Genomic DNA, 72,089 nt, shown 5'->3' with positions numbered 1-72,089 from the left:
AGGTGGGAGGGAACCATAGTTGTTGCTGAGGACACTTTCTGTATGGCCCAGCATAGCACCTGAAAAAAAAAAAAGAGGAAAAAGAGGTTTGTGATAGAGAAGAGCGGTACTCTCTAGGAAGCAAATTAAAAAATAGTCCAAGAAGCATTCAGTAGAATGAGGAAGTGTGTTCTTAAAAACATCTCAGCTGTCTCATCAATTTCTGCAACGAATAAATAACAGGCATTCCTGTCCAAACAGGTGATCTTTTAAATCCAGAATCTAAAAATGTCTCATGGCACCCACGTTTCCAAAGAGTACATGGTACCTTGATGAATTACGCTGCATGGGAAGGTCCCAGGAGTAGGTGGGGAATGAATGAGTTTGTTTGGGGACAGGGCCCTCACCTGACCCTATAGGCTGAGGGAGTGACTGGTAGACAGCACTGCCTACAGTGCCAAAAGTGCTGTTTATGATCAGGTGCCCCCCAGTGCCACCTGCTTGGCGCCTCTGGTTCCGCAGTTTCTCTTCCCGACGCCATTTAGCTCGACGGTTGGAGAACCAGACCTGGAAAAATTAAAAAGAGGAACTCTGTTGCCCAAGAGAACAAGGAGTATAATGGTAGAAAGTCCCTGCCTTTTTGTTTCTTGTTAAATGGCTACAAGGTCATCTCATTTACCTGGATCCGGGCTTCGGGAAGATCGATTTTTGCTGCCAAGCGTTCACGGGCAAAGACATCAGGGTAGTGAGTACGCTCAAATTCTGAAGATTTAAGTTGCAACATGTAAAGATATTAAAGACACAGCCTCCTCTTTACCAACACTTACAGTTCTTAACAAAATATATTTTCAAGCACTCATGCTGTACATATCACATTAAAGGTACATTGATAGTTCCCCTTGTTACATTGAAGTTTAGATTCAAAAGAACAGTTCTTTCATATGTGATCCTTCTCTCCCTCTAGTTCTCCTTTAGTGATCAGCAGAAGAATATGTATTTAAAAAAGATAATCCTCCTTCAATATTAGATTATTATCTGGTTACTCCAGTGTCAGACTTCCATAGGAATTGAGCAATACTGCAAATGTTATGTCCAGTGCTATCCATTTACTGTTCACATCAGTCATCTTCTTTCTTTTTAGTATTACGAGCCATATCTTTTGGAAACATTACAGTCTTAAAAATCATTGCAGTGTTTTTTCAAATTGGGGCAGCTTAAGATGTGTGGACTTCAACTGGGCCACTTTGAAGAAATTCTATGAGTTGAAGCTTACACATTTTCAAGTGGCCCGGTTGGTGAAACATGGATATAATGTATTCTATGTTTTTGGTACAAATATGCATTTTTGTATAATGCATGATTTAAAAATGGCAGGTCTTACGATGTTGATGACACAAAAAACAAAAAAAAAAAGCTTCGTTTGTGCAATACCAGATATGGCCACCAGATGGCCATGTATGTCTTTCCCGTCCCCATTCTGACTTTGAAATGGTATTTCCAACTCTGGACCACCTTAATGTCTGGGTTAGGGAAAAATAAATTATACCTCTCACAGTTATTACACAGCAATATTCTAAAAAAGAAGTTATAGGGAGTCAGTGAAATCATTATGCATAATCCAGTGTACTCCACTTCTTCTATTACAGTGTACGATTTAAAAATGGCATGTCTTATAATCTGTGGCAAAAATGCAGTTTTGTACATAGGTTGCAATACTATTTATGATTTCTGTATAGCATGATTGCCATCCCACTGAAAGGATTTCTAATGCCTTTGGTTCTGTGTAGTCAGCATGCAAAGTCCTCAAATTTATTTCCTGATATTTCTAGGTTAGAACTGGAAAAATTCCTATGTGAGCCTTGGGGGGTCACTGCCAGCCGTAATTCTAGTTTAGATGGAGTGATAATCTGATGCAATAAAAGGATATTTCCTGTTTCAGAAATATTCAGGCAATGTTTCTCCACCTTGGGAATTTTAAACTGTTTCCCAGAATTCCTCAGTCAGCATGGGGAGCATTCCCATCTGACTGGAGAATTCTGGGAGTTGATGTCCAAACATCTTAAAGTTCTCAAGATTGAGAAACATCATTTTCAGTCTTCATCTGTCAGGTGGCTTCAAAAATAGGGCAACTATACAACTGGCTTTCTTGAGCTGTGTGTCTGGGCCTGATAGCAATAGCCATATCACTTAGACTTATATAACGCTTCATAGTATTTTTACAGCCCTCTCTAAGCATTTTTTTTACAGAGTCAGTGTATTGCCCCCAACAATCTGGGTCCTCATTTTACCCACCTTGGAAGGATGGAAGGCTGAGTCAACCATGAGCTGGTGAGATTTGAACTGCTGAACTGCAACTAGTGATCAGCTGAAGTAGCCTGCAGTACTGCACTCTAACCACAGTGCAACCCACTGATGGGTTGTCTACATCTGTGATTAGGGTAACAACAAGTTCCTGGAAAGACTAACTAACTACTGACCTCTTCACACACCTTTTATTAAAGGCCACATGCTGGCAAAGTTTTATGTGTTTGTTTGAATCAGCCCCTTACTGCAATTGCTTAGATCAGTGTTTCTCAACCTTGGCAACTTGAAGATGTCTGGACTTCAACTCCCAGAATTCCCCAGCCAGCATTCGCCTGGCTGGGGAATTCTGGGAGTTGAAGTCCAGACATCTTCAAGTAGCCAAGGTTGAGAAACACTGGCTTAGATTAACGTAACAGGGTGCATCTACGTGCTGGTTATAAAAACATTGACATTCCCCATACTTGTCTCACAACTTCCTGTTCAAATTACCCATAAAGGAAATTCCACCCAATGGATTCCAATTTCACCAGAGAGCATTCCCTGCTTCCTCTTTGCCTTACCTTTCTCCAATGCCTCTATTTGCTCTTGTGTGAAAGAAGTTCTGTTTCTCTGCAATTTGCGCTTCAGCTGCAAATGGATTTGAGAGTCATCTAGGTCTTGGCTGCCACCACCTTGGGGGTGCTCAGAATCCAAGCTACTTTCTAGCTGCTGACAGCTGTCTGAGGAGTAGGATGGAGAACAATGAGCAGCACAGAGTTAATAACACTCTTCCCCAAACTGATGCTCTTCAGAAATGCTTGACAGTGACAAATACCTTGAGTTTGAGTTTGAGTTTATTGGTCTTGTATGCCGCCCACTCCCGAAGGACTCCGGGCGGCTTACAATAAACAAGGGAAGGGGATAAATAAACAAAACAACACTTTAAAATACAGAACATTCACAGTTTCCGTGGGGCTGGATATTTCACAAGCCCCCCGGCCTGCTGGAGCAGCCAGGACTTGGTGGCTTTGCAGAAGGCCGGGAGGGTAGTAAGGGTCCGGATCTCCACGGGGAGGTCGTTCCAAAGGGCTGGAGCTGCAACAGAGAAGGCTCTCCCCCGGGGAGTCGCCAGCCGACATTGCCTGGCAGATGGAATCCGGAGGAGACCTAACCTGTGAGATCTAATCGGTCTATGGGAGGTAATCAGCAGGAGGCGGTCTCTCAGGTACCCAGGTCTGATGCCATGTAGGGCTTTATAGGTGACGACTAGCACCTTGAAGCGGGTCCGGAGACTAATGGGTAGCCAGTGCAGCTCGCGGAGGATAGGTGTGACGTGGGTGTACCTGGGTGCACCCACAATCACTCGCGCAGCTGCGTTCTGGACTAACTGAAGTCTTTGAACACTCTTCAAGGGCAGCCCCATGTAGAGCACAGCCCCATGTTGACTCTGGGATATGGGAGTTGTAATCCTCCTGTATGACCATAAATTCTCAAATGGTTTAGGAGCAGAGATGGAAGCAGAGACATCATTTCAACACTGCTATTTTTTTCTTATTTATTAGCTTTATAGGTAGCCTTTATTTCTACGATTCAAGGTGAAGTAGTAATGGCTCTCTTTTTATTTGCTCCACAATGAGACAGATTGGGCTGAAAATGAGAGGTATAAAATAACTTACAGTAGTTGACTTTTTTGCCTAACCACTGTACCAATCTGTTTCTCCAAGCCCTTCAGAAACTGATGTATGGTGGTTATCACCAGCACTAGTCTTTACAGGTAGTTCTCTACTTACGACCATAATGATTGTAAATCACAACAGTCATAAAGTAGGTCATCATGTAACTGGATGTAATTTTATGATCTTTTTTGGCAGCAATTATTAAGTGATCACCATAGTTGTTAAGTGAATCCATTGTTCACCATGGAGCATTTTTGCTGCAAACTGGAGTAAATGCTGATTTTTGGCAAAAAAAAGATTGACAATCACGATCACATGACTGCTAGATACCGCAAACAGCCATAAATGTGGATTGGTTGCTGAGTGCCCAAAATATGATCATGGGGTTGGCATCGGAACTTTAAACTGTCACTAAGTGACCAATCGTAAGTCGAGGACTATCTATAAAATGCCACAGGAGCCACGCAGTGCTTCCTTCTGCTGACCAAGTAGAGAGGAAGAAAATCAGCAGCAAACTAGCCCCTACCCCAATTGTGGGTCTGTATTGTTTGGCATCAATTATAGACAATGTGTAGAGACTGCTTAGACTGCTTGCCCAAGGACTCCAGAGTTTTGCTGGAGATTTGGATTCAGTGAGTTTGCTGCTGAATTGCAGCTGAGATGGAAATAAATGGACTCAGGGCCACACTAACTATCTTGAAAAATTGTGCTGATGAGAAGATAGTTTACGTTCTTTACCATTTTCTCCTATTCCAGGTTGCTCCTCTCTCCTGCATAGCAACTTGTTCCAATGTTGAGTTGGGGCACCGTTGACCACTGTTGGGCAAAGCTTCATGCACTGACCAGTTTGTACAATATCTGTGAGAAAGTGTCTTGTTTGTAAAAGGTAAAAAGGAAAATGTAGCCACAAGGTGCTGCAAGATTAGGAATTCCTTCAAACCGTTTCCAGCCACTACTTCTCTTTCCCATGCTCCCCTTTCCTCTGTAAGATTAGGGTTCAGTTGAGAAATATCCTGCTCAACTTATCTAACTCATCAACTCAGACATGAAAGAAATCGGCATAATTTTGCTCACGGTCTCCACAGACCGTGAGATTTTAGTGCAGAATGCAAAGCCTTGGGGGGAGGGGAGCGTAGACATCCTGCTTGGTGTATTTGAAATGTAAAAGAATGGTCTGTTGGAATTCTTAAGAGAAACATATACATTCAAGATTGTTCAGCTTTCCACGAATTCTTTCCGTGGTCTAAGCCACAAGTATCAGGCCTCCATTTCAATTTCCCACAATGTTCTGCTTTGCAGTCAGAATCAATAGTTATAGCCGTTAGCTTCTTTGAGTGTGAGGGAGTTTCACAGCATTATGGGGAATTAATATAGTGGCTTGAGAAAGCCACTCAGTGCTGCTTTAGAGAACCACTGTTCCTGTCCTTTGCCCGTAATTAGAAAGATCAGGCTCACAGAAAGAAGATGGGCATTTTTATTTGGAGCACATTTAAAGAAGCTAACCAGCTGACAAAAATAGCCCTGCAGCACAAGCCCTAATCCTTTGGCATGTACATACAATGTTACGTGCACATTCAAATGAGGGTGAATTTTGCTGGGTGATGATGTCATTCTGTACAAAGATGTCATTCAGCTGGTTCTCACACAGATAGGGAGCCTACCAGCCGATTTCCAAACCATCAGAATACATAGGCCGTCCTTCCTTCCTCAAAGAGTTAATCTCTTTTATACAGAAAGGTAACAAAACAAAACAAAAGAAAATCAAGCCAAAATATTACCACCTTACATTGCCTGTAAAGATAATCCCTGACTTCGAAATGTATGCACTGCAATTCTGTGCTATAGCTATAGCCTTCTTTCTAGCCAATTTTAATAATCAGAATTCTGGAACTTCCTCTTCCAATAAATTGTGCCCACAAATCTGGCATGGGGGGGGGGTCTCTGAACTTCAAGTGGTGTCATGTGGGTATCTTGCTTCGTCCCCTGATGGAAAATAGACATTCTCCTCTGGCTTCTTAGCTTCCCCCACCCCGAGCCTTTTCTTCTTCCTGTCTGACTCTGTGGTGAGACAACTGTGTATTAATAGTTTATAAAGAGTCACTGAATAATGTGTGTTAAGAAATTGTTAATCCATGACTGCACACTCACAGTAGAGATAGATTCTTCTATCTAGTTTTAATTCATTAAGGTGGGGCAGAACCATCCCTGACACATGGCACATAAAATATAATGCATGCATACTGACTCAAGGGACAACAAATGGGAAGACATAAAAACAATCTCAGTCTCTCTGGCGGAAATGTGGTGGTGGGGGTGGGGGGGCAAATGGGAGAAGACTCCATTTCCAGGATAGCATGTAGGTTTTGTGTATATAGTGTGTATTGTGGGAATCTTGATCTCTCTGAGACAGGAAGTTTTCTTCCTGGTTGGCTCAAAATAGGGGCTGCAGGGAAACTGGTGACAGCTGCTTGAGGCCTTGGAGCCCATGAGAAAGGGATAATGGATGGGTGGCAACTGAGGGTTTGGGGAACCCACAAGAGCTTAACCTTTCATCCAAGGGGAGCTCTATCCTGAGCAATGACCTTTCCGTGCTTCTGCGAAACCAAGCACTCAGATCTCCGCAGGCAACGCAAAGCCACTGCATCAGCTGGGGAGCCTTAATGTGAGATGACACAGCCTTCTCCCTCCCCCCTGATTCTTCTAACTGTTTGCAGTCCCTGCAGCAAAGATATCCAAAATGCCTCGTTGGTGAAGAACATTTCTGCTCGGCCCTGGCCCAGATATAGGCCTGTCAGGGTCTGTCCTTACCGCCCATGTCACTTCAACCAGTCTGCCTCTCTTCCGCCCCCCCGCCCTCCCCATTCTCCCATATCCCCCTCAGTTCTATTTTTTGCTGAGATATCTTTGCAAAATGCAAAGGGAGGAAACACGCTTGCATACACCCAAAGGGGAAATGGGGCAGGAGGGCTAGGGTGGTGAGATGGAGGAGAGAAGGGAAATGGTTGGGGGTGGGGGAGAGAAAAGGTCTTGAACTGTGTCTGAAATCACCACAAATGGAGAAGTTGGGCAGAAAGAGGACCTCCTGCTTTTACACTTTGGTAACCACAACAGTCTCTCTGTGGAAGTGGGTCACATAAATGGGATCAAGAACATTAGAAGAGGATGTGCACATATATGGCATCTAGCACAGTCTCCCCAAACTTGTCAGTTTCCAAGCGTCCTGAGTAATTATTCTCTGGATCCGCAAGCTGGTTCTAGGACTTTTGTTGCAGGCTGTCCGAATGCTCCAGGTTGGACAAAACATCTGGAATTAGACCCCATCCATAAGGACATTTACCCCGGGTTCCAGGTGGGCTGGACTGTCCATGCGCCTCCAGGCCAGATCACACAATACAGGCAATCACCAGGCATGTTTTTAAGGTAATTGACTAGTCTAGCTTTTTAGGACACAGGGACACTCAGGTATGTTAGGCTTTTTGTCATCAACTATCTTGGAGGGATATTAGGTAACTGGTAATGTCTGGAGGTGAGAGAAGCAGGATAAGGGTTGGCAGGGGGACACCAAAGTTCGTGCTGGATTTATTTTTTTTCATTTTTATTATTTTTGCTGTGTCATGGAGGATAGAGAAGATGTCAGCTCAGCTGTGGGGAAAGTCCCTGGTGAATGGGCAGAAAGCCCAATGTAGTACAGCACTACAGCTTTTTATTAATTTTATTAGATATTCAGTTCAGCTGTTGAATGTCGCTAGTTGAGGAAAAGCAATGCCATGTGACTCAGCCGCCTGTTAGCAGTAAGCAACAAGGGTTATTGTGGTTTGAGGTGGGGTGGCAGTACCATGTATGAAATGTCTCACCATGGGGTCATGAACAACAGGAGAAACTTATTGAAGTGGAAAGATTTTGGAATATCAGCAAGAAGAGTCTAACGCCAAGGTCCATGCTTACCTTAAAGCAATCCCACATTCTGCCTACCACTTTCCCTACAGATTACACAAGATATTATTATTGGGGGGGATGATTATGGGTTTTTATATTGCAGAATTTTATTGTTGTAAGCTACCCAGAGTCACCATGGGAGGGTTGGATGGCTGTATAAGTGTGCTCAGTAAATAAGTAAATATTTATTGAGCACATATAAAATATTTATTTTATATTTCATAAAGATAGGTAAGTCTTTTTCAGAACACAAAAACGTCTTTTTGAATCTCTCTGGAGACTATGAATAAGTGGAATGCAAAGAACTGTCTCTATTGGAATGACTAGGGCCCGCAGAAAGGGCCCGCAACTTGGGAGTCCTCCTGGATTCACAGCTAACTTTTGACCACCATCTCTCAGCTGTGACCAGGGGGGCATTTGCCCAGGTTCGCCTGGTGCGCCAGTTGCGGCCCTACCTGAATCGGGAGGCCCTCACAACAGTCACTCGAGCCCTTGTGATCTCTAGGCTGGAATACTGTAATGTGCTCTACATGGGGCTGCCCTTGAAGAGCATCCGAAGACTTCAGCTAGTCCAGAATGCGGCCGCGCGAGTGATCGTGGGCGCACCACGGTTCGCCCACATAACACCGATCCTCCGTGAGCTGCACTGGCTACCTGTTGATCTCCGGGTGCACTTCAAGGTCCTACTCACCACCTATAAAGCGCTCCATGGTAGTGGATCTGGCTATTTGAGAGACCGCCTTCTGCCAATTACCTCCCTGCGTCCCATCAGATCGCATAGAGTTGGCCTCCTCCGTATTCCATCTGCCAGTCAGTGCCGACTGGCGACTACTCGGAGGAGAGCCTTCTCTGTTGCGGCTCCGACACTATGGAACAATCTCCCCGTGGAGATTCGTACCCTCACCACCGTCCAGGCCTTCCGCACAGCCCTCAAGAACTGGCTAGCCCGTCAGGCCTGGGGATAATCTTATTTTCGCCCCTCCCGAATGCTGAGTGAATGTTGAGTTTTATTGTCTAATTTACTTTGTGCACATTTCTTTTTGGTATTGTCCTACACTCCCCTTCCTTTTTTGATTGTAAGCCGCCCTGAGTCCCCTCAGGGAAAAGGGCGGCCTATAAATAAATAAATCTAAATCTAAATCTAAAATCTATAAGAGGGAATGGATTTAAAATGTCAAGACACCATAACCACATGATAGCAAGAGCACTTATATGCCGCTTTACAGTGCTTTACTTCCCTCTCTAAGCAGTTTACAGAGTCAGCATTGTTCCCCCCCAACAATATGGGTCCTCACTTTATCAACTTTGGAAGGATGGAAGGCTGAGTCAACCTTGAGCCTGGTGAGATTCGAACTGCTAAATTGCAGGCAGGCTGCATTCAACAGAAGTAGCCTGCAGTACTGCACTCTGACTACTGCGCCACCTGGGCTCTTATGATGAAAGCCCCACCCATTTTACATGTGAAAAAAGGGACAGAACCTCAGTGGCATGATCACGATTGCCATCTTGAAGATTCTGACTCCTCCCATGGATAATCTTGTCTATATATTGCAAGGGAGCACAAGGCTCAGTTCTAATAGGCATATTATCTTATGTAGAAGGATCCCACTACCTTCTTATCTTACGGTATGTGCTAATGCCATTAACTTTGGTTTTGAAGTCAGTAACCAAGGCTCACAAAAAAAAATGTTGAAGGAGGATGAGAAAATCTAGTGTTCCATCTAAAGTCTAAAGTTATCTGGAAATAAATGCTCAAGAGGGAAAAGCAAAGCAAGCTCTGAGGATTTCTTAAGAACGAAATAATAAATGGGCAGATAGGTGAGATACATATTAGGTTACCTCATCCATTAGATAATTAGCCTACATTATTCTAATTGAAAGTAATTTGAAGTAATTATTTAAGGTTTGCAATATAAGAAAATAAAATCAGTCCTAATTCATGGGTGCTCCAGGAAATCCATAAGCCAGCCCTGAAAACATCCATTCTCCATTTTTATCCTTCCTGAACGCCTTCAGAAACGAGAATTCAATGACACATCACCTTTGAAGTTCCATTTTAGCATTAATATTTGCTTTTAATTTGTGATAACCTCTAAATATTGTGGTGTGGTTGTATGCTCAAGAGCACAGAGGAAATGATGCCAAGACATGAAGATCTTCAATTTTGGCAGGTACAAAAGCTATGCTACTTTCAAATATCTGGCCAATCTCATTGGTTATTTCACATGTCAGTCAAGCAGGGCATAAAGTACCCCCCCTCCCAGTAAGCTTCGTTTAGAACCGTGAGAAGCCACATATGTCCTAATACCACTACAGCCATCTCCAGCCCCATTTTCAGAGCCTCCAAGGCATCCAAGGACAGACTCTGCAAATCACATGCTTGGGAATTCAAAGTACTTCTTATTTCATTTGCTCCATCAAACCCTCCTTTTAGGGAGTTTGCCCAAAACGTGAACCAAGTTTTCTCACAAGTTCTTTCCTTTGTTGATGAAACAGTCAATTGACAGATGTGTCTGTGATGCTGAGTGGAAAAAAAGATTTACCTGGCAAAGAGAAGGTTCTGGGAATCCCAGATTATTATTATTTTTTGGCAGGTGGGAGAAGAAAACCAAGGGAATTTCCAGCACTGATATTTGAGATGATTTGGTGGTCTGGACAAATTCTCTTTAAAGCTTACTTGATCAAGAGGAAGTTGGCAGCAGCATCAGACGGCAATGCAAGCTACCATTTACATTTCTACAATGAGAGTTGTGTGGTGGCCCAGAGGTGGTGCTCACGGCTCACAATCAGGAGGCTGTGAGTTAGATCCTAGGTAGTGGAGATATTTCTCTCTTTGGGCACAAAGAGATAATATCTGCTGCAAACTCCGCACTGGTGACAAGAAGGGCATCTGGCCAGTAAACACTCAGCTCCAATCTGATTCAAGGGATTACAGGATCATTTAAAAAACGGGGGAAGAGAAAAAAATCATTTCTACAATGCCTTTAATTGACTTTCCATTAGGGCATTGTGGGCAATTGAAATTGTGACTCAAAATAGACTCCTGCTGGCCTGAGTCGTGAGTTAGCAATAGTCTGTACCAAGGCATTTTTGTGTCCTGATGTAGTGGTGCTGGGGTTGAAAAAAGTAACTTGATTTAGTTGTAGAAGGCTGTGAGGTGATCATGCCCACTCTTGATCTTTGCTGTAGAGTATGATTAATGAAGAAATTTTCAGAAAATTCTAGAAGACCAGAAGACTTCCTGGCGGGATAGGCTATATTTAATATCTCCTACCTTTAATGAAGCATAGAATTGTCTATTTAGAAGCTAAAAGAAGACATAACCCAGAAAAAACAGGTTGGGGCAATAGAAAAAAAAAACCCTTCTGCTTTGCTTCCTCCCTGCTTTCCCAATCTCAGAGCTAGACACATTGAACTACCTAACTTATAAAAAACTCAAGGGAAAAGACAAAACATATCCTGATTATGTTTGCCTTTGCACATATAAACATATATACAGGAGGATTTCATACCAGGGTTGAGTTGTCCTGTCACCAAACTGTCTTGGTACCACTCCTGACGACTACTCCATGTGCTGTTTTGTATATTCAGCATTCTGCTCTTCTCATACATGCCATCCACCCCCATGGAATGGGGCTGAAGATCAGAGGGGCAGGAAGAAGGCTGGTGGAGTCAATAGAAGCCCCCCCCCCCACCTGGAGGGTTGCAAGCTGCAGTTGCCCAGCCTGCCTTGGATAAACCTGTAAGAAGAAAGGAAGGAAGGAAGGAGGGAGGGAGGGAGGGAGGGAGGGAGGGAGGAAGGAAGGAAGGAAGGAAGGAAGGAAGGAAGGAAGGAAGGAAGGAAGGAAGGAAGGAAGGAAGGAAGGAAGGACAGTTTTATTTTCAAACTCCAGAGGAGCCATGTTTTTATCACACAATGCATATTTGGTCACAATTACTATTTTTATAGTCCTCCTTCATGTTCCCCTATAACTCTGTGAGCAAGTTAGGATTACTCTGAAGACCTAAAGCACCATTTAAGTATAAAGGTCCTGCATTGGTAAATTAGACTATCTCAGTTTAATAAGACCTTACAGTATTGTGTAAATTACATGACTTCTAACAGGAGAAACATGTTAGAAAAGAATGGCAGAAATCAGACCAATATGAACTGATAGATTAAGTTTATCTAAACAGCTTCTGCAGTTTCTTAAAAATAATGGATACCCTTTCTGGATTTCAGTCTAAAGATCATAGAGTAAAACAGTAACATATAAATCCTCTTTTGTCCACAATCAGAAGAATTAGAAAAATATTGAATTATTATCTGCAAATTATATATTTACTATTCATTTCCCTATACTCCCTTTATACATGGCTACTATTTATTCTAATTGGTATGTCTGTGGAGATTCTCTGTCATCCAGGTCATGGTTGTTCCGAAGATGCTTTTTCAAAAGACAGCTGGACTTTATTTTTCCTTTCCCTTCTCATCCTTCAGTCAAAACTGAAGAAATTTCACGAATGAGAAGGGAAATGTCTTCAAGGAAAAATAAAGTCCAGGTTGCCTTAGGATGTCTAGTTGGTATGTTTGTGGCCTCCCACAAACAGAATTTTACAGCTCCCCAGGGGCCCATAGTTTCCTCAACCCATGAAAACCTATTTGGGGAATCTTGAAGCCCAGGTAACAGCTGTAGTTTGGTACATGTGTGGGGAGTGTGGATGCTTGGTCCTTCATCCTGGCAACTCCCACCCCACCCTACACTATGCTGTGAATGGGCCAATATTCTTGCCTTTGGCAATTCTGAGTGTTAGTCAAAGCGCACACAGGCACAGGTGCACATACACACACACTCATGCATAAACGTGCACGCGCGCGCGCACACACACACACACACACACACACACACAGAGTTAACACTTAGTTCTCCCCTCCCAGTATCCCAAGCTCTCTGCACATTTAGAGTGTGGGGCGGGAAACTTCAGAAAGAAAGGAAACTGATGGTCCAAGCATACATGGCTGGATAAAATTGGTGGATAAGAAAGAGCAAATGGAATCAAACTGCATATTAGTGAAACTTTTGCTAATCATGAATGCAGGAGGCAAATATATATCGCATAGCAGGGATGGGTTCCGGCTTCTGCTACTGCCGGTTCACTCAGGGACACACATTGTGCTTGATGGGGGCTACCCTTGCACAGAAACAAAAAACAAGATGGCACTACCTATGGTGCTGCCGATAGAATTGGTTGGGGGCATAGCTGGCCGTGTTACTACCTTCTCAGCAGAACTGGTCTGAACCGGTAGGAACCCACCTCTTTCACGTAGATATTCTGAGATCCTATTAATTTCTCCTGGGCATCCACGTTTACCTACTTAGGCATTGAATAATAATATCTGTAACAATCTTTAAAAACTCCACTGTATTGCAGCACCCTGTCGTGATTTTTAAAAACTTAGTACTCCCAGTGCGATAACATTTTAAAAATTATTTCTTAATTTATAGTCTTAAACCACAAGCAGATGAGAAACTAGTTTGACCTAATGTGACAACAGAACAACGAATCGGTGTTCTAAGGCAATGCTACATTTGACAATGCCACCTTTACATACCTTTCCAGAAGGGAAACCTCTGGATACTTGGAGTGAATCTATCTTCACTGCCTGAGGACAATCTCAATGTGAAGTTAAATGTGTTAATTAAGAAAGCAAATGAATAGGCTTATTAAAATAAGCTCTTGGGGTGGGGGTGGGGGATTCCAATTTTCCAGGGAGCAACAATAATTTCCTGAAACTACGGTAACTTCCTGGGAAGGGAACAGTTTTCATGTTGTGCAATAGCAAAAATTACACCAAAGATGAGTCGAATGGATCTTCCTTCATCCTCCAACCACTAATTATGCTACAAACTAATTGGCATAGATAGAGTAGAATGGGATAAAAATAAATCAAATGCATTATAAACCTGATAATAGTGAAAATTAATTTTGATTCTGTTGACAGCGGAAAAGCAATGAATGATTAGCACTAGGAGACTCTACTAAAACTACTCATTGGAAGTTGCCTCTTGCAATTCAGCATATAAATTTAATGAATAAAATATTGACCGGCAGCAGATTTTTAGGCCCTTAGTATATTGTCAGATGTAATTTCTCCTCCAGTATTTTTTATTTATTTATTATATTTGTATAGCCACCCATCTCACAAGAGATTGATTTGGGGCAGCATGCAGCACTTTATTAAGATGACAATTGGGAAAATGTGTTCAAGTTTTTGTTTCACATTCTTTTGCTCAGCTGGAAAAAAAGTAGATGAGAACCATCTGAAGATCCGTGCTCTTAATCAGTAAGAACTCTCCTTTTAGTTGCTCTTAACTTTAAAAAAATGGAAACCCAACTACAGCTTCTTGAATAATATTGTAAGTTAGTAACTAGAAATCAAAGGCATTTTAAGTTATAAGAAATATATTGGAATTTTGCAGCATGCAGTTGTGACAAAGCAATTCAGCAAAGCAGAGAAATAGCATCCCTGTCGAGTGGATATGCAAATAATTTAAACCACATCTTTTTTTAAAAAAGGGCAAAAGAAATCAGATTAACAAAAAGAGGAACATACATGAATATGGGACCTTCAATTTTAGCATAACAGTGTGCTCACTAGCCTCATAAGAAAATGAAAAACCACAGTCTTAGTCCTATTATAAAATACGCTCTACTTCCAAATATCTCAAACAAAATTTTTAAAATGGAAAACATAAATTTTGCAGCACCATGACAAGTAATTCAAATTTCATTATACTGCATAATTACAAAAATCATGTAAAATCTTTAATTAATTACAAAAACTGCTATTAAAATGTCTTTGGTATCAAACAATGTCCTCCTCTTATTGGCATACATATGGACTGCGAAAAAACTGTATGACCATTAGATGCAAGCAATAAGAAGGTTAGCAATTTCTGAATCACTTTTCTGCCACCTAGTGAGTAACCAGATTTTGGAGTCCAGGTTTTTTATGCTTAGCCTTGTAAACACCAGCAGCCTTGCAAAACATCATTCCAAAGAATAAGTTGCATATATTCAAACATCATTTGAAGCTATGTCTTACTTAATTGTGGTTTGCCAAATGAACCACTAATTAACTGCTTCATTAAAATTGTTCTCCCAGAAACCATAACTGCTTGGTATAGTTTAAGTAACCACTTCGTAAACCTACCAAATGATATTCTGCTTTAGGGGACTACATAAGAAGTCTAATATACAGAAGTGAGACTTCCAAGCTCTGGATCTCCCTCCCCAGATAATAAAATTCTTACATTAATGATTTCACTTTCTGTCCATGTGGTCTGCATCTAACCACTGTTATGTCACAATATTTTAGAATACCATCACATATACCTAGCAACTTAGTTTGTAGTTAAACACCATTAATCTTTCAAACCAAATATTTTTTGCCAGATCTATTCAGCTGATGTTAATTTAAACCAGGGATGTCAAATTCAAGGCCTGTGGGCCAGATCCAGCCCTTGGGGTGCTTGGATCTGGTCTGCAGAGCCACCCTGAAAACAGCGAAGGACTGGCACGCAGTACCTCTGCTAGGGAAAATGGGCTCCCAATCTCTGTTTTTGGCTGGGATGGCCTCCTGCAACCCTCTGCCAGCAAAAACAGAGCTTTGGAGGACCACATGCAGGAGTTTTTGCTTGCAGAGGGTTGCAGGAGGCCATCCCCGCCAAAAACAGAGATTGGGAGCCCATTTTCCCTGGCACAGCACTCGCACCAGTCCTTGTTACATAAGTAACATCAAGCTGTCTATGCCCACCCTGGCTTCCTGAGGTCAAGCACAACTCTGATGTGGCCCTCAATGAAATCAAGTTTGACACACTTGGTTTAAACCATTTCACTAACTGTCAAAATGCCTCAGTTATTGCCTATCTATATATACCACCAGCTGCCAGATACTTCCTTCCCTCCCTGAACTAAGAAAAGCTCAGCATATAGATTTGAAGACCCCAGTTCTGCTGGCCAATAAATTAGGTGTCTTGAAAACCAGATTAGCAAATTCATGTCTAATGAATGAAGCAATTAGTTGTGAAGATTGTATGATACCCCCAGGATTCAGAGGAGCTAATGATACTGAACAACAGAACCTGAGTGTAAATCAGGAAATAGTCTTTTGCTATCCTATTTTGCTTTTTGAGCAAATGCTGGACTAAAAGCCCATCCACAATTCCCTTTAGCTGTAACTTGAAGATGCCTTGCTAATGATCCTTCAAGGGCATATTTTCATTATACCGCTTTTGTCAACCCTATGTCATGAAATTACTTGACACTCGATGGGTAGCTATATATATTTAATAAACAAACAAACAAAAGTAAACATCTTCATTGATGATGGCTAGAGTTGAATTGCATTCATAAGGGCAACCATTAGTCACCTGTGCAGTTTGTGTAGCAGAGATGTTAAATGGGTCTACCAACATATGCCTATAATTCCTCACATTCTGGACCAAAAAAGGGTTATAAAAAGGGTTATAAAATTAAGCTGAACTCGCTTAACAACCACCTTGTTTAGCAATGGAAATTTTGTTCCCAATTCTGGTTCTAAGTCAAGGACTATCTGTAGTTGTTGACCTAATTGCAGAACACCACACAAAAGATTATTAAGAAATGACTTGCAGTCAAGAGACTGCGTGGTTAGTGCAGTACTATAGATAAGTCTGAGCAAAGGCCCTACTGACTAATGCTGCCCCCTGCTCTCTGAACAGAAATTTGAGAACTCTCAGACTGTGTATGAGGTCTGCCTGGAAAAGAGCTGCCTCATCAGAATTAAAGACATAAAATTCATGGCCCTAGAAAAACTATGAAGACATAGTGCCTCAATTTTGTCAGGGCTGAGCTTAAGCTTGTTGCTGTTACTCAACCACTAGAAAAAGCACTGGCAGCGTCACTTGACCTCTACTGATGTTACATGAGTGTGCCAACAACCTCACCCAATTATTTCATGTAGTTGTTAAACGGGAGGGGTGAGAATGTCAATCCATGCAGTGACTTATAAATCAACTTGTCTCCTGCCAACATCAATGGGCACTGGTGACAGAAAAAATGAGGAGAACCACTGAAACACTCTGCCTCTCATTTCCAATTCCCACAGTCAGTTGAGATGATATCATGGCTGATGGTATCAAAAACTACTGAAAGGTCAAGGAGAACCAGAATGGTCATACCATCCCTACCCCATTCCATCAGAGGTCATCAACAAGTGTAATCTGTCAGCCTCTATATTATGTTGCAGACTGAAACCCAATTAAAAAGATCCACCTACTTCATTTCCTTCAGGGCCCACAGAAATTTCAATACCACCACCTTTACAACAATCTTTATTAACAAGAAAGGTTGAATACTGGGCAGAAATTGTTCAGGATTGCTAGCAATGGCAGTGAAGGGAATTCTTCAGAAGGGAATTCACCATTTCCTTCTTCAAGGGAAGCAAAACCAACTCCATTCTGAAAGATAAATTCTCCACAATATGAACTCAGCCCTACAGGTAGTCCTTGACTTACAATTGAGTCCAAAAATTCCGTTACTAAGCAAGACAGTTATTAAGTGAATTTTCCCCATTTTATTATCCTTCCTGCCAGAGTTATTAGGTGAATTGCTGCAGTTGTTAAATTAGTTATACGGTTATTTAAGTGAATCTGGCTTCCCCATTGACTTTGCTTGTCAGCAGGTTGCAAAAGGTGATCACATGACCCCAGGACACTGCAACTGTCATAAATGCATGCCAGTTGCCAAACTTCCTACTTTTGATCATGTGACCATGGGGATGCTGCAACGGTTGTGTGAAAACGGTCGTAAGTCACTTTTCCCAGTGCATCGTAAATTTGAATGGTCATTAAATGAAGGACTATCTATATGTCACTTCCAAGGAAGATTTAACTAGCCAAGACAGCACCCTCACCAGACTTAAATGAGAATAGAGACGTATTGTTGGGGCAGAGCAAATTGTACCAGCAGTCATTTAGTTCTGTTTCAAGGACTGTAAGATAGCATGTTAAACTGGCTGTCTGACTGTACCCTAACAAGATTACTTAATTTCTTCGACAAAATTTGCTGCTGCCTCCAATAATGGGAGGATGAGAATATTGCTTCACCCATAAGCACATATTAAAAAGTCTAATCAATTAATCTTTCCAAATCAGGGCACTCTACCTGGGCTTGAATTAAAGCACCAAGCTAGAAACCAGCGAGTCTGTGAGTTCTAATCCCACTTTAGGCATGAAAAGTGGCTGGGTGATTTTGGGCCACCCACTCACTCTTAGTCCAAACTGTCTCACAGGGTAGTTGTTGAAGGGGAAATAAGAGGAATGAATATTATGTATGTTGGCTACCTGTGTTATTTAAAAATAATAATAAATACAAATAAATACACAAATAAATTGCATAACCAAATAATTTTAGCTGGGAAAAGCAATGTATCTGAGGGACACAGGTTGGGAAATGTTAGCGGAGAGAAAACATGAATACCCAATAGTCTTACAGTACAATGTATAGTATTCATAAGTTTTGTAGTTCTGCTGTTTTGTGTAGTATTTGTACATGGGATGGACAGGAGGGAAAGGAAAAACAAATATTCCTCCAGAAATACTTATTGTTGCCATATTTGTTTTAATTTGCTATGTTTCCAAGATATGTAATACCCTAGGCCACATTGTTTAAAGCAAAGATATGCACTTTTAAGATGATTTGGGAAATAATTGATGTTTTCTAAACTTTGACACCTGAGGCCAGGGCCTATTCAGCTTTAGATCCATGCCAGGCCCAGTATCCAAGCATTTCCAGAAGAGATGGGCTTCTCAGCCAGTTTCCTACCCAAATAGGCCAACCTGTTTAAATTTAAAAATAGATTTCTATCATAGACTTTCAGACAAATTTTGAAATTACCCTTTTCCTATCTCCTCTGTCCATTGTCCATGTACTTAAAAGAAGGGTCTATATATGAGCAGACTTGATGTGCATAGAAAGCCTCCTGACCTTTCTTTGGCCCCCCTTCAGCGCACAAAAAGGACACAAAACTAATTATTTTTACATATTTGAGGACCTTGCGTGCAAGCAAAGCTCTCATTGAGGCATTAAAAAGTCTGAGTATATTGTGATGCTGAAGCACTTTCAAAGAGAGTCTGAATCAAACGTATTTCTGAATGAACTCATTAGAATGGATAAACCATCTGACTGATAGATTTAAAAAACTGCATTCAGAAATATTGTCTTTTATACTACATATTATATAATACAATATAATGGATACTAAAATATTTATGTTTATCTCCATAGCACCCATCACTAACAGTACCAGATGTTATATAAACATATATGGAACAACTCACTCACTCCTTCTCTCATAAATGTACAATACCATTACTTACAAGCGCAATGTACATGTACCACCACTGCATCTCTCTCTTTATGATAAATGTATAATATTATTATTTACACACCCAATCAACATTACCCTGAAACATGTCAATGCAGTGTATAAACTAAGCCACATTTTTGGATGTGTATCATGCATCTTTTCCTATAAGAATGTATAAACCCCCTAATAGGGCTTTTTTCAGAGGTACAGTTGGTGTTGATATGTAGGCAGGAAATTATGCATTTTGTAGTTTAACCCTTTTAGAGGACATCAAATTAGAGAAAATAGATAAAATCATACTGAAAAGGCCCATTGCACATCATATTCCAATCATGACAATGTTTAAAACAAATCTTTTGAAGGTTATTCTTTCAATCTGCCACCACTAGGAATCTTCCCTCCTCCACAAATCTCAGCAGTCACACTTCATATGAAGACCATAAAACTCCATGTTTTCATGCTTTCTTCAACCTGATAGCCCCATAATTCGTTTCGAATTCAGCCATCCCACATACACAATAAACTAAATCAAGTACAAGACTGAATACCAGAGAGAGAAGATGCCTTATTACTCTTAAGCCAATAAATACCTCAACCCAAAATGGCTGCCTTCTCTGTTTTTGCCCAGGAACTCAGGAATGAGGAACCTTTCGCATTTGGGAGGAGTAAATTTGGCATTTGGAAATCATAACTTATGAGTTGAAAAGAAAAGCAGCAAAGGAGCAGAAGTAACGATTTAGAAATCATACTATAACCATTTTTTAACAAACTGTGGTATTTGAGGTTATATAACATTTAAACTCACACATATGTACTTGTTCTAAAGAACATATGGATAGTAATATTTCCCCTGAACAAATTTTTCATAAATGGAAATTTTCTTTTTTCTTCTTCTTTCTTTTCACTGGCTGGGGTAAATTCTGTTCTCCACAATCAATTATTTTAATTGAAGCCACATCTCACTCCATAATCTAGTAGTCTATATGTGGGCATATATACAACTGAGGCATACTCAAATTTTACAAAATCTGATGATGCGTTTGTCTCTTAAGAACTAAAAAAAAAACCTCATTCCATTCTGTTTCTTTGCTGTCTTCCTTCTCCTTGCATTGTTTCATATATCATACATATCATACATATTAGCAGAATTATTACAATCATAATTACCTGGAATCCTCTGATACTGAAATTTGCAACTGAACAGAGAAGGACAGTATTTGACTAAAAGTGATGCTAAGCCAGTAATTGGGTAAATTAGTTATGTATGAAGTAGGTTTGATCCATCTGCAATGATTGAAAATATTATGTTACCCAGGGAAGGGAAGAGAAGTAGAAAAAGAATATTCTCAAAGAATCCAGTGTCAAATGCAAGTGATGATACCTATACGAATATGTCAAGATTGACATATCTGAATATATTAACCAAAATCTAAATTGGGAGGGTAGAGGAGGGGTCAATAAGGAAAATGAGGAGGAAGAACATATATAAATCCAAGACCATTTGTAAACTAATCATTCATTCAAAACTTTTTGTGCATAAAATACACAAAATACAGTTCTAGAACAATCGATTTCCAATCCCAGCATTGTTCCACACCCATCTCTCCACTTATGTTTTTCTAAGTCCCAGGTTGTGTACCTACCAGTTTACTCGAAGTCAGGTAGTCTTGTGCTGCATAACTTTTTTCAAATCTTTGTTTAGTTTCTTGCTGCCCAGTTTTAATATTGCTTCCTTGGTGGCACTTTTTGATGTGCCTTACCTCGGAGTTCCTTTTTTTCCTTTTCCCAGTTTGTAAACCGCTGTGCTTTTCCCAACGTTCTTTGGATAGCTAATTTCCAACCTCCCTTTCTCTAGGCAATGCCCACCGTGTTGTGCCCTGAGGAGCAGCTGGCTTCTCTTGCACATACTCTCAGGGATGCCCAGTTTAGATCCCTGCTCCCATGCTACCTTCGCAATCCAATACTACTAACACTTTCACTCTTTAGCATCTTACCTTTTCATTCAACAATCCCATTCAAACACACATCCTTTTTTCGCAGAAGCTTTTTGGAGGTCTTATCATCTCCTCAAGTTTTACCCACTGTTTTCTGGTGCTCACCCAAAATGGGCTCCCCAAAATTGTTGCTCCTTGCGTGCCTACTGCTCATACCCACTCACTCTTGCTCTGTGCTATGAATGACTTTGGGGCGGGTGTTGTTCAAGAATAAATATCATTTCTGCAAACTGAGATTGGGGGTGGGGGAGTCTGGGATGCGCTGGGGGGGGAATGCAATACTGCTGTGACATTTGTGCTAAGTTGTCGTGTCAGATTTGAACTTAATTCCCTCCAATGGATCAAGGGTGGGAGGGGGCAGAGCAGGGAGAAATGTCCCCAGTTATACAGCCATGTGTTGTTGCTTACAGAAATCATAGAGAAGGAGCCTGTCAGAGCTGGTCAGGGCTAGAGGGTATGGTGAAGAAAGGGAGGGGGGAAATGGGACAGATGCCACAGACAAGCATGAGATGTACCTTGTACAAATGACTGCAGGGACAGAAGAGAAAGAGAAACCAGTATGCTTTTTCTAGCCCTTCCCATCTTCCCATCTTCTTCCAGCCTTTCCCATCTTTGCCCTTAGCTCTTGTCCTTAAGCATTATCAAGTCTCTCTCCTTTTAATCAAAGGAGCTCCAAAGGTTCCAAGATCATCTAAAAAAGGAATCTTTGTTCTGAGTTCTGCTCAGACCAGCTAAATTCAGGAGTCTCACCACAGAGACAATTCAAATTATTGATTTCCAATGCCTGTTATGTATACTTGCCCAGTCTTCCTTTCAGATGTCATAAATGAAACCAGTTTTTTATCGTATCTCCTTTGGGATTTCCATTCTCCAAGTCACACTCTCCCACCATAAAGCTGAGAATGGGCACCATGGTGCCTAAGTGATTTAGGGTAAACAATGAGGAGATGACCTTGATCAGAAGCAATTAAAATGGAGCTACTTGATATAGGGCAACTCAGCCTGAGGGAAATACAGTAGGTTGTGAATAGAGTACAAGCAATTAGCCTGATGGGGGATGCTTTTACACAAGGAGTAGGGGGACAGCTAGCAAGTAGAGTCTCCTAATTTATTGAACTTGTTATCCGATGGTATATCAAAATAATGATGCATTTATCCTCTGGAGCTTTCTATGCAGATTTTTATTAAGTTGCTGAATAGGTGAATAGAACATCTTATTATTTGCCCTTATTTAGTTCATTTTAGTTCTTGTAAATTCACATGGGAGACGTTAGCCCTGCGTGGAAGGTCTATATAAAGCTCCTTGATCTGGGTTGCAAAAAAATAATAATCAATTGATCACTAGATAGCAGCAAAGATATACTGTAATTATCTGCATATCTGCTGCCATCTAGAGATCCTCTAATTTTTTCAGTTCTGGAGGTAGGAGCCGTAGACTGTTGAGTGTATTGAAAGAAAGCAAGGGAAGACAAATCAAACTCAGCTCAAACAGACAATAAATGTCTGCAAAAACTGTAGTTAAAGTCTACAGGCAACAGAAATTCCCATTGCAACTGATTTTATTCTCTCTAAATATGGATATTTGTGACTAATCAGGCATTGATTTGCAAAAGAAGAAAACAAAACACTGTTATTTTTTCCTTTCTTTATTTAATGTAGAAACTATTTTTCTTCCAAATAATTTTAGGATGGCATGCAGGTTATTATATAATATACAATATAATTATTGTAAAATAATTATTTAAAATTAATAATTTAAATTATTTAATTATGTAAAAAAATATTTTGTAAAATAATTTTACAAATGTTAGCTGAGGACTGTCTCAAGAACATTTGTGACTGTGTAAATCTGGATCTCACCTATCTAAAGTAATGTTCCTATTATGAAAACTGGGACAGAAAAAAATCAACCAACTTGTATGAAAGAAATGCTTAATAGATCCACTAAAGAATTGCCAACAGAAAATCTGGTTTGGTTGGTGGGGTGGGGTGGATATAAGTATCATGGGGTGATTTCAAATCAGATTTCCAGAACTTTGTATTTTATTTTGTAATAACCTGAAATCCATCCAATGGAGTCAAGATAAAAACAAAAACAAAAAAATGAGTTTATATACAGAATTAAATATCTGAACGCAAGAATTGACTCACTGTTCCGGGTCTTAATAAAGCTCACAACTTTCCACTAAAATTTCCAGGTGTCCCAAGCTTACTTTATTACAACATTACAAATTCTAAGAGAAATGGATATTACTGTACTCTGTTGCTACTACAATGATTATAAGAACTGGGAATCAGAAATCCTGGTGGATCTAAGACAAATCAATCCGAGATCTACCAAGGGTGGTAACAGATTTACCTGTGACTTAAATGAAAAACAAAACAAAACACGAACAAACAAACAAACAAACAATTCTAATGCAAGGCATGGCAGGACAGGGCAATTAAGGGAAAGAGGATTGGAGAAATCCTCTGGTCACAACTAAGTGTCTAACGATAGGCATTTTGACAAAAATGTTTTATTAAAACTGTATCCAGAGGTTGTGGGTCCACCACGGAAAGTCTTGGCAATCATTAGTCTGAAATGCGATAGGATCTCCTGCTTGAGGGGAGGATTGGATTAGAACACCTCTAAGGTCTCTTCCAACTCTGTTATTCTGCTATTCAATAAATGTCTACTGATAGATATTTTGGCAAAAATTGCCATGTTAAAAGTGTAGAGATGGGGAAATAGGAGTTCTTAGAAAATCTAGGAGAGGCAGTGGTCTGTACCTTAACTGGGTCCATCTTTGTGAAGAGTAAGGGTATCCACGCGACTTCAGAGTGGCTGAGGCTAAGTACATATTTCTGTTGCTGCCACAGCCATCAATTAAAAATGCAAAGCAGATTGACTCATGTGGAAGGGGGCTTGGGGGGAGCGAGGGAATGTCAGGCTTCATCTATCTGTCCAGCAAGACATGATAGAGAGGGAAGAAGGTGACATGACAAGCGGGGTGATGCCTGTAGGGCTACATATCTAAAGAGGTTTAGCAATGGACCCTGTCCCACTTTTTAAAAGCAAAAGCAAATCTTTGCAGATCCAAGAATGTCAAGATCCTTAGAGAATCCAATATTTCCCTCTCTAATCTGGTTATGCATTGGAAGTAAAGTGTCCTTCCGACACCTGTAAAAAATACCCCCCATTGTAACACAGAAGCATAAAAAGGGGGCCCTGGTATATCCCCTACCTCAATACTTGTCCTTCGTTGGTTTGCACTGGCCCCATCTCCTCTCTCTCTCTCTTAACCCCACAACAACAACTCAGCTCCATCGCTTCAGATTATTTCTTGCTTCTGACAGAACCATGATTTTGTTAATTGAAACATTAAAGTGCTCCCTTTCATAGCCCTGACTTTACCCTTTCTTCAGCGAATGCTTGTCAAAGCTGGGTCAGAAATAGAGGGGGAGGAAATAGTGTGTAGGGCAAGGCACATAAGATTCTCAACTGCATCCCTCGGGGCCAGCAAAAAAGATGGAATTTCAAGAGCAGCCAGTTTATTTCATGGCCCAGGAATAGTTGGGTAAAGCAGAAGCACAACTAGACAAGATGGGTGTGACAGCCAGGAAGTGAACACATAAACAGAACCAAAGCAGTGTTGGAGACTGAACAGAGGGGGTGGGAGGGACAACAATTATAACAAATATAGCTAAGAAAACAATCTCCCTGCACATGGCATAGGTTATTTGCAGAACCACCTGTTCATAGGATCTCTGTCAGATCCACATATTCCAACAAGCCTCCTTCCTGGGAAACAAAAGCCAGTGTATGAGACCTTTGAGGTATGCCTTCTTGGTAGTAACCCCTGATTTTTGAAGTGATTTGCCCTCCCAATATACAATTGGTACTAACCCTGCAAGCCTTTAGAAAGGCAGTCAAGACATGATGTCAATCCCAAAGCCAAGAATGGCATGTGGTCAGTCTTCCAAATTGGGTTCTTTATTATTTCACACCTGTACACAGAATCTTTCCAGACTGACCCCTCTACTATCTTTGTCTATCATGTATTCTGAGAACTGTTAGAGAGCCCTCTTTTCTTTCACACATAATCTCTGAACTGAGTTGGAATGCAAACCCCTCCCTCCCGGAAATCCACCTCCTTACTACTACATTTTATTACATTGGCTTGTTCACAGCCTTTGGCTCTGGATGAGAAGAACCCCAATTGTTAAACTGCAGCATATTTTAGTCTGGTTGCCATATTATGATTTCAGGGGGCTTTTCATTTATTGTGTAGTATACATGGCAACAATAACTAGCTAACCAGATAACCAGATAAACAAACAAACAAACAAACAAAATTCTCTATCTCTTCCTATTTCAAGGAACCACTGAATAAAAACTAATATAAATTGGTATCTATACTTAGTTGTCAAAACAAAAGTTTTGAAAAATGTATTTTTTGCTCCACTAGTCATCTTTACACATTTATACAGTTAGAGACCTTTTCATTTTATCGCCCTCCCCCCACGAATTATCTTCTAAATATTATGGACTGCAACTTCTATTGATCTCCTGTAGTCTGGAGAGGTTGTGGATTGCAATTTACCACATCTGGACCATGTCCGATTCAGGGTGAGATATAGCATTATAACTTGATCAACCTCCTTCAGATTTCAACACAGTATTTCTCAATTTACAATAATAATTATAACCAGAATTGTTATTGCTAAGCAAGGTTGTTGCTTAAGTTTGTTAAATAAGTTGCACCTGATTTTACAACCTGTTTCATAACATTTGCTAAGTAAATCACTGCAATTGTTAAATGAATCCAGTTTCTTCCATTGATTTAGCTTGTTGGAGGCTAGCTGGAAAAGTCACAAATGGCGATCACATTCCCCTGAGATATTACAATCATAGTGGTCAGATGCTTGCCTATCGCCAGGCACCCAATTTTTTTATCAAGGGAGACTGTGCAGATACTGTGACAGCTGTAAGTGTGAGGACTAGTTGTAAGTCACTTTTGAAGTGCTATTGAAACTTTGAATAATTGCTAAACAAATTGTTGTGATGAGTCAGATCTTAATTGTTCTGGCATGTGCACAAACAGGAAGAAGGAAGAGATGTGTGCATGCAGCTCCTGCCTAACAAAGATAAAGGAAAGGAAAGTGAGTACATGAAAAATTGGTCAAAGGCTAATAACAAAAGCCAGATGCCTGGTATACTATATCAGGTATACAGATAAGGTATGGAGTTGATAGAAGGTCAATGGAAGGTCTGTTAGATAGTAGCTCAAATTCTTATAGGGTTAACATAAGGTATGGAGTTCAGTGAACCAATAGAATGTCTGCTCGATATTGGCATTTACCTCCGGCAAGAAAATGTTTCTGAACAGATCAGCAGAATGCTGCAGATATAAATATAAACAAGAGACGTTCTTTCATATGTGGTGGATGTGCCGAAAAGCAAGGAAATATTGGATCAAAATAAAGATATGGTTAGAAGAAATCCCGAAACAAAAAATTGAATTGAAAACAGAACTTTTTCTATTAGGTATAATAAGAGAAGACCTAAATAAAGAAATCCAACATATTATACTTCATATAGTAACTGCGGCTAGAATTACATTTGCTCAAAACTGGAAACAGGATAACATTGATGTAATGGTAATAAAAAACGTGCTTGATTGTACTGAGATGGACAGGTTAACTATGGAATTAAAAGATAAACAAGAAACAGACTATTACATGATTTGGAATATATGGTATAATTGGCTAGAAAGTAGATGTAAAGAATGTACATAAAGTTTAATTAAAAGGTATACTAAAATGTGTAATGTGTGTGTGTGTGTAAATATTGATACAAGATACAATTAAAGAGTATTATGTACATATATTAATAATTATATAATATATAGCATAGTGATGTATACAATTGAAATAGCCATGATTTAAATATAAGCGATATCGATACTGGAACACTGTTAAGAGTGGAAATATAGTGTAAAAGTTGAAATATTTAATAAAAACTAATTTAAAAAAAAGAATATCTGCTAGATAGTAACTCAAATTCCTGTAGGGTTAACATAAGGTATGGAATTGAAGTTGAGCCAGTAGAGTGTCTGTTAGATAATTCCTAAAGTGCTTATTAGACAATATTTCTGTAATCTTGCCTTAAATAAAAGCTTGCTGAATCCTTTGTTGTAGGTTCCGGCATTTTGTTGGCCTGGACCTCTTTTACTGAAGCACTTCAATAACAGGGAAATCAATCCTGCACCTTGTGTCTCGTAGTCCTCATTAGCTTTGGTGCCAGGCTCAGACCCAAATTTGGGGACAATAGTTGTAAATCAAGGACTACCTGCTTACAGTGATTGTAAGTCAAAAGCTTCATGCAAGGAATTGGCCCTCAATTCCTCTGCTCTCTTCTGTTGTTGAATAGACCAACTCTCATTCTACTACACCTTTTCAGTGTTCACCCCACCAATTCACTCCCCACAAAAATTTGGTTCATGCCAAGCAGCCTAGTTTCTTTTCTTCTTTTTTTTTCTAGTAAGCACATCCTGCAGAGGCTTCAAAGGATCCCTGCTGCCTAAAAAGGCATGCTTGCCTGGGCCAGGCTGGAAAATGTAGCTGAAGATAAACACATGTCAGTGGAACAGAAACTCTGTTTTTCCCGCTTGGGATGGATCTCAACAGCCACTGCCAAGGGCCGTTGGGAAAGCTTGCCAAGAGCTGCCAGATGGTATACTTGATCCTTTACGGGGATGGAATAAGACTGCAAGGCCAGGTGGAGGCTGGCCATGGGAGGACTAGAAGTAGGGAAGATGTTTAAACTAAGATGAGAAACTAGACCAGTTAGGAGATAAGACATGTCTGGGTGATGTGCTACAGAAAGAGAGAGGTACAACCTGAAGTAGGTATATAAGCAAGCACAGATGGGAATGTGGGATATTTGGCTGACAAGGCAACATATCCTTGTTTTCCATTTTTGCACTAATTTTACACAATACATTAACCTGTAGTTAACTGAGCTATGAATAATTGAATTAGCCCAATCATCTGGATTTGCAAAACACTTTGCAAATCCATATACTGAGCAGGCTGGTTGGGTTTGCCCATTATATTGGGCACTTTTCCCATTTCCACCTAACCTTGGGAAAATTGTTTGTCCCCAATGACGTTGCCTTTAGCTTGTTCTAACCCACAGGTCACACGGGCTCAAGTCATCCTTAGTTGTTCCACTTTTCAAGATGCTTCCACTCCACTCAAAGTCAAGAGCTACATGTTCTACTTTTCACCCATCATAACAAAGGTGACGTCAGATTACTAGTAAGGGCTGGGATCAGAAGGACTCCTGTTCTGGCTGAGATGCAAACAGTACAATAATATTTTCACAGTCCTCAATACACAACCACAATTGCTATCAGATTTCTGTTGCAAAGCAAGCCATTTGTTAAGTGAGTTGTGCTCAATTTTACAACTTCCCCACCCCCCAAGATTGTTAAGCAGATCGCTGCAGTTAAGTAAGTTATTAAGGAAATCATCTTCCCCATTGATTTTGCTTCTCAGAAATCAGCTAAGATTGCAAATGGTGATCACATGACCTGGGACACAGTAACCTTTGTAAGTACATGCTGATTGCCAAGCACCCAAATTTTGATCAGATGATCATGGGGATGCTACAATGGTTGTTAAGTGTGAGGATCGATTGTAAGTAACTTTTTTCAACATTGTTGTAACTTTGAAAGGTCACTAACCAAATGGTTGTTAATCAAGGACTACCTGTACAGTTTGAAATCTTGCGGAATTAGCTGACGTTGCTAAGATAGTTTTGGAACATCATCGTGTTGTTAGGCAGAACTACCATCAGAGAAAGGAAAATGGAATGCAATGGACAAAACAAGTTATAAAATCCAAAATTCCTGAAAGGACCACGTTGCAATTTTGTGTGGCTGCAGAATAAACCTGGGTGATGGGTCAGGTTTCCTCCCTTTAAGCTTGGCTGAAGCTTCACATGTAAGCAAACCTTCTATGGAGTTCTTGGTACTCTTGGAGCTTGGTTATCTGCTTGCAGATGTTTCATTACCACCCTATCAGGTAACATCATCAGTGCAAGTGAATATGGGGTTCACTGCCTGTCTTTATTCAGTTGCCTGCCAGTGTTGATGGAGGTGTGGTTTTCTCCTTGGAAGCTCCTTGATTTTATTTTCTGCTTGATTGTTTGTCCTGATCCCTGATATTTTTTAATGTTGGCTGCTGGAGGGAATTCTTTTTATCTATGGAGACTGAAGTAATATTAAACAGTCAATTTCCTCTGAATTGAACTCAATGCATTTTCACCTACCCTTCCCAAGGAAGGAAAAGGAAAATACGTTTTGCTCTTTTCATGCTTAGCACAAGGTGGCAATTGATTACTGACATTTTTAAAAAAATTCTTTCTTTGGAAACTAACCCACAAAGTAGCATCCACCTTACGTAGGTGCAAAAATACCAACAACACCCAAATACTTACCCTACAACTCTGGTGTTTTTGCTTAGCTTCTTGAGATCAGCAAAAAATCTATTAACTGCAACTTTTTGCTGCTGTATTTTTGCAGGCCAGATCTCAGAGTTCAATCATGTCCCAAATTCAATCTCTGATATTTTTAAAAAATAGTTAGAAAGATTGATATCTGAAGCAAGCGGTGCAATCCATCCAGCCGAATGCTAGAATCTGGCTGGGTGAACTACAGATTGGTTTAAGAAGATGATGTTAGTCTGACCTCTTCTGGAATAAAAGGGTTACTACAGAGATCGACAGGGAAAGGGGAATTAGCAAGTCAGAGAGTTTTCTCAGAATAATTAGGTTAACATGGGAGCAGTGATAAAATTCTTTTTTTTTTACTACCGGTTCTGTGGGCATGGCAGGGGAAGGATACTGCAAAATCTCCATTCCCACCCCACTCTGGGGGCAGGCAGAAGTGGCATTTGCCGGTTCTCCAAACTACTCAAAATTTCCACTACTGGTTCTACAGAACCTGTCATAACCAGCTGAATTTCACCCCTGAATGGGAGTTACATGCTATATAACATAGGATGTTCCCAAAAGTAAACTGTATAATGGCTTAATCTTATGGACTGATTCATGTTGTATGATGTTTGGGTTTCCAATAATATGCTAAAGCGTAAGCTATTCACCTTATTTTGCCTAGCCCACCATACTGGGTGAATCAAGCTGTGATTTGAGTTGTTTGTTTTCATTAAACATTGCAATTTATAAAATCTGCTTTAGCACCAAGCTCAAGGATAACCATTATTTGAGGGTATGGGGTCAAAATTAACTTTTCAGAAAACTCAAGGAGGCATTGGCCAGGTTTTTTAAAAAATCAGAGTAAGAATAAGATCAAAAGACCTTAGAGAACAGGTTTGCTGCCTTTCTCAGTCTTATGCATCCCCCATTGTTTTAAAAAAATCCCCACTGTGTCATAGGGAATGTTTCATTTAGAACCTCTTGCTCCCAGAAATGAGACAGATTATGGGGTATCACAGCAAAAGATGATGGCGTTGGAACCCCAGAAATTAAAGAAGAGAATGAAAATACAGAAAACAAAGACAAGATACTAGATGAACTTATTAATGGAGTAAATGTGAGTGAAAGTGGAAAGAAGGGAAACTGGAAAAGTGATTTTGACAATTTGGAGCTTTATCCCAAATTCCAAGATGCAGGAGGAAAAAAAGAGCGAAAAGGATGGACTTAAGAAGACAAATCTATCCAGAAATAAATTTGATAACCAAAGTTAAGCAAATAACAATTCAAGGGCAACGAAACTACATGAGAGATCTTCCAAACTACAAAGTGCGGAGAGAAGTTCTAAACTCTGGAAAGAAGCTGAAAAGAGAATTGACACAACAGCTGGCGAGAGAGAAAAGACCATTTTGCTGCTGGAAGGACACTGGCTGATAATGTTAGTTGATGATAAAAAGTTAGCTAATTTTTGATTATCAATAAGTAGGGATTATAGTATTTTGTAGACTGTTTTAGATTATTATTTAATGTTTATTCATTAACATATAATTTACTATGATATTAATAATGAAATGATAACCTTAATTAGGATAAATAACCAGGCCATAAATTGTAATTTGGGATCTGGTGAAAAGACGTATAAATCTTACAAAGTTTTGTTTAGATCTTGTTATGAGAGTATAAATAATTTGGGTCAGAAGAGAGGAGACATGATACAAATAGGCAAACAATTGGTTTTTCTTTTTCTTTTAACTATAATAATAAGAAAGAAATGTTAATGCATACTTTTGGTGATTATTAAGTAGAGCCAAGGTGGCGCAGTGGTTAAATGCAGCACTGCAGGCTACTGCTAGATCAGCAGGTCAGCGGTTCAAATCTCACCGGCTCAGGGTTGACTCAGCCTTCCATCCTTCCGAGGTGGGTAAAATGAGGACCCAGATTGTTGGGGGCAATATGCTGACTCTCTGTAAACCGCTTAGAGAGGCCTGAAAGGCCTATGAAGCGGTATATAAGTCTACTGCTATTGCTATAAATGTTAACATCTCTTAGATTGTCTTAGATTTTAAATGTTTATTTTGTTAATACATAATTAACCAATCTGGGACTTAGGGGAAAGACCTATAAATCTTATTAATAAATTTCTGTTTAGAGAGGGTTATAAAGATATAATCTTGTTTGGGCCTGTGGAGAGGAGAGGTGAGATAAATTGTAAATAATTTTTAGTTAACTACAATAATAACAAATAAATGTTAATGGATAATATTTAATGGTACATACAGGTGTGTTGTACCAGTAAAAGTAAAATGGACAGAAGCGTTAATTTGTGAGTTGGGGGGGGGGGATGTTAGATATCCTCCTAACTGACCTTCTTTTAGAATATGTTATAAGGATGTAAAGTTATGGCAGATTCATTGTGATTGCGAAAGTATGCCAGTAGGTGGTTGTGTCTTCAAATATAAATGATTTTAGGGGGGGGGGGAGGACACGTTTAAGTAACCATAATCATATGAAAATTGTGGTACAGTGATAGTAAAATACATAAATTCTAAAATGTACAACTCAACCTGAATGAAATATATGTAATGACTGTGGAAGAAACACAAAAATGTGCCTGTAACCAATTGGCACGCTTTTTACAAGATGTAATGAAAGATGATTCTTTTTTTTCTTTTTCTTGTGTTCTTGTATAATAAAAGTTATATATATATATATATATATAGATAGATAGATAGATAGATAGATAGATAGATAGATAGATAGAGATAGAGATAGAGATAGAGATAGAGATAGAGATAGAGATAGAGATAGAGATAGAGATAGAGATAGAGAGAGAGAGAGAGAGAGAGAGAGAGAGAGAGAGAGAGAGAGAGAGAGAGAGATTCCCAGTAAGGGTATGGCTAGCTGATGAGAGCTAAATAGCTTGAAATAGATCTATACTAGTCTCCCTTTATTTATTTATCAGCACAAATACAATATATATATATGAACCTCTTGCTCCCTATCTGCACCTTAATTTTGGAAAGAGGGTATTGACGTATTTGAAAATGTAAACAGGGCAATATTTTATTACTAAACATGATGCATGCATAAAATCTCTGTGATTGCCTTCCAAATTTCTAAGTGCCTTTTAACCTCCAGTGTTAAAAAAAATCTTAGCCCCACACACCAAGTGATGTCACCAAATGTGCTCTGGGTCCCCTAGAATGAAAATACAGGCCTCAGACTTGTCGTATCCCATTGTGATTTGTATGCTAGCAGGTTGTGGGAAGTCAGTTAATTGTGATTCATGCATTCATTCTATTCTATTAGATAGTTATAGCTTGGCACACAGTAGCAGTAATGTCGTTACTCAGATAGATAGATAACAGAGGAAAATCACAAAAAACACCACACTGACATAATATCACTCATAGACACAAAAGGGCTGGAAGTTGTATCCATGCAATGGTGCTTCTATCATTTTGAAGAAAGTATGCGAATAGGCTTCCGGTGGGGGGGGGGGCTGCCTGTGGGAGCTGGTTCTTAACAGCTCCTGATTCTATCGCTTCTCGGCCTTTTGGCTAAGAACAAGTGTAGTATCTCCTGAATCTTGGTTGCGTTAAACTGTCTGAACAGCAATTCATCAGCCGTTTGACAGCTTCTTTACCTTTTCTTCGGGCTTAGAAGGACAAGGTGAGCTAATTGTGCTTAGGCAGCACGCCAACTAACTTTCCCAGACCATAAATCTGGGAAGGGAGGAAGGGCACCTGACAGCAGAATTTTCTCCGTGCCAAGAACCCTGCTGCTTTTATTCGCAGCACAAAGGCATCCACCCATCCTCAGCACAAAATCTGATCTACTGAACCCGGAACGAGCATAGCCTATACACATGAACTTTTAATTGTATGTATTAATCCTTAGCTTCATTTTTACAAGAATTCCTTCTGATAACTTACTTGTTAAAGAGATATACAAAATGGCGCCGAGCAGCTTCGTAGTACTGGTTGGACTTTGAATTCCCATGGAGCTTAAAACTTCAAAGAAAAGGAAGTGATTTATTACTAAACTAAACAGCAATTGCTGTACAATCGGCCAGCATAGATTTATTAATTGGCTAAAGAAGATTAAACTTGGAATGGCTTCTAAGCAAAAGGTTCCCCCCCTCATTCTAATGTTTCAAAAAGTGTGGGCAGCTCCCCCGCTCCCAGTACGAAATTACAGTCATTACTTCCTCTCCCCCATTGTTGCAGGGGAGCCGTTGACTAAATAAATTTTTCAGAAAGAATTGGCTGAAGCTTTTAAAAATCATGCAGTTGCGATGGAAACAAAAATTAAGGAGGAGATATCCGTTGCTCATAAAGAACTATCTGATAAACTTGAGACTCAGGTTCAGAAGATCAGGGACGACATGTTGGGGTTTTTAAATTCACTATCAGAATATGTCTCTGGAATTGAAGATAGATTAGAAGATCTTAGTGATGCCAATATTAACTTGGTATCGAAAATGGATGTGGTTCAACAAAAAGTTGGAGATGATGAAAAAGAAATTATTATGTTACAGTATAGACAAATGGAATTTGCATTAAGAATAAGAGGTTTACGTGAAAATAACCAGGAAAATTTGAAACAAATTCTCTCAGAAGCCTTCGATAATCTGATGGGAAGTCCAGGTGGGAATTTTGAATGGCAAATTGAAAAAGTTTATCATGTTAACTCCTGGCTTGCCAGACAGAAGCAACTACCAAGAGACATCATGGTGTACTTTGCTACAAGAGACATGAGGAATATGATATTGCAAGAGTCTTATAAAACCAAGCTTCAAATTGGGGGTCAGGAGGTGACTGTTTTGAAGGAGATATCACCTCAAATGCTAAGATCTAGGAAAGACTATGCTTTTTTAGTTGAAGAGCTTAAAAACTGTCAGCTACAGTTCAGATGGGATGCACCAGTCAGATTAGCACTCATTTATCAGGGGCAAAGATACCGTCTTAATTTAGATGGAAGGCCCAAGACTTTTACAATAATATATTGAAGGCTGGACATTCCGCCCCGCCTGGACCTAGAGAAAGAGAACAAGAAGGACAAGATAGACAGCAAACTACACAAGTATCAACAAGGTTTGATCAACCTTCTATCTCAGAAGTACAAGGAGTCAAGGAACAAAGAGAAACCCATGTGATTACCAGATGAATGGACCAAGAATTAAAGAAGCAACAATCACAACAAACACCTGTTACCGGTCAAGATGCTACATGTACCAGTTTAGAAGCAGTGGGAGGAGCCAGACCAAAGATTAAATTCCAGGATGTCCAGATGGCTCTAAAAAAGCTTCAGGGAGCTAAGTTCCTAACGTGGAACGTTAATGGATTAAACTCACAGAAAAGGAAGAAAATAAATCACTTTCTTAAAAAGTTCAAGAATGATATATTTGCTTACAATTTGTTTGCAAGAAACTCACATTAGATCAACTGATCAAAAATACTTGATTAATACAAGACTTGGACAACACTTTATAGCTTCTGCTTTAGAGAAGAAAAATGGTAGAGTTATCTGTGGTGGCCCGGCAGGAATAGGTGGAGCTGCCGTCAGACTCCGACGGCGAGGGGTCTTATGAGTTGGCCTTGGAGGAGGTGGAGGACCCTGGACAGGGTGTTAGGGCTCGGCCGGAGCTGTTAGAGCTGCCGCCAGACTCTGAAAGTACGGGGGCTGATGGGTCGGCCTTGGAGAGGGTGGAGAACCCTGGTCAGGGTGTTACGGCTCGGCCGGAGCTGTTAGAGCTGCCGCCAGTCTCCCGACAGCACGGGTGCTGGTGGGTTGGCCTTGGAGAGAGTGGAGGACCCTGGACAGGGTGTCAACGGTGGAGGAGATGTGGTGGGGAGCATTGGATCAAGGGGAATGTTCCTGCAGGTATTTGGGAATCACGAAGGAGAAAACACAGGAAATGAGTGCAGGCCATCTTATGGACAATCCATTCCGACCGCATCCGGACTGTCATACCCGGGGGGAAGAGCCCTGCGGTGGAGGATAGTGTTATGACTCAGCAGAAACCTGTGAGTTGTTTCAGGATGCAGGATTACAATGCAGCTGGGGTTCGTTAGGCTCTCCTCCTGTGGATAAAAGACTGATGGTGCCACACCTTAGTGGCAGAAGTCAACGTTGTTCATTTGTTCGTGAGTTCAGTTCCGTTCCTGTTCGAGTTAGTGTTCATGATTCAAAGAGGCACTTGGATAAGTGATTTGCTTTCTGTAAACCTGGTTTGCTGTAAGAGTTTTGTTTTTGCATTTGCTATATAACTTTTTGCCAGAGACTTTATCTACATTTATTTTGGGCTCGCAGCCAGCTTGAGCCAGGACTGATAAAGATATTTCCTTTGAAGTTCTGTCTGGCTGTCGTTTGTGAACAAGCAAGGGGGGGGGTCAGAACAGTTATCTACTTAAGGAAGGATATGAAAGCTGAATTAATTGAAGCAGACCCCCAAGGAAGATATATTGCAATAGATTTGGTACTAGAAGGGAAAAGGACATTGCTACTGGGAATATATGCTCCCAACCAACAACAAGATGGATTTTATAAAAAGCTCCATGCTAAATTAGTACAGTGGGATTATAGGTCCTGCATACTATTGGGTGACTGGAATGGTATTATGGATACCAAGAAAAATAAGAAGGCTTCTTGGCCAAATACTCAAATGTGAGCGAAACTACCTAAGTCCTTTTCTGATATGATGGATGATTTTGAACTGAGAGATGTTTGGTGAGAAAGAAATGCAGAAGAATACGATTTTACCTTCTTTTTTGATAGACACAAATCCTTTTCTAGAATTGATTTCATACTAACTACCAATGATTTGCTTTCTAGGGTAAAGAAGACAAAGATATGTGCCAGTTTTATCAGATCATAATCCAGTTTGGATGGAGTTGGGAGGTGTGACGCAAGCAAGAAAGTCTTGGAGATTGAATGAAAATTTATTTAGATATGAGAAATATATTAATGAATGTAAAAAATTGTTAACAGAATACTTTGTATTTAATATGAATAAGGGTACATTTATGGAAATATTATGGGATGCAAGTAAAGCGTATATGAGAGGAGCTTTGATAAATCTAAATAGATTTATAGATGCCGATGCCTGGAAGCTGTCAGGATCTGGATGGGAGTGAACAAACTTGCACTCAATCCTGACAAGACCGAGTGGCTGTGGATGTTGCCCCCGAAGGACAGTCCAGATAGTCCATCCTTAATCCTGAGGGGTGAGAATTTACACCCCTCAGAGAGGGCCCGCAACTTGGGGGTCCTCCTGGAGCCACAGCTGACGTTGGAACACCATCTGTCGGCTGTGACCAGGGGGGCCTTTGCCTGGTGAATCAATTGCGGCCCTATTTGGATTGGGAGGCACTTCAAATGGTCACTCACACCCTCGTCACCTCAAGACTAGACTACTGTAATGCGCTCTACATGGGTCTGCCCCTAAAAAGCGTTCGGAGACTACAATTAGTCCAGAACGCAGCTGTGCGAGAGATATTGGGTATACCAAGATACACCCACATTACGCCTATCCTCCACGAGCTGCACCAGTTTCCTATTGATCTCCGGTCGCAATTCAAGGTGCTGGTCATTACCTTTAAAGCCCTACATGGCTTAGGACCAGGATACCTGCGAGACCGCCTACTGCCGCATACCTCCCAATGGCTGGTGAGATCGCACAAGGGGGCCTCCTTCAGGTGCCGTCAGCCAGGCAGTGTCGGTTGGTGGCTCTCCGGAGGAGGGCCTTCTCTATGGCCGCTCCGACCCTATGGAATGAACTACCCCCAGAAATCCGGACCTTACCCACTCTCATAGCCTTACGAAAAGCCATTAAAACCTGGCTATTCCGGCAGGCTTGGGGCTGTTGACCTCATTACTGAGGTCTAGCCCCGATTAGATTGGGTGCATGATGATGTTTTAAATTGTCTTCTTTTATGTTTTACTAATTACTTTCTTTGTTTTGTAAGCCAACCGGAGTCCTCCAGGATTGGGCGGCCTATAAATCCATTTAATAATAATAATAATAATAATAATAATAATAATAATAATAATAATAATAATAATAATAACAACAACAATAATAATAATAATAATAATAATAATAATAATGAAATCTAAATTGAATGGTGGAAATACAATCAAGGCCATAAATACCTGGGCAATACCAGTTATAAGATACACAGCTGGCATAGTTAACTGGACACAAGCTGATTTGGACCTTTTGGACCGAAAAACCAGGAAACTAATGACAATGCACTACAGTTTACATCCACGTGGTGATACTGATAGACTATATCTGCCCCGAAAATCAGCTGGCAGAGGATTATTACAAGTGAAGCAAACAGTTGAAGAGGAAAAACATGCACTGGCTGATTATTTAAAAGAAAGTCAAGAACATCTATTAATCGAAGTAAAGAACAAAAATCTACTGAAGGCCCAACAGACAAAACAAGAATACAGAAAAGATGTGATAAAATCAAGAATGGAGAGTTGGCAGAACAAAGCACTGCATGGTCAATTTCTGGAAAAAATAAAAGATAAAGTGGACAGTGAACAAACTTGGTTATGGTTAAAAACAGGTACATTAAAGAAAGAAACAGAGTCACTAATCCTGGCTGCGCAAGAACAAGCTATCCGCACAAATGCCATTAAGGCCAAAATCGAAAAATCCTCTGATGATGCCAAATGCACACTTTGCAAAGAAGCTGATGAAACTGTTGATCACATACTCAGCTGCTGTAAAAAAATCGCGCAGACTGATTATAAATTGCGGCACAATTCAGTAGCACAAATGATCCATTGGAATTTGTGCAAAAATTATAATATTAAAACAGCAACAAACTGGTGGGAACATCAGCCTGAAAAAGTCACCGAAAATTAGATGGTCAAGATCTTGTGGGATTTCCATATACAAACCGACAAAATACTGGCGCATAATACACCAGACATCACACTGGTTGAGAAAAATAAGGTCACAATCATAGACATCGCAATACCAGGTGATAGCAGGGTCGCCGAGAAGGAACATGAAAAAATCGCAAGATACCAGGACTTAAAAATCGAAATTCAACGACTATGGCACAAACCAGCAGTGGTCATTCCAGTGGTAATTGGCACACTGGGTGCTATTCCAAAAGCACTAGAATTACATTTAAAACAGTTAAAAATTGACAAAATCACCATCAGTCAAATGCAAAAAGCCGCACTGCTTGGATCTGCACGCATATTACGAAAATACGTTACGACGTCCTAGGCCCCTGGGTGGGGCCCGACTAGTAACCAATGCCAAATCCGGCGAAACAACTGGCCGCTGTGATACAATTGTATAATAATAATAATAATAATAATAATAATAATAATAATAATAATAATAATAATAATAATAATAATCTGGTTGAGAAAAATAAGGTCACAATCATAGACATTGCAATACCAGGTGATAGCAGGGTCGCCGAGAAGGAACATGAAAAAATCGCAAGATACCAGGACTTAAAAATCGAAATTCAACGACTATGGCACAAACCAGCAGTGATAATTCCAGTGGTAATTGGCACACTGGGTGCTATACCAAAAGCACTGGAATTACATTTAAAACAGTTAAAAATTGACAAAATCACCATCAGTCAAATGCAAAAAGCCGCACTGCTTGGATCTGCACGAATATTACGAAAATACGTTACAATGTCCTAGGCCCCTGGGTGGGGCCCGACTAGTAACCAATGCCATATCCGGCGAAACAACTGGCCGCTGTGATACAATTGTATAATAATAATAATAATAATAATAATAATAATAATAATAATAATAATAATAACAACAACAACAACAACAACAACAACAATAATAATAATAGATTACATAGACGCAAACAGAGGGAAAAGCGAACTGAACTGGAAGATGAAATTAGGAAGAAAGAGCAAGAGTTAACTTTAAAACCAGGAGATAAAAAGACTAAAGAAACAATTACCTTATTAAAAGACCAATTTAATATGCTGATTTCAGATCAGGTAGTTACCAGTCTGTTATATGCAAAACATAACACTTCCTGTAATGCAAATAAATCTGGTAGGTGGTTAGCATATCTGATTAGGAAAAAACAAAAATCTTGTAACGTAGCGAAATTACACTACAGAGGGAAAGAAGTGTACCAACAGGATGAGATTCAAAAGGTCTTTCGTGAATTCTTTATAGCATTGTACAAGGGTGATAAAATTCAAGGTCTAGATATAGACAGATACCCGGATAAAGAAAAAATACCCATAGTTAAAGATGAGCAGAGGGAGAGATTGAATCAACCAATAACTTCGGGGGAAATTCTATAGGTAATCAAACAGTTAAAGGCAGGGAAAGCACCGGGTACTGATGGCTTGACAGCGGCTTATTATAAAAATCTACAATTAGAAATGGTAGAACCTCTTAAGGAATTATTTAATAAGATTCAAATGGAAGGCAAGGTACCCCCATCTTGGAAGACAGCTTTTATATCTCTGATACCCAAAGAACATCAAGATATTACCCAACCAAAAAATTATAGACCTATATCATTACTTAATGTAGATTATAAAATCTTTACCATGTTGGTTATTCAACAATTGATCCATAATAATCAAACAGGTTTTATTCAAGGGAGACAAATGAGAAGTAATGTAAGATTAATTGTTAATACACTAGAATATTTGGGAAAGAATAACCAAATCTTGCTGCGCTCATATTTCTAGACGCTGAGAAAGCCTTTGATCGAGTCAATTGGCAATTCCTGCTGAAAATACTGCAAAAAATGCAAATAGGAGAACATTTCTTACAATCAATCAAAGCAATATATCAACAACAAACAGCTCAAATTATAGTTAATGGAAGTTTAACAGATTCTTTTCAAATTGAAAAAGGTACAAGACAGGGTTGTCCCTTGTCCCCATTATTGTTTATCATAACTTTGGAAATACTGTTGAATAAAATATGGGGCTCGGAGGGCTTACAGAGAATTAAGATTAGGCAGCAAGAATATAGAGTATGTGCTTTTGCAGATGATTTGGTTATAATATTAACCCAACCACAGGAATCTAGTAAGGTCTTAATGAATATGATTAATCAATATGGTCAAGTGTCAGGATTCAAAATAAATTTAAGGAAAACAAAGTTATTAGCTACAAATATGAATACTAAACAAAAGGAAGACCTAGAAGGAATGATAGGATGTGAAATAGTTAAAAAGGTCAAATATTTAGGAGTTCATATTTCAATCTCAAATGGGAAGCTATATAAGTATAATTATGAACCACTTTGGTATAGTATACAGACAGAGATGAAAAAATGGGAGAAATTACAGTTATCTTTGCTGGGAAGAATAGCAGCAGTGAAAATGAATATTTTACCTAAATTCTTATTTCTTTTCCAAATGCTACCAATACTTTAAAAAGATGTGAACCTGTTAGAATGGCAGAAGGGTATTAATAAATTTGTATAGGCAGGGAAGAAGCCAAGAGTAAAATTAAAAATAATGCAAAATGTGCGTGAGAGAGGAGGTTTGAAATTACCCAATTTAAAATTATACTATGATGCAGTAGCTTTATCTGTAATTAGTGATTGGATTAATTTAACAAATGATAGAATACTTAATATCGAGGGGCATGATTTGGTATATGGCTGGCATGCTTACTTTCTATATAACAAAAAAGTGGACAAGAATTTTAAAAGTCATATTTTAAGGAATGCTCTACTGTGGGTCTGGAAAAAATATCATTACAAATTAAATGATAAGATACCCATGTGGGCAATTCCTAGACATGCAATAGAAAATATGAACATAGTACAAAATCAGGATATAATTACTTACAGACAGCTTCTTACCCTAGAAAGAGGTGTATTACACTAAAATCCTTGGATGAATTAAAAGAGGAAAAGGTAATCCAAACATAGTTCCAGTATGGACAGCTACAGGCCAGGTGGAAAACAGATCAAAAAATTGGTTTTATGCAAGTCGAGGATAATTTACTTAAACAAATAAGAGATCAAAGTTTAAGGCATATAAAAACACTATATAATGTATGGACTCCGAAACAGATGGACTCCGAAACAGATGGACTCCGAAACAGAATTAGTTAAAGACTGTATGATAAAGTAGGCTCAAAATATTGAAGAACCAATAATGCTGGATACGTGGGAAAGGATTTGGGTAAGAAACCTAAAATTTACACAAGCCCAAAACTTGAGAGAAAACTTTTACAAGATGTTTTATAGATGGCATTTAGATCCTAAAAAGTTGGTTTCTATGTATCCGAATTTACAACCTAAATGTTGGAGATGTGACTCTAGGGACGCTACATATTTTCATATATGGTGGACCTGCAAAAAGGTTAAGGCATTTTGGATAAAAATATGGTGGATTATGCAAAATGTTCTTTAAAAAAAGGTAAAGTTTACCCCCCAACTATTTTTGTTAGGTATAATTACTGATTGTACAGCTGTAGAGATTAACTTGATTTTGCACTTAATAACTGCAGCTAGATTGTTGGTTGTGCAATACTGGAAGAAGGAAGATTTGCCTACTATCCAAGAATGGACATTGAAAGTCATAAATTTAGCCGAGATGGCTAAAATATCTGCATATCTTAAGGATTACTCAAATGAGAGATATAAACGAGGCTGGAAAAAATGGATTGATTATACTCAAAATAAATATGGGACTAAGAAATTCCAGATAGAGTATGATTTTAAGATTAGGAAGTATATAAATTGTTTAGTATTAGCCTAGCAAGGAGAAGCTAAGTTCAATTTAAAGATGTTATTAATTTCTTATTCTTTTTTCAAATATATTTTAAACTGTTTTTGTTAAAGATTTATACCGTGTATTGGTTCTGGGAAGTCAGGGGAGGGAAGGTTGGGGGGGGCTGGGGGAGGGGGGAGGGAGGGAAGTATATTAGGCTTGAGGAGGGGTGTTAGGTTTTAAAGTAATGTGATTGTACATGTATACTGTCTTCTCTTATTTTCTCTTTAAAACTGAGATATGTTATGTATATTGAAATGGAAGTATAAATACCATCAACACAGAATGGAGTTTGCTCAAAAGCTGAAATACACCAAGTGAATGAGAGGAAGAGTGGGAAGCAGAGGAGAGAAGAAAGATAGGAAGAGAGGGATAGGAGAGAGGGCAAGGGGGGAAGATGAGGAGAATAAGGAGTGGAAAGAGGAGAGAGGAGAAGGAGAAAGGAAGGGGGAGTAGAGTAGAAAAGGATGATGGAGGGAAGAAAGGAAGTAGGGAGGGGGAGGAGACAGGCAGAAGAAAGGGGTGGATAAGGCATAAACATGGAGTATGGAGAGCAGAAGAGCCAATAATTGGTTTTCATTTTATTTATTTATTTATTTTTCCCAGGAGTTGATGGCAAGACGAACTGATGTAATTAATAATCAGTTCAATATGATATTGGCTATGTAATAGTATGCATGTGATTATATGTTATGAAAATGGAATATAAAAAAAGTTTTGCTTGGGGAAAAAAAAAGAAAGCATGTGGATGTTGAAATGTGGTATGTTTATGCCAAGCAAAAGGTGAGCTGCTGCATTTGTAAAGCTGACCTGAATGTTTGGGAAGAAAGCATAAGAAGAGGTAGACAAACAATAATGTCAAAGATTCATAGCCTCCAGAGACTCATTTATAATTCAGAAAATTTAAAATGGTATTTCAAAAATCAGAGTGTTCTGCTCACAATCCAGTAGTATCTGCTACTTGCGGCAAATGCAGGCACACACAAAACACACCAAGAAGAGATTCGGCATACTTACCTAGTATGATCATATTCATACGTATATTCATTACTTACTTAATTAAGACATTTTTGGAGGTTGCACAATTATAAACTGACTATATGATCTGGGTCAGATAATATGTTACCATATTTTCACGACTATAAGCCGCACTGAAAATCCTAAAATTTGATCCAAAACCGGCAGTGCAGCTTATAACCCGGTGCGCTTTATATGTGGAAAAAGATCTCCCAGCTGCTTTGCTCCTCGCGACTGCAATAGATGTCCAGAAGCGGCTTTTGGGGCTAATGGGGATTGGATTTCCAGCTCGATAGCCCCTGCCGCTTCTGGACGTCTATTGCAGTTGTGAGGAGCCGAGGAGAGTGTGGAGAAGAGCGCGAAGGTTCTTGGCGCTCCGGGAAGCGGGAGAGGCGCGCGGTTTGGTTTCTCCTCCCTGGATGTCGCAGTAGCAGCCCCAAACTCACCGATCTCAGTGTTTTTCGCATCGGGGTGTGCTGCAAGAGCATGCCCTGATGCGAAAAACACAGAGATCGGTGCGCTTGGGGCTGCTGCTGCGACGTCCAGGGAGGATAAACCAAGCCGTGCGCCTCTCCCAGCTGCTTTCGCGGCTTCCTGGAGCGCCAAGAACCTTCGCGCTCTTCTCCGCTCCTCGCGACTGCAACAGATGTCCAGAAGCGTCGGGAAACGTGCGGCTTATAACCCGGTGCGCTTTATATGTGGAAAAAGTTTGAAAAATTAACGTTAATTGATACTGCGGCTTATAATCCGGTGCGGCTTTTGGTCGTGAAAATACGGTATATTACAAAGCCAAACCAATGAAATGTCCCAAGATAACAACAAAAGTTAGTCTAAATCTGGGGTGTCAAACTTCTGTCGTGATGGTGGTGTTACATGATGTAATTGGGATTCCCCCCCCCTTCACTAAACTGGGCATGGGCGTGGCTAGTGCGTGACGCATCTGGCCCTGAGGACCGCAACTTTTGACAGCCCTGGTTTAAATGTTTGACACAATTATGCTGTCATGCAAACAAAGCTAGTGTATACCCTAAACAGTTGCAACTATTGTTTTAAAGGTCCAAAATAATTGGCAGATGCTTGTTTTGAAGAAACAAGCATCTGTGGGTAATTTGTCAAAAGATCAATTTAGGATTAATTTATCTCTAATCTTATTCTTCTAATTAAAATTCTCCCCCCTCCCAAAAAAAAAACCATGTGACTTATATACCTATACTAAGAAAAGGGAAACATGTGTTTTCCCACCTCCTTTGTGAGTCTGGCCCTATTCATGTATCCAAAACTGCTGAATATGTACATAAAGCTATAAATCAAGAAACAGTTAATACAAGAGGAATATCTGATGGCAGTTGCAAGCGGGTCAAAAAAGCTGTTAAAAGCAAGAACAAAATGGCTGCTTTTCTCACATACTGTAGTGGTACCAAGTTCAAGCACATTGTCAACCACGAAATTCTCTGGTTGACTTTAGACCAGTGACCTCCACTCAACCTTCTTCATGGAGTTATTGTTATAGCAAAACATTGGTGAGAGTTACAGAAGGCCACCTTTAATTCTGGAATGGAAGGCAGAACTTATTTATTATTTTTCATCCCACCTTTATTATTTTTATACCTCATTTCTTCACAAGACCCTTTAGGGTGGGCTGGGCTGATAAAGGATGACTGGTTCAAAGTCACCCAGCCAGTTTTCATGCCTAAAGTGGGATTAGAATTCAGTTTCTTGGTTTCTAGCCTAATGCTTTAACCACTAGTTCAAACTAGCTCTATATTTTTATTCTATAAAATATAAATGCTATACATTTATGTAATATATTCTTCTATATTAATAGAATAGAATGAATGCATGAATAAGTAAGTACTCGAGTAAACAGTGTTTTCCAAAACATTACCTGTATGGAAAGAAGACCTGAGGAGGACAGGGAAGGCAGGATGGTTATACATCTTATAGAACAAGTTTGCAAAAAATTTCTTCTTTTCTATTTTTTATCTACATGCAACATTGTTTTACTTTATACAATACTAATTTCTTATATTTCTTTTCTAATTTCTTCTCCATAAGGAATAATTCTGGTTTCATCATGGTGTTGGATCACAATATCTTTTTGCATCGTGTCAATTTGCATTTAACATTTTTTGCTTTTCTTCACAAATCCACTATGCATGCTAAAAGTCCCTTCTTCCTTTTCACACTTCCAATGTTTTGATGATCCTTTTCGCATTTTAGATTACCACCACCAACACATCATTTTGTAAAACTTCTCTCTTAAATAATAACACAACTTAATACCAGTTCCCTATATTTTCCCATATGTCTAGATTTATATTATGATCAAAGTTTGCAACCTATTTCGTTATCATACCATCAGTGTTTTTCAAACCTTAAACTTTAAAATGTCGACCTCTACTCCCAGAATTCCTACAGCTTTGACAAATTGCAATCATAATGCAGTCATGGATTCTGGATTTTGGATACATTCTATAAGTTAATCTATTTGAGGTACAGGTAGTCCTTGACTTACAATACTTTATTTAGTGACTGTTTGAAGTTACAATGGCACTGAAGAAATGACTTAACATTAACATTTTTCACACTTACGTCCATTACATCATTCCCATTGGTCATGTGATTCAAATAGTTTCTTGAAAACTGACTCATATTTATGACGATTGCAGTGTCCCAGGTTGCGATGTTCTGACGAGCAAAACCAATGGATAAGCCAGATTCACTTAACAGCCATGTTACTAACTTAACAACTGCAATGATTCACTTAACAACTGTGGCATGATAGGTCTTAAAATGGAGCAAAACTCAGCAACAGAAATGTTAGGCTCAATTGTGATGGTAAGTTAAGAACTCTCTGTACACTGAAAAATTGTTGCAATGTCCCCCATGTCGAAATAAGTGGCAAGTAAACTTAACAAATAAATATTTTGTCCTTTTGAAGGTTAAACAGATTTTAGTAGCATATAAATAAATCACTATTTCATTCATAGGCTGAACAAAATGAAGGCAGACTGGGAGGAAAAATTCTATTTTCAGGCCATGATGAAACCATGTTCTGTGGGATAGCTTCTAAGTCATCTTTTCTTAAAGCTAGCATAGGGCTCATTCTCTCAGCACTGAATTTAATTCCCACATTTTGGGTTGTACCAGGGCGAGCTGACCTAAGCCCCTTTGCTGCCTCAGGTGGAGCAGTAATTGAGCAATAAGTTTCAAACAAGGTGCTCTGGATCAAGCTTACCACCAACGTGGACAAGGGAGAGAATTCAACAAGTATTTCAGCTCACTAGCAGAAAACAGTACAATAATGATAGATTTTATTTTCACTGTTATAATTCTTGAAATCAAAGTCATCCCAATTACTAAAGATATGATAAAGCCAGTTTATTGGTAGATAATTTAGCCATGAATTACTTAGCCATATATATTTTTTGGAGTTATACAGTACACAAAATGATAAAACCACACAGGGCATATTTACATATGGTAAGATGCGATTAATACACATCAGAAAAGTGTAAGAAAGAGAAAGTCACTGAATCGACCTCTCCCCAGTCCCTTGAAGCCAGCATTCCTCGGATAGGATGGAAAAGCTTCAAATGCTCCGTAGTTACTTGAATGTGGATAAAAGGATGTTCCTATCTCTTTTTCTTTAAATAGCAACATTACTTGAGCACATTCAGAGAAATAGAAGCAGGGAATGTCTATGGAGATTCTCGTCTTCAAAACGTCTTCAAAGAAAAACCAGAAAGTTCGTTGCCTCTTGGGAAAAAAGCACCTTTGGGTTAGACATACCGAAGTTGGAAAGATGGAAGGCAATTCCTGTGTCTAAGATCTCGAATCAAAACTGATAAAACACTTGGCACAGAATCGGGGTCCGCAACCCCCCTTCCCTGTTCCACAATCCTGGAAAGCCACGTGGTTTTAAGAGTGCATTTCATTTCATTTCATTCTAGCATTGAGTGCCAAAAAAGGGGTGGCGGTAGATTATTGATGCGCGCCAGACAGAGGTGTCCTTCTGTAGTTGGGCGAAGAGGGGAACAGGGAAGAACCCCCCACAAAAAAAGCCCGCCCCGCTGGCCTCGCCTTCAAGGCGCTGCGGGAAAACGTGGGAAGTAGGGAATTTTGTGTCAACGTGGCGCAGACGGACCAGTCCCCGAGCGCTCGGCCACGCCCATCATCCCACCGAGGCCCCGGATTGGACATTGCAGAGATGAGGGGCGTGTCCGGAGGGAGACAACCAGCGGAGCGAAGAGATGAACTGGGGCAGCATTCGGAGAGTGGGCTTCGCGGGCGCTGCAGCTTCTTTGGGGAAGAGGTAAAAGGCGTGGGGGAGACGGGCAGGAAAAATCGATGCTGGCCTAGGGGGAATTTATGGAAAGGGGTTATGGATGGGCAGACCAGAGATGAGGTGGACGAAATGAGGTCTCTACGGCTGACCGTAGAGAACTTCATCAGGGAAGGCAACCTTTTCCTTTGTTAAAGAAGGCAGCATTGGAATTGGGGCAAGTTGGGATGCTCTTGATTTGATTTACGAATAAAATAGGAGAGGTGAGAGGATCCGATTGTGGGGCGCCACAGAGTAGATCGAACCATCCGAAGCAAAGGGGTGCTGAACTATCTGGCGCTTTGTGGGGGCTATTGGAGCAAGAGTGCTTGTGGTTTAGAATGGGAGGAGACCGCCTGGTGACTCTAGAAAACGGAGCAACGTGGCCACGTGTGGGATTTTAGGGACAAACTCCCGGGGGACGCTGAAACCCTCTTTGAAATGGGTAGCAGTAACCACCTCTTATTGAAAAAGTTACTTATTCGTACCAGAGTTCTGCATCCTGCTCTGTTTTTTATTTAATTTGTATCATCTAGTAGGGTTTTTTGTTTTTTTTTTGCTGCTATCTACTACTTATAGTTAGATATTTTCTGATGTGGAATATCACTTCTTTTTTTTTCATTTGCTTCCTGAATGAAAGATGTATTTTCCACCAAAAGCAATAATAGAGATAAAGTGTTTTAGCTCTGAATTCCACAGATTGTGTCTTGGTGGAGCAGGGACTCCTGTGGTTCCTTCTAGTTTGAACTACTAATTTGTCTTGGCATTTGAAGGCAATCCTATGGGGAGAGGGGATAAAATATGCATTCCCTCCCTTGCAAGTAGATATATTAGTTTGTTTCACCACAATCCAGTATAAAATCAGTAAATGTACATAAGGCAAATACTTCCTGGCCCTAATTTCTACTATCAGTGTAACAATATTATTCTGAGGTGTGATGGTAAAGAAAGAGATTAAAGGAAAATGAAATGCAAAAAGTGCAAGACAACTATTATTTGAATAACACTGACCATTCACAAAACAATACTTGAGTGCTAGTGAATACCCAGTGTTAATCAGGTCATTATCACTGTCTCCACTGTTTCTTCTCAACCTCTTTGTCTACTATTCCCTTTGTCTCTTCAGCTTTTTACTGAAGGAATTAGTAAATGAAGACTTGGATTTTGGGGGGAAGGGTAGGCAACAATATGAAAGAGAGTTTTCATTGCTTCTTTCAGAGTGGTTTTTTTTTTTAAACTCTGAGGTCCTGTCCTCAGCTAGAAATTATGGTGTTTCTTTATCAAAAGTTCAAACAGGTTAACCAAGCATGGCCCTGTCTAGCCTTTTTAAAATTATCCATCAATTAAACTGCTATGAGCGAGCAAAAAGGTTTTCACCATAATAGATTTGCTATTCTTTAAGAGGTGGGATTCTTAATTCTCTGTGCTTGATTGTTTGCTTGCAGACATTTCATTACCCAAATAGGTAACATCATCAGTATAAGTACCCAATCCAAACGAGAGACATGCTGATGATGTTACCTAATTGGGCACTGAAACATAAGCTCAGAGAACACTGAGAATTCCACAGTTCTATCTTGGGCTACCCATATACTCTTCTGTTGGTACTCTTCAAAATGCCACAACTTGATTTGTCAGTTTTTATTGCAGTGAAATTACTTCTTAAGATGGCTTTGTGCAGTGGCAGGAGGCTGTTAGGTTTCATTCAATCCAGGATCTTCCATAGGCCAAGGAGTTTGGCAATGGAAGGGTCCTTTTTTGTACTACAGCCTCGGATGTAAAGCTGTGCTCCCTTTCTGTGTCATTTTGTTCTTCAGTGGCTTTGTTCTGGACAGAGCAGGAACAGTGTTCATTGAGCCACTTCAGGAATTGAACATTCTGTATTCTGGGCAGCAAACTGAGAACTGGCCTAATTTGCTTCTGCTGCTGTGATCTGCTGATGTTTTCCCCCTTGAAAAGTGCAGCCCTTATTATCAATGCCCACCTCCAACAGAGCCTTAGAGAATGATAGAGCTTTCTGTCTGGATGAATGGACTAGGATGAAAGGAAGTAGAATGACTAAGTAGAGCTGGGAATGGGGACTTGGTGGTCTTTGGTATGGAGAGAGGCCTCAGGATAAAACTAGGTGATTGGCGACTTATCTCAGGCATCTGATCGCAATCCTACATGGCAAGATTATGACTGGGAGATATTGTTTCAAATCTAAAATCAGTGCAGAAAAGAAGCAACATGTTGCTGGATTATATGAGACTGGGAGACTCTGAATCCAACATCTTGCTCAGACATGGAGTTCATTTGATAACCGGGCCAATCTTTTTAAAATCAGTTGTTTTACAGAAAGGTAAATTGATGATTCCCTAGAATGGAGTAGAGAACTACCATATAGGTAAAGCATAAACATAATATACAATTGTTAGAAAGAGGGAATAAAGCAAATAGAAATATGGGAGCAAGGCTCTGTTATCTTGGTAAAGAGAAGAACAACATTATCATGTTATTAGCATCATTAGAATTTGTGGAACTTTACCAGGTACAAAAGAACAAGCCCAACTCACAATGTAAAATGTGATTAAAAAAAGAATAATGGGGAGGAGAAGGGTTTGCAAAAACAATAAGCCGCCCGGAGTCCTCCAGGATTGGGCAGCCTATAAATCGTATAAATAAATAAATAAATAAATAAAAAAGCAGAGCATGATGATATGGACTGAGTGATAGCAGATCTGCTCTCTGATGTCTTAGAGATCTATAATTTCAGATGATGGTAAATATTATTATCTAAAACATTTAAAGAGTGCCAGTTTGAATATCAGTACAATGGGGTATAATCCACAAAATGGTACAAGGATAGTCTTAGAAGAAGGATTTGAAGGAAATTAAAGAGGTGGTATTCTCCAAACTCTGGATAGCATAGGAGAATGAACGTCATATTTTTAGAAAGCAGGAGTTCTCAAAAGCAGTGAAGGTGGATGGATACAAGGAACAAAATTTTCAAACCCTGATGTATCAGGATATGTATATAATGTATATGCTCTGTGTTTTCCTTATTCATCATTTTTATTTTTTCAAGAGGCATACAATGGCTTGGCAGAACACGCTTTGCTACTATTACCTGTTGACAGTATGCCTAGTCTGGGCCCAGGCCAAGCCACCCCCTGACAAGAAGGATCGTATCCACCATGGTCAAGACCTCAGTGATCACCCCCATGATGACAGTCAAGACTTCCGCTATGATCATGAAGCCTTCTTAGGCAAAGAAGACGCCAAGACATTTGACCAACTAACTCCCGAAGAGAGCAAAGAGAGACTGGGGTAAAGTTGCATTGGCGAAATTGAACAAAGAATTTTGCATTCCAAAACTGGGAGAGGAAGATCAAATGTCTAGTCCTGTAGGGTGTAAGCTTGTTTTTCTAAGAGGGGATTCTAAGCATGCTGGCTTATTGTGTGCAAACTGGGTTAAGATTTGGTCAAACTGGTTACAAGCATATTTGAAACAGCTAGAGTTTATGAATTCCCTGTCATCTAAGCTTTATGCCCATTCTTGACATGGAATTCAGCCCATTTCAACTACATCAGCAAAAGAAAACCCAACCAAAATAATAATGTGATTAAATAAACAAGTCTCATCATATAGCCTTTTTTCTTCAAGCAGTTATTCTCTTGGTCAAATGCAAAGAAATAGTGCTATGAATCCAGAGCCTTTTAAAGATAGTATTAGCCAGCCATTTGAGAATCATTTCTCCAACGTGATGTTTCTCAGTCCTCATAAGATGTACGGGGTTCAATTTCCATAATTCTCTAGACTGCAGGCTTCCAAGATTGAAAAACATTGTTCAACAGGCATCACGTTCTCATTAGAAAACTGATCAGGCAAAGATACTCCCCCCCCCCCCCCCCGGAACTATTAAGAACGAATAAGATGTAGAAGGAAGTTTTCTATTTTCTGCCTCAAGTCACCCTTTATAAAATGGTGATTGCCTAAAGCAGGGGTCTCCAACCATGGCAACTTTAAGAATTGTGGATTTCAACAAGACTTGTGAAGTCCACAAGTCTTAAAGTTGCCAAGGTTGGAGACCCCTAGCCTAGAGCAGGGGTCCCCAACCCTTTGGGCACAAGAGACCAGTTCTACGGAGAGAGGTTTTTTCACAGACCAGAGGGCTCTGGTTTTGCCTGCATCCTGTGGATGGGGCTTCGCTTTTTTACCCAGCCTGGTTTCTGGAAGCCACAGACTGGTGCTGGGTCCACGGACTGGGGTTTGGGGACCCCTGACCTAGAGGATATTGAGAAATAAGGCATATTTATCTTGCCTGAAGATCTAGTGAAAGAGAAAGACCCTGATTCTCCTATTACTTCTAGGTAATTGGCTTTCTAATCTAACTTCATCATCAGGAAACACGCCTGTGTGTTTCAAATTTTTTTAACAATGTTAAATCAAGCACATAATTAAGATAGGTCTCTAAACTGGTCTTTAAATCCCTTGATCTATTGGATCTTAATACCGGCCCCAAAAATGTGCTGTAGATCATCCACTCCCAGTGGTCCCCTCCAAAAACATTAGTACTTCACTTCTAAGAAAACCTAGTCTCCACTCCCAATGTGTTCCATAAATGTGTTGCTGGTGGTTCGTGACATTCTTTATAGAACCTTAGACTAGAGTTGGGCAGCCCAGGGAGTTTCTGTAAGCCACTCTCCTGAGTTTTCATGCTTATTTTTTGCAGGAAGATTGTGGACCGAATTGACCGAGATGGAGATGGTTTCGTGACTCAGCCTGAATTGAAGGATTGGATCAAGCATACTCAAAACCGCTACATCTATGAGAGTGTGAACAAGAACTGGAAGGACTATGACAAAGATAATGATGGCCAAATCACTTGGAATGAGTTCAAAAAGACCACTTATGGGCACTATGAAGGTAAGAGGGTAGGAGAGAAAGGTGTTTGTGTGATCATATGTTTATGTGGGGGAGAGAGAAGAAACTTTAAGCCAGAGCACAGGAGAGCAGGAGGTACTATAGTCACCTAGCCTGCAAAAAAGGCAGATTGAAAAGGTAGACAGTATCTTGAGAAGTTAGATTAATAAGAGTAATTGATTAAAAAAATTGCCTTCTCATGATGTGTACTTTGCTGTATCTCATCAATAATTTCAAATTAGTTCAAAAAATTAGTTTCCTCTCTTACAGCGGTTGCTCCCGAAAGGACCCAAAAATCAGCAGTTATATACTTTAATTTCCTAATGCTCACATGCCTCATTACAAAGACTTCACATTGCATTTAATACGGAGAGAGGTTTGCTTATCACTCAGGATATAATCTCATTCTGATGAACTATTTCATCCATTGTCTGTGAGTGATTATGGTCAACCAATCCTGTAGGAAAATAAGTGTTAATTATGTGCTCAGGTTTACTGGGGGAAGGGAGGCTTCACTGATGCTCATGTCTCTGCTTTCTTCAGGAGAAGAGTTTGGGGATCTTGAGGACAAGAATTCCTATCGGAAGATGTTGGCCAGGGATGAACGACGATTCAAAGCTGCTGACAAAAATGGAGATATGAGTGTGACGAAAGAGGAATTCACAGCTTTCCTTCATCCTGAAGAGTTTGACTACATGAAGGACATTATAGTGATGGTGAGGATGGGAATACTAATACTAAACAGTGCAAAATTGCTCTAGTTATCTGGCTGTATGAATCTAATAATGATGGCTTATTCAGCAACAGAGCTCAGCATACTATGTCGTAGCACATTATGTGGACCCTGCCTAGTCAAGAGAGATTTCTACTTACTACCTAAATTGGCTTCCCCTAACCATTCTATGGCTTCATTATCTGTGTTTGCATAGAATTAGAATTTCAATAGAATCATCTCCATTTGTTTATTTATCATATTTATATGGCTGCAAAAAAACAATGATTATAAAAATCAATAAAAGTGAAAATATTAAAATTCCTGGGTTATAGATCTTGCTTATCCTTAACAATGAGTGAACTAGAAAAACTATTGAAAACAGAGAACCTATAAATGGAATAGAAGTAAATGGTTGCTTAGTGAATTTATATCTGGATTCACATTTTCTATTTTCCCATAGTTGATTTTAATGTAGTTTGACTAATGTTCTCATTCACATGAAGTCTCAGTCATAAACCATAATTTTTGAACTCTACAACTCTCAACAAGCTAAGCTAAAGCCAAAACCAATTACAGCTTTTAATAGAAAGGTCGACAAATTTTTCACTTGGTGGGTATCGCCATATGCTTTTATATAGTATCGGGTGGGCAAAAATATTTTAATATATAAGTAATGCATGTATCTTTAAAGAATTAAAAATGTCCACAATGTGAGCATGCAGAGATCTTATGAGATTTGCTTTATTTTAATTTTTTCCCATAAATTCAGTGGCTACCATCTACTAGTATTAATGGGTTAATGGGTAATTAATGGGTTAATCTTCAACTTAACATGTAAATCCAAATACCATATAAAAACAATGCTTAGTCAGGGGAGTTTTTTCTCAACCATAGAAACTAGATAATGTGTAGACTTCAGTTCCCAGAATTTCCTAGTCAGCAAACTGGTTGGAGAATTCTGGGAATTGAAATCTACAAATCTTCAAATTATTATGTTTGAGAAACACTAGCCTAGATTCTTGCCAATATGATTAGTAGCAAAGGATCAGAGAAGCTTTGCTTCAAAACCTTTCAAAAATATCAAGTAGATAATTAGACTAGGACTTTTAAATAACACATAAACTTATGAAATTTAGGGGGTTGGGGTTTATCCAGTTGAAACAAAGATCAACCACCAAGAATTATCTGAATCAGAATAATCTGATTGCATGGTTCAGAACAGCACTGTCTTGATCTTCCCAGCTAGTGACATGTATATTTGTGACAGCCCCTCTTAGACACTTTGCCATTAAGAAATCCTGTTTTCTGTGTACGTATATTGGATAGGTAGACAACATCTTTATTACTTAGTAGATAGATGTAACTCATAAAAAAATGGAGCTGAAACCCCAGCAGCTGTTCAAGGTTTATTTTATTAAAACTTCTGTTCCTGCCTTTCAGTTTCCATTTAAAATGTATTCTCTTTCTCCCCTTTCATTTAATTCACCTTACCTCTCTTGTGAAATGTTAGATTTTTCCTTTAGAAAATATTTCAAATGATGTAAAGCATGTCTCTGTAAAGGATTTTATAATTACCAAATTAAGATGTGGCGCTGTCCTAGCATCCTATTTTATAATCCTGAAAAATCCAGAGCTCATGTTTATATGGTAAAAGGTAGCAATGATCTGCTTTATGCTTGCAATATGACAAGCAAGAATGAAGTGTGGCTACTGCTATTCAGAAACTGAAGTGAGATGTTGATTTAAAATAATCTTCCTATATGCTTTTTTAAAAAAGGGACAAAAGAAATCCAAACCCTCTAATATTCTGTCTGCTGTCTAAATTGTTTGAGTTTCAGTTGAAAAATGAGTCTTTTCTCCTTAATGCTTAGGAGAGTAGTCCAATATGCAGTGTTTCATTCAGCATCTCCTTTCTCCCAGATACAAAGCTGACTATAATCTTGGAGAAGTCCTTCCCAATTTCCTCCAATACACATGGATACAGCTGTGATTTTGTGTTAGAGCAGCTGCTTTGCATAAGGTAGAAGGGATCATACCCAGTCCAGAAAAATCTGGGGGAAATCCTATCTGAGACCATGCAGAACCATTGTTGATTAGAGTAGGGGTCTCCAAACCTTGGCAAGTTTAAGACTTGTGGACTTCAACTCCCAGAATTCTTCAGCCAGCAAAACTTTGCTGGCTGGGGAATTCTGGGAGTTGCAGTCCACAAGTCTTAAAGTTGCCAAGGTTGGAGACCTCTGGATTAGAGTGTAGGTCCTCCTTTGAGTAACCAAGGCCCAAACTTAGAAAGCAATTATGACTCACCCACATTTCCCATGACTTCCTTGTTCTGCAACAGAAATATATTACCAAGCATCTAGGAACTGAAAATGCCTTTTACTACAGGCATTATTTCTTGAGGTTTTGCTATCTTTCTGACACAACTCTCTGTGAAAAGATCTACTATACCATTAAGAGTTAACCTTCTGGTTTTTTTCAGGAAACCCTGGAGGACATAGATAAGAATGGTGATGGCTTCGTAGAAGTTGATGAATATCTCGGTAAGAATATAAGAATTCTTCTTGAATGGTAATGGATTACCCTGTTAAGAAGTAGGCTGGTTTGGGGCAGAGCTGTAAGTATTTTTTGAGCCCAGAAGGAGGAGGTAATGAGACTCAGTATCTCTACTATCCTATTCCTTCATTGGCTTGCCTTGATTAGAAGAAAGGTTCTACTTTAGTCCAGTACCTAGAGAGGTGGGGTTAACAGGAGATTTTTGGTATCTCACTTATTCTTATTTGATCAGGTGACATATACTCCCCTGAAACTGGGGAGCCGGAACCTAGCTGGGTGACAAGTGAACGTCAACAATTCCTGGAACACAGAGATATCAACAAAGATGGGAAGATGGATCGGGAGGAAATTGGGCACTGGATCCTGCCCCCAGACTATGATCATGCTGAAGTGGAATCCAAGCATCTCCTTGTTCAGTCGGACAAAGATCTGGTAAGAATAATCTAGGCATGGGAAAGGAGCTGCAATGCTCAGGCTAACACAGGAGTTGAGATATGTGGATGGTGTGTGACCCACTAGCCTTTTTTTTATATACATCCATAATTGGGCGAGTCCCCAAGAATAAAACTTGATTTGAAGATTTTACTTTAGCTCCAGGTCTCTTGACCTGGGCATGGAAGTAGAAGTAAAAGGCAGGTTTTGATCCTCCCTCAAATCATGCTGGGTATCAATGCATTCCTTAAAGACTTCTGCCCTAGTTTGCTTGTAATTGGGGATTATTACCAAGTCCAATGCAAATTCATGAAATGAAGAAATGGGTCATTTTTTTAATTATGGAAGAAAACTATTTTTGGGAAACTAATAGAATTTAAAACAGAGTTCATTCTTTCCTTACTTTTTCCTCACTTTATCCGATTCGAAAATTGTGCTTGTACTCTACTTTCAAAGAGCTAATGCAATCAGGTCAAATCTTGGCAGAAATTACTTTATTTAATCTACAAAGGGAAGGAATCAAAAGCATATAGCAGCTCACCAGGCTTTCATTATAGGCTTCTCTACTAACATTAGGCAGTATCTGACCAGTACTACCATAGTTATCCTAAAATTTAATTCTTAAAGTTCATATTTATTTATTCATTTGTTCATCTATCTTTTTATTTATTAAATTTATATGCAGCCCATATCTCAGTTTCAGGTGACTGAATGCCAGCTGCACTTCTCGATACAACTGAAATCTATCCACAAATGCAATTTTAACACAATCTGAAATGAATACTTGAAAGCTTGCCCTTGACTATCTCATGTCAATTAAGTGGCACAAGACTAAAAAGACATCCAGCTTCTAGGACACCAAATGTATTTTCAGCTCCTCAATATCAGTCAAGACCCAAATTTCATCCTCAGGGATGAAAATATTGGTCATTAATGAGAGCATTAGACTAAGGACTAACCATGCTCTAAGAAAGTTTTTTAATGCCTGTCCTCTACTGAAAAACTTCCTTTCTTGTCCACGAGAATAGAAAGAATAGAGAGAATAGAAAGCTGAATTTCCAAGCATGTTTCGTTACTGCTGAATCTCTTAAAAGCAAACTTCTTTTAAGAATTCTGCCACAAGGAGTATGTGTACAATGTCCAGATATCATAAATATTTTGTTCAGAATTGTGACCTGTGGTAGCTTTGTGTCACACATTTGCCAATTCCTAAGATATGCAGCTTCCACTATTTGGCTCCAGTTGTCTATCTTTATGTTTTGAAATAGCAGAATAAAAAGGGAGCAACTTGAAATTCACTATTGTAGATCTTTTTTTTAAAAAAAAAAAGTCATTCGTGTTGGTGTGTGTAAAATACAGCAATCTCTGTAGTATCACTAAGAACTTTAGCCCTCTATATGAAGAAAAGCATAATATTTAAACTGCCTCCTCTAATGATCTGTTGTGGCATGGACTGTTCTAAGAGTCTGGAAACATTCATATTTTAGAACAGTGTTCTTTCCCCCTGAAAAACTAACATAAGTGGCTTTAAACTAAAGTTTTATATATAATTTACTAATAACACAATATAAAAATGTTAAAAAATGATTGGGATGTAATTGGGTTATAATTGTGCCCTTCTCTCCTTGCCTTTCTATTTCTCTTCTCCCACTGCTTCGCTTCCTCCCCCAAATCGCAGGATGATAAAATAACCAAGCAAGAAATTTTGGACAATTGGAACATGTTTGTGGGGAGCCAGGCTACCAACTATGGTGAAGATTTGACAAAGAAGCACGATGAACTGTAATTGGCCTGGGTGGGGAATATACAACAGCGGGTTCTCCCTTACATGGGAGTGGGAGAAACACACTCCAGAAGGAATTGCTCTCTATTTATTGTTGGAAGGGCCTGCTTAAACTTTCTTCAAAAAGTAGTGTAGCTGGTGTACTTGGGTGGCTTCCCCTAGGATCCATTCCTGTTTTTCTGCAGCTTCCATCTCCCCCAAAGCACTGTGAGCCCTTGTCATGTTATGAAGATCTCCATGTTTGAGATGTTTGAGATGAAATACACTTCCTTTCATCAGTGCATTTAATCTCTTCTGTAATGTTCTTAATGCACTTCAGTTCTTCCCTTACAATCCACACTTGATCTAAGGGAAAGCAAAGATTAGCTCCCTCAAATGCTTCCCTTCTTTTAAGAAAACAAACACGGCTGTTCTCTTTGCAAACACTTGTCTGGGACCTGTTGGGAATAATGAAGTAACTACTCGGGTTCAAAATTACCTCCAATATCTGTCTATATAGGTAAAAAAACGTTGAATGCAGGTTGAATGTATTTTTAAGCATCTTAGTGGTAGCCAATACCTTGGATAAATACTGCTTATCTAGGCTTGTAGTTCTTTCTCTGTACCCCTTCCTTCTCCAGGATAACAGGCTTTCCCGAGATGAAGTCTTAGAGTTGATGAAGCACAGCATTCAAAGCGCCAAAGAGTATAAAAACACAGCTGAATATCTGGGGGCCCGCCAAGAATTGTGACCTCTTAACTTGTAAAATTTTGGATAACTAATAAAATCATTTCCCAACCTGTCAAGATATTGTGCCATAGATTGGACAAAGAAGCAGCAAATTTTGTAGGGCAAAAAAGATTGATCCAACAAAAGAGTATGTCACTTTTTTTAATAGTAATCAATTTCAATTACACTGAGCCTTTGATTATGTGAACTGCACCCTCTATTTTCTTTTCCAAGATAGAAAAACTTGACAATTAAATTATGATTCCTAAAAATAAGCTGCTGATTACACATTTCCCAAGTTAAGAATTCTTTCTTTCAAAAACTTTTAAGAAAGTCTGGTTTACAGAATTGCAGAATACTGTCTTTCTTTATATGCAATATTAGCTTTTTTAAGCTAGCAGATGGCAGCCAGCATCAGGTGGAGAATCATCCCTTTCTTCTCCATCTGAATATTCTAAGCTTGCATCACAGGCCGAGATTTCTTGGCTTCCAGCTCCACGCCTGATCCTGCAAATCCTGTGCCACCCTGGAAAAAGAGAAAACTCATAAGGAAAGAGGAATGGCATGGTGAAGGGAAGGCCCACCCTTATGCTGTCCTTGATGGTTACGGAGCGCTTGTCGCTGGGCAACATTACAACTGAAGCCCAAACTGCTTTGTTTGACAGCTAATCCTGGGGCATGTGATTGCCCTGGGCAGGAGGAAATTCTCTGCCAATATTCAGAAACCTTCAAAGTGAGTGTGTAGTTCCCTACCCTCAAATCTGCATATCATATTTTGCTCTAAACCTGCGTTAACAAAACACATCTAATGCGTTCATGAGACTTGGTATTTTAAAACCTGCCATATCACAGTGTACATATGACATGCTTTTTAAAGCATGCTAAGTTTTCTACAACATGGCTGCAAAAAGAACTCTGACAAATTGAAAGACAAAAAAGTCAAGTATAACAAGTAGAAAGGGGGGGGGCATAAGTAAGGCAGAATAAGAGCAAATAGCCCGAGCCTGTAAAGAAAGTGAAGGCTCACAATGAAGAAAGGCTTTCCACAAAAGTAAAAAATAACAAAAAAAGCTTCTTCCAACATGTTAAAAGCAAGGAAAAAGGTTAAGGAAACAATTAGTCCATTGCTGGGAGAAAGTGGCAAGCAACAGGGAGAAAGCAAAACTATTTAACTCATTTTTTGCATCTGTCTTTACACAAAGGGATAAAACAGTCCAACCTATCAAAAACAGCACCACAAAAATCAGATTAGGAACACAAATTGAAATAGGGAAGAAAACAGTAAGTGAGCACCTGTCTACCCTAGATGAGTTCAAATCACCAGGACCGGATTGATTACACCCCAGGGTTCTGAAGGAACTGGCAGATGAGATCTCAGAACCACTGAACTATATCTTTCAGAGATCCTGGTGCACGGGGGAACTGCCAGAAGACTGGAAAAGAGCTGATGTGGTTCCCATCTTCAAAAAAGGGAAAAAAATAGATCAAGGAAACTACAGACCTATCAGCCTGACCTCAATACCAGGAAAGATTCTGGAAAAGATATTCAAGCAAAGAATTAGCGAACACCTAGAAGTAAACAAAGTAATAGCCAAAAGCCAACATGGGTTTGTCAAAAACGGATCATGCCAGACTAATCTTATTGCATTCTTTGACAAAGTGACAAAATTAGTGGATCAGAGGAATGACGTCAATATAGTTTACTTGGACTTCAGTAAGGCAGTTGATAAGGTAGACCATAACCTACTACTAGATAAAGTAGAAGAATGTGGGTTAGACAGCATCACCACCAGATGGATTCGTAACTGGCTGACCAACCGCACTCAACGTGTAGTCCTCAACGCAACTGCATCTACATGGAGGGAAGTATGCAGTGGAGTATCCCAAGGTTTTGTTTTAGGCCCAGTACTCTTCAACATCATCATTAATGATTTGGATGAGGGAATAAATGGGGAACTCATCAGATTTGCAGATGGCACCAAGCTGGCAGGAATAACCAACACTCCAGAAGACAGACTTAAGATACAGAAAAATCTTGACACACTTGAACATTGGGCACTATCTAATAAAATGAAATTCAATGGTGAAAAGAGTAAGATTCTATATTTAAGCAAGAAAAATAAAATGCACAGGTACAGTATAGGTGGTACCTTCCTCAATAGTAGTAACTGTGAGAGGGATCTTGGAGTCCTAGTAGACAACCATTTAAATATGAGCCAGCAATGTGCAGCAGCTGCCAAAAAAGCCAACACAGTTCTAGGCTACATAAACAGAGGGATAGAATCAAGATCATGTGAAGGGTTAATACCACTTTATAATGCCTTGGGAAGGCCACACTTGGAATACTGCATTCAGTTTTTGTCGCCACGATGTAAAAAAGATGTGGAGACTCTAGAAAGAATGCAGAGAAGAGCAACGAAGATGATTAGGGGACTGGAGACTAAAACATGAAGAACGGTTGCAGGAACTGGGTACATCTAGTTTAATGAAAAGAAGGACTAGGGGAGACAGTGAACAAGGACTAGGGGAAATAGCAGTGTTCCAATATCTCGGGTTGCCACAAAAAAGAGGGAGCCAAACTATTCCCCAAGGCACCAGAGGGTAGAACAAGAAGCAATGGGTGGAAACTAATGAAGGAGAGACGCAACTTAGAACTGAGAAGAAATTTCCTGAAAGTTAGAACAATTAATCAGTGGAACAGCTTGCCTCCAGAAATTGTGAATACCCCAACACTAGAAGTCTTTAATAAGATGTTGGATAGCCATTTGTCTGGAACGGTATAGGATTTCCTGCCTAGGCAGGGGGTTGGACTAGAAGACCTCCAAGGTCCCTTCCAACTCTGCTATTGTACCATAAACATCTGTAGATGCCCAAGAGATAACATTCACAATCCAAATAATCCCATATAAATTATATATGCATACATACATATATGAATGATGGTTATCTTATTTTAAAAAGAGTTTTAATAGTCAATCTCACCCGTTGTAAAACTATGATGTCTTTGTCTGTCAACTTCTCTCCGTTCATTGGATCAACCATATCCTTCTTGATAAGTTTTTCCACACATTCCAGAGTCACAACTGAGCCTCTTGGGTAGAAAAAAAAATCTCTTTTACATATTAAATGTAAGACAGATTCCCATGCTTGGATCCAACTAGAGATTTCATCTCATATGTAACCTTTCCTCTAAGAAAAGACACCCCCCCCCATTACTCACGATGGACGGAGCACAGCACAAGGGACAGAGTTTCCGAGCATGTCTCGTGTGACAGCACACACGTAGCGGTCCTGCCGGTTGATTAGTCCAACGCGATCTACACTGGCATCTACAGGAGTGAAGTGCACTGGGATCAAATCTTTCAGCTTCAGTGGTTTCCTACTCATAGGGCAGTACACGCACTTGTCCTGGAAGAAATGAAATGAATAAGATAAACTGGGATAAGATAAAATAACCCTAGAAACTGGGGACTGTGACTTCTAGTCCTATCTTAGGCACAAAAGTCAGCTGGGAGACGTTGGACCAGTCGCGCTCTCATCTTTAAGGAGGAGGCAGCAGCAAACCGTTTCTGATATCCTGCCAAGAAAACTGCAGAGACTTCTCCAGTCGCCAGGAGTCAACTCTAGCCAAAGGCATGCACCATCACACACTTGGGTTAGATTAGAATAAATATGGAAACATGTATTCTAATCCTGTCTTTAAGCTGTCGCAACACAGTAGTTAGAATGCAGTACTGCAGGGCTAACTCACTACTCACACCAAGTGTTCAATTCTGAGTGGCTCAAGGTTGACTCAGCCTTCCATCTTTCTGAGATCAGTAAAATGAGGGTCCAGATTGTTTGGGGGCAATAGGCTGACACTGTAAACTACTTACAGAGGGCTGTAAAGCACTGTGAAGCAGAATATATTGCTATATAACCTGAAAATATAAGATATTGATGACTGGAAAATCAGAAAGTGCATTAAAAATAATAATATGCATCATACATCATAAATAAATTTTAGTAGTATCTTCCAGTCAACCTGACAACCCCCCCCCCCCAAGTAATCTTCAATCAGCAAATAAGGAACTCAAATGTTTTAAAAAGAGTTCCTTCATATATCCAGATCATTTAAACATCGGTGAAAATTTTAAAATATTAAGAGTTAAGCAATCATCATGACTAGTTATGGGATCTATGGTTCAACAGATCTGGACTGGAACAGTTTGGAAAAGGCAGCATAACTCTTTAATACTTTTCAACCCACAACCATGAGCAAAGAAAAACAAGACTTAACAGAAGGGTTTCTGATTTGGGGAGGAAAAAATCTAGATCCAATAGAACTATTAAGTAAATGCTTTAAGTAAAATTTAGGACTTTTTCTAAGAACTCTAAACTAAAAAACTTCACTTTTTAGTTCCACAAAAGCTTTGTGAATACAGCAACACATTAATCCAAGATTTAAAGATTTTATAGTTTTTTATAGACATGGCAGTTAAGCTGGTTTCGTTTTGTAGCATACACAAACTGCAAGATGTACATATGCTAACAGAAGCATTAGGATAGGGGTGTCAAATCAAGGCTCAGGGGCCAGATCCGGCCCGCGGGGTGCCTATGCTGCCACCCTGGAAACAGCAAAGGACTGGCCTGCAGTGCCTCTGCCAGTGCAGGAGGCTGTCTCAGCTGAAAATGGAGCTTGGGAGCATGTTTTCTCTGGCAGAGCGCTTAGGCCACCACAGGCGCCCCAAACATGAGTGACATTGAGCTGGCCATGCACACACCCGCCCCTCCGAGGTCAAACACAAGCACAATGCAGCCCTCAATGAAATTTGAGTTTGACACCCATGCATTAGGAGAACCTTGAAAAAGAATGACAAAATAAGAACCATATTAATTCAACTTAAGAGTTTATGTTATTCTTCATAGAAACCATGGCAGTTAAGCTGGTTTGCAATGTAGTCAAACGCAAGACAGTTTGGTGAATCTTGAAAAGGAATGACAAATAGCTCACTGGTTTTGGAATTGCTTTGGTCTTGGCCTCAGGCGTCAGTGAAGGGATCCAAAAACTTGGTAGCTGTTTGGCCTTTTCTCCACTGCTGGGCCCAGCTTGAGGGTCTCCTATAATGCAGAGAAGAACAAAGTTATTAAGATTAATTGTATATGGGAAAACACTGCACATCTAACAGTAATGGAATTCATCTACATGCTCAGGGGTGCTGTTGTAATATTAAATGTCCTGTACATAATTTTATATGCAATCATGTACTGCTAAAAACATTTTTTTAATATTACAGAGGCATACATACACATTACACATTGTTAAAAACAATTTTACCTTACAACTGGTGGCATATCCCCCCCACCCTTATGAGGTACTTTTGTTTGGTATACTGTGTTTCACGGAAAATAAGACAGGGTCTTTTTTTTTTTTTTACCTCCGAAATAAACACTTGGCCTTATTTTTGGGAGGTATTATTATTTTTGAGGTGCAGGAGGCGAAGAGTGTGGTCACCTCATGGCTGCTGCTGTGTTGCAATATTTTTGGGGAGGGCTTAATCAGGGTGGGGCTTATTTTAGTGCATACGCGCAAAAACCTGATTGGGCTTATTATCTGGGGAGGTCTTATTTTCAGGGAAGCAGGGTACAATTTGCACATTGGGCTACCGTGGCCCCGTGCATGCTTAGTCAAGAACATGTAAAAGGATCCAGGAAGTAGTTTTCTTGTGCATCCCAAAATGTGTCCCTCATCATTACATAGAGCCACAGTGGCATAGTGGTGAGAGTGCAGTACCACAGGCTACTTCTGATGACTTGTCAGCTACCAGCAGTTTGGTAGATCGAATCTCACCAGGCTCAAGGTGAGTAAAATGAGGACACAGATAGTTGGGGGCAATAGGCTGACTCTGTAAATCGCTTAGAGAGGGCTGTAAAAAGTACTGTGAAGCAGTATGTAATTCTAAGTGCTATTGCTATCATTACTTTAGTACTACCAAGCTCCACAAAGATGGGAATAGTGCAGGCATTGTTACTCCATGCTCGAAGAAAGGGTTCAACTGCTTGCATTTCTCCTGGATGACTCACTTCTCATTAATGCAAAGAGAACGATAGCAGGAGAGCTAATTTGAAAAGAGGTGATGATGGGTAGACAGTAAAACTGAAAAATGGAATGAAGGTAGGAAAAAAGTTTAAGAGAAGACAGAAATATGACAGTAAGCTAAGGAGCTATTTACAGTATGTAAGGACCAATAAAAAGTCACCTCCCCAGTTTAGTTTATATAGGGATATTTTAATTTTCAAAACACAGAAAATAGTCCTTGAAATCAGTCCTTTTATTACTTGTATTTACATAATTTACATTTGAAACACACTTCTTCCAACAATGGATAAGCTTCTTAAAGCTGTCATGAAAGAGCTCCACACCTTATCTCTTTAACTTAACAACCTCCTCTTGAGTGGCTCACAAGGTATGAGATCAAGACTTGTCATGTTGCAGCAAATATCCTATTTGTGCTTTCAAACTCACCTTAATCATTTGTTGACTGTTGCACTTAAGTGTTGCACGCACACACCTCATCTGGATGCTCATCTGGAGCCACATTTTTTATTCAACCCTTGTAAGAAGAGACTGCCTCCCCCCCCCCCCAAAAAAAACCCTGGTTTCTAAAGTTGCTTAAGGCACTGCACCATGAATTACAAACATTGCCAAAAGGCAGGGAAAAATGAATAGGAGCTTTGTGAACACTCTGCTTCTACAAGGCAAGCAGTACCAGAACAGAGAAAATGGGAGCAATTCTTATCAAGTCTGGCAGCATCTTTAAGGTTTACACGAGACCAGGCACAGCAGAAGGAAGAACCCATTCGTGTTATACTTGTACACAGAAGGCAAACAAGATATTTCCCCCTTCCACCACCAGTGGCTTAGATGTTGCTTGCATTCCTGATTTACCTGAGTGACGATCAAAGGGATTGAGATGTTTGCTCACAATGCTCAACTCTTTGTCAAGGAAACTCTTCACCTGGGACTCTTTGGCAGCCTTGCTCAACTCTGCCATTTCTGCCTTCTTTTCATTCTTCTGTTTTTCATAGGCCTGCAAATGCCAAAAAGGAGGCAATTACTAAGAAACCATTCACTGTTGCTCTACTTTTCAGCATGTCAATTGTAAAGCAACTGCTTCTGTTCTATATAAGAGATGTAGGGCAAACATGCAGTGGGGATAACTGTGCTCATTAAAAGCAAAAGTAAAGCTTTTAAAAAAGCTGTTGGCTTCATAATTACTTTTAAATGAGAAAAGTTTGAGCAAAAAAAAATAATGAAAAGCTTGTTGGCAACTATGGTAGATGAAGAAACTAGACTGCAGCTGTGGAATGCCCAACCAACAGCAGCACTACATAAACAGAGTTGAGTAAATAGCAGTAAATAGATTTGATGGATCCCAATATCCCAGCCTTATAACAACAGCAGTGAGTTAAGATGCTAAATACCCAAACAAGTAACTGAGCCATAAACATAAACCAAAGTTTGGTTTCTAGCTTAGTAGAGATGTAGTCTTTCTAAAAAGTGCTGATTTTTTTTGTCCTACATTCCTCTAATGTAGTACTATCACCTGAAAAGGGAAAAAGAAGACCCATTCCCATTAATAGCCTCCAGAATGGGATTTGAACTAAAATATACAAGAATCATTATGTGCTCTTTTTATTTTTGATACTCATAATCCAACACTGGCCAAAAGACAGGATGCCTATGTTAACACTTAAATCTCTTTTTAAGTCAGGAATCGATGGCCAATAAGGTCCATATCAACTTTTACTAAAGAAACGTAGTCCCTATTCTATAAATGTATCTTCCAAATCTAGAAAGAGAATTTATTTCTTTACCCTGTTTCCCTGAAAATAAGACCTCCCCGGATAATAAGTCCAATCGGGCTTGTGAGTGCATGCGGTAAAATAAACCCTCCCCAAAAATATTGCAACACAGCAGCAGCCATGAGGTGACCACACTTGCTACCTCCTGTACCTCAAAATTAATAAGATCTTCCCGAAAATAAAGCCAAGCGCTTATTTCGGGGGTCAAAAGAAAATAAGACGTCTTATTTTCGGGAAAAAGCAGTATTTGTATCTCACCTTTATTGTTTTTATAAATAACTCAAGCATATCCAGCACACTTTCCTCCTCATCTTTTCCCCATCTTTTCCCTACAACAACCACGTCTGAGGAGAAATGGGCTGAGAGAGTGACTGGCCTAAATCACCGAGCTGGTTTACCCAGCTAAGGTGAAACCTGAACTTTCTAGCCTGGTGCCTTAACCACTAGACCAAAGAAAGAGTAACCAAATTTGGCCACAGCTATGGAGTTCATCTTCAGTTTTCAGTCAAAATCTAAATGTATTGTTTTATAATGTTTATATATTAATTCTAGAATAAATTTCTCAAAGAAGTTTATAGAGCAAAATTGAATAACCACTAAAATCTTGTTTCTAGATCTACTTCCACATCCTTTCTTGAACAGACTGTTTCTTAAACCTTGCAGCCCCGTTGGTCTGATAGTATCAGCCCTTCTGGGCCATTAGGCAATGACTGTCAGAAGCTTTGGATATCTTTCTTCCTCAAACTACAGTGAATCACTGGCAGAGGATAAAGGCTTTTGATCTGGATAAATGCTACTGAATAGCAGGCCTATGAAAAGAATAAAATAATTCTTGTGAATTGTTATGAAGATAAAGTATCATCTGAGTCTTTATAAAAATGTAGAATGCCCACACTAAACTCACTTCAGCTAAGTCACATGTACTGGGTTAATTTTCATGTTATATAGCATATATATTTTATGTTACTGGGATTCAGTTCTTTTCCGCATCTTCTTTCATTTGCTAGCTGTTTTAAGAATAATCTTCCAATATATCTATTAAAATTGACAATTAGGTACGAACTCAATTATCCTTGTAGCTCTCTATATTGGCATACCTTCATTTGCCGGGCAATTTCCTTTTTCTGATGTAGGATATACTCCAGGATAGCTTCTTTTTCATACAGGTATCCATCAGGGCTGGAAAGGGGGAGGAGGGGAAGCAACATAAATATCACTTATAAACCCACCATAACCCAAGTCCTAAAGCCCCCATGCTTCTTTGACTACAGTGAGAATTTCAGAGCGTAATCATATTCTGTATTCTAGGATACATCTGAAAAGTCGTAATATATGTAACTGAGTGGCAAGATGGGGCATGTTTTTAATGTCCAGAATGACCCTTAACCCTTATAGAGAAGAAGCAAATGGTTAGGGCTAGAGTTTATTTTTCTGAGTTTGGGGCAGGAAGTTGGAAGTTTGTTTGTTTTTTAACTGCAGTAAGCCTATTTTGAGGTATCTTTAGCTTGTGTGACAAAATGTCAAAAAACCATGCCATTACAATTAGAGGGGTGGCAGGGATGAAATTCAGCAGGTTTAGATAAGTTCTGGAGAACCGTTAGCGGAAATTTTGAATAGTTCAGAGAACCGACAAATATCACCTCTGGCAGGCCCCAGAGTAGGGTGGGAATTGAGATTTTGCAATATCCTTTCCCCCAAGAATGGGGAGGGAATGGAGAATTTGCAGTATCCTTCCCCTGCCACGCCCACCAAGCCATGCCCATAGAACCGGTAGTAAAAAAAATATTGAATTTCATCACTGCTTTATGGGCTTCAAAAAAGTGGCCCAGGAAACACATGGTAAAGTTTCAGGATCAGAGAGGATAGAGATGAAACCAACAGAATTCAAGAAGTCTAGTATCTCCGCATGCATAGATATCCTCACTTAAAGACTGCAAGTAAGACCAGCAATTCCTTTACTAAGTAACATGTTTAAGTGAAATATCATACGACTATCCCAGACTTATGATGCCACTCCCACAGCATTCATTAAGCAAATTATCCTAGATCATTAAGCACAATGTCACGTGATCATATCTTCCAACTTATTGCCAGTTTCTCCTTTGACAGCTTATCAGAAATTGGTTGTGAAACTCACAAATGGCAATCATGTGACTGTGGGATATTCTGACCACTATAAATGCATGCCAATTGCTAAGGGCCCAAATTGTGATCGTGAGATCATGGAGACACTGTTAATGTCATACGTTCAGGGGTGGCTGTAAAACTACTTTTTCAGTGCAGTTCTAAATTTGAACAGTCACTAAACAAGGCAGTTAACAAAGGATAACCACTACAGATATCAATTTGATGGGAAAGAGGATTTTTTTACAGAATTGCAGACAAAAGCCAGGATTGGTAATGGAGCTATGCCCCATTTCTCGCTGGCCTTTGTTGTTTTAGTTTAAAACTTGTCTACATCATTCCCAATTCTGTAACAGTAACTGTATTCTGCCCCTTTGTTCACCTACTCCTCCCCCCAAAATAAACTTTTTCGTGCACCAATGATATTCAGAAATAGCAATCTGTGGAGGATCGCAATGCTATAATGCCTAAAATAGTTCTCATAGAACATTTCATGTGCAACAATAGATACATGAAGTACATGATCTGTGTTCTATTGCTGGACTTAATTTTCCAGAGAGAGGGGGCATAATAGCACAGAGACATACTGAATTTATGTTCTAGTTTTTAACCGCAATTCCTCTATGAAACAGAAGGTAATTATTTTCCAAACAAAGGCTGGAGGAGCGTACCAACAGAATTAAGATTGTGCAGGAAAGGCACAAAAGAGACAAAAGCAGTTCTTGTGGGGTTTTCCCCCTCCCCGGCCCCTGTAAAAAGTAAAATTGTAGACTTTTTTTTAATACCTGGGAGGATTTAAAAGGCAAAGTGCATCTATTTCACTCTTAAATTTTCAAATTTCCTTCCAAAACAAGGCTAGGGCCAGCACTAAATATGTCATGCAAATAATAAAGTACTGTCAAGTGGCAAAAGGTACACATTACTTTATCTGTACAATTACACACTAAAAAGGCTTCTACATTTGTTTTAAAAAAATCAACAGGCGCATACAGCAAAGGTACAAATAAATTAATGATACTGGGCAGGGTCAATTATTCTATTATTTTTAGAGATTACATTATTGAGAAAGTTAAATAAAAGACACACAGGAAGAACTTCAGCATAAGACTAAAATATTTCAAATGGATCTGATAATTACGTCACAACAGGGTCCTTGCAGGGCTGCAGGGAGAGACAGCAGCAATCAAAGTCCTTGACAGCATCTTTGCTCAAACGGACGTTCTGTGTCCCATAACCAGAGGCAGCTGAAAAAAACAGAGGGAAGGTCACAGTAAGAGAGCAGTATTGAAAAAACCTATTCAAATGGCTCTTTGGATTGCTGGATAGAACTGGTAAAAGATAACAACTGATGACACTCTAATCAGAAAGGCAGTGTTTGCCAAGAAGGCTCAGCTTGTTCCAAAACTTGTAGTGTGAATTAGTATAAGTCTGAGTTTCGATTAAATACTAGAGCGTATTAATCACACTCCAGGGGTGTGAACAAAACTCTGAACTAATCTAGAAATTTTCCCAATATCCAGCTAGTCATAAACAGCACAAAGGTAACTGCCTCCCAGTTGTGGTCTTCATTATTTCACTATATTATGTCTGAGGGGTGGGGAGAAATTACTCCCAAATCTTGTGACAATCCTCTGAACCTTTTTCTATAAAAGCAATATAAACTACACACAGAGGATGTCAACCGACAAGACCTAGGGACTTCATGAAAAACTTTTCTTTCCACTGAATAAATGGAAAGAAAATGTTTGTAATTATTCTTATTTTACCAATACATTTCTCCTATCCTACTTGAGACATCCTCTTCACATAATCTCCTGCACTGTGGATTGCTTTTCCTCAACATGATTTCCTGTCATCCCTAGCCAGCATGCCAATTGATATGCTAGCAGCACAGAATGAAAATTGCAGTTCAACACATATAGCAGAAACAGGCTAAGAAAAATTGCTTTGGATTTCCACATGCAATTCCATTATTGCAATGAGAGGCAAACATTTCCCCACTCAACTAAGGAACACACAGCATATATATTTCAGTCTGTGGCCTCCTCACCTGTGTCCTTTTTCTTTTCATGGTAGGTGTAGACAGCTCCCGCTGTACAGTTCTTGCCATGACGCGTCATATAGACGTAGCTGGACAATCCAGGACAAAGCCAATTCTCTTCTAAGAAGAAGATATCAAATTAACTAGTGAAATACAATGTCAGATACAAAGAAGCGGATACCTTTACATAGGAAGCAGATTAAAACAAAGATTAAAGATTTAAAGATTAAAGATATTTAAAGCTTTTTAAAAAAGTTTTATTGGACTTTTATGTTTAAATATACATCAATATCAATACATGAACAGTGTGGCCTCTGGGTATAAAACAACAATAACAACAACACTAACACTAACACTAATAACAATAACAATAAAAACAGGAATAATTTAATTGACTGAGTTTCATGTTTAATGAATAAAGTATATAATAATAATTACATTAATCAAATTTATATAATCCTAGTATTGATATACAAGTTTATTTTAAAATAGTTTTTCAATATTAATTCCATTTTAATGCCAATCTTTAAAGCTTTAAAGATATAAAAGACACTGAGATACAAATTAGTCAGGCAGATGATGCCAAACTACTCACAAGCCACACTTTGACCGCTCTATTCCGCAGTGAAAAGCGACCTGCTGTGCCGAATGGCGAACAGCAAGTGAAACCTTTGACAGATGCCTGGCAGGGGTTGCAGATCAAAATGCTTCAGAAGGAGCCAGCTGAAAGGTTGGCACCTTAACAACCATTCCTGGCCTCCAGGCACTTAATACCGCAACTCCTTTTTTCTGCCGTTCTTCTTTCAGTTTAATAAACGCTCAAGAAGACGACGGTTTGCCCCTCCTGGACAATTTCTCCCCCAACACCGGAAGCAGGAAATCTATGAGTCCGGAAGGGCTCCAAAGAACGGAAATCCCCCCCAACCCGGATGTGTATCGGATTAAAGCGTCCCGCGAAAAAGGAGTTGAGTGCTTCTAAACCGAGGTTCCGGACGTTAAAGAAGCGTTCAGGCCTGTGGCTTTTGTCTCTGTGTTGTGGTCTTTTGTTGTTGTTTAGCGCCCTCAAAGTTTTTTCTCCCCCAAATTCCTTTGCAGGTGTAGGGAGAGCAATTGTTGGGGGGGGGGGGGCAAA

General features: G+C 39.5%; 3 protein-coding genes and 1 pseudogene across 5 annotated transcripts in view; 2 read left to right on the top strand and 2 right to left on the bottom strand.

Moving 5' to 3' along the window:
- Positions 1-21,424, bottom strand: part of LOC106547851 (paired box protein Pax-6-like) — a 24,393-nt gene extending 2,969 nt beyond the window's left edge. For both annotated transcript variants that reach the window (XM_087713661.1, XM_087713662.1), the window contains exons 1-7: positions 20,910-21,424; positions 20,434-20,550; positions 11,387-11,614; positions 2,844-3,002; positions 659-741; positions 387-546; positions 1-59 (exon numbers count right to left, since the gene is read on the bottom strand). The exon at positions 1-59 is cut by the window's left edge and continues 42 nt beyond it. In XM_087713661.1, the coding sequence (XP_087569787.1) occupies positions 1-59; positions 387-546; positions 659-741; positions 2,844-3,002; positions 11,387-11,501 (576 nt within the window). In that variant the 5' untranslated portion in view covers positions 11,502-11,614; positions 20,434-20,550; positions 20,910-21,424. The remainder of the gene's footprint in view (positions 60-386; positions 547-658; positions 742-2,843; positions 3,003-11,386; positions 11,615-20,433; positions 20,551-20,909) is intronic.
- Positions 21,425-33,282: 11,858 nt separating this feature from the next.
- LOC148046018 (U2 spliceosomal RNA) lies at positions 33,283-33,424 on the top strand (annotated as a pseudogene).
- A 14,311-nt stretch (positions 33,425-47,735) lies between these two features.
- Positions 47,736-59,024, top strand: RCN3 (reticulocalbin 3). Of its 2 annotated transcripts, none has more exons than XM_087713659.1 (7): positions 47,736-47,840; positions 50,917-51,158; positions 52,565-52,758; positions 53,299-53,471; positions 55,950-56,010; positions 56,256-56,455; positions 58,859-59,024. In XM_087713659.1, the coding sequence occupies exons 1-7, from the start codon at positions 47,736-47,738 to the stop codon at positions 58,967-58,969; spliced, it is 1,086 nt and encodes a 361-aa protein (XP_087569785.1). In that variant the 3' UTR covers positions 58,970-59,024. The 2 variants fall into 2 exon arrangements, with proteins under 2 accessions (XP_087569785.1, XP_087569786.1); XM_087713660.1 differs by having other exon boundaries at positions 58,134-59,024.
- Positions 59,025-59,096: 72 nt separating this feature from the next.
- On the bottom strand, positions 59,097-71,838 carry NOSIP (nitric oxide synthase interacting protein). Its single transcript, XM_014065694.2, has 9 exons — positions 71,553-71,838; positions 70,967-71,077; positions 70,055-70,160; positions 67,890-67,971; positions 65,876-66,017; positions 63,941-64,047; positions 62,168-62,355; positions 61,930-62,038; positions 59,097-59,473 (listed from the first exon to the last, which is right to left on the bottom strand). The coding sequence occupies exons 2-9, from the start codon at positions 71,034-71,036 to the stop codon at positions 59,402-59,404; spliced, it is 876 nt and encodes a 291-aa protein (XP_013921169.1). The 5' UTR covers positions 71,037-71,077; positions 71,553-71,838; the 3' UTR covers positions 59,097-59,401.
- Positions 71,839-72,089: the final 251 nt, after the last annotated feature.

Source organism: Thamnophis sirtalis, unplaced genomic scaffold, assembly GCF_051295495.1.
Source record: "Thamnophis sirtalis isolate CommonGarterSnake01/CBP01778 unplaced genomic scaffold, rThaSir2_p1.2 scaffold_4, whole genome shotgun sequence".
In the NCBI taxonomy this organism is placed as follows: domain Eukaryota; kingdom Metazoa; phylum Chordata; class Lepidosauria; order Squamata; family Natricidae; genus Thamnophis; species Thamnophis sirtalis.
This window is presented reverse-complemented; position numbering and strand designations above follow the sequence as displayed.

Coding starts and splice junctions, on each gene's coding strand:
- RCN3 (XM_087713659.1), top strand. CDS start 47,736: ATGAGGGGCGTGTCCGGAGGGAGACAACCAGCGGAGCGAAGAGATGAA. Junction 47,841..50,916: donor GCAGCTTCTTTGGGGAAGAG/GTAAAAGGCGTG, acceptor TATTTTTTCAAG/AGGCATACAATGGCTTGGCA. Junction 56,011..56,255: donor AGAAGTTGATGAATATCTCG/GTAAGAATATAA, acceptor TTATTTGATCAG/GTGACATATACTCCCCTGAA.
- NOSIP (XM_014065694.2), bottom strand. CDS start 71,036: ATGACGCGTCATGGCAAGAACTGTACAGCGGGAGCTGTCTACACCTAC. Junction 70,161..70,966: donor TGAAAAGAAAAAGGACACAG/GTGAGGAGGCCA, acceptor TGTTTTTTTCAG/CTGCCTCTGGTTATGGGACA. Junction 67,972..70,054: donor TGCAAGGACCCTGTTGTGAC/GTAATTATCAGA, acceptor CCCCCTTTCCAG/CCCTGATGGATACCTGTATG.